Here is a 58,387-nt window from a genome sequence, read left to right on the forward strand (position 1 = left end):
TTGTGATGTTAAAATGGAATCAGGAGAAAAAAAAGTTTGAGAACCACTGCCTTAGCCCAAACACCAGAGAGTGAGCAGATGGGATGAGAACCATGAAGAAACAACTCAAGTCAAAGAGTTACATAAAAAGTGATACAAATAGAAGCCATTGTTTTCTTCACTGGACACAGCTGTAACGGAACAGAACAGAGTTTGAAGCTGAAACGGCAGCGTTTCTTCTACACCGAGTTTGAAAAAGAAAAGTAGTCAAATATTGAAGGTTTTCACATTTTTTACTGTAGAGGATAAAAAATGTCTCCACATTTTCCCCATCCTGACACAAACACTGTCATTAGCATTAGCATTAGCACACATTAGGAGCAGTGAGCTGCCATTTCAGTTGTTTGTTGATCCACAGTTCAGACTAAACTGCGACACTTGTTTGTTGGATTCCAAACAGATCTTTAGTTCAACTGCTGACAACACAAACCGTACAGAAAACAGAGGTGATCTGTGGTTTTACTGTGTTTTCAGCCTAAAAACAGAGCTAAGCTAACAGAGCTATAATGTAAACTATCAGCTGATGTAGCACACGTGGATTATAAGACAGTTTTATTTTTAGCACCTGTTAAAATAACCATCTGAGTTTTAGTTTGAAGGAAAACTTGATATCCAATACAGAAGTGTAGAAACAGTGAACTTTATACTTTATTCAGTGACAGTCTGTGAATACGTAGCATTAATTCGCTGGTGGTTTTGGTGCCACACTGCCCCCTGCTGCTGAGAGTTTATAATATTAATACCAGTGACGTGCATCAGAGGAGGCAGGGGAGGCGGAGCTTCCTTGTCAATCTTGAAAAGAAAAAAAAAGTTAACTATAAAATATAATAAATGTTGATAGTTGTCAGCTGGCATGTCCTATAAACTCATTTTCCGTTCGAATCCAATATGGTATTGTTTTTTTGTTTTTTTTTTTCATTAGAACAGCAGAATTTCCACATGCTCCGTTCAGATACAGGAGGAGGCAGCGCTGTGCTGTGCCTCCAGAACTGTCTCCTCCCCTCATGAACTCTGCTGGTACCAGTGAAAATACTGTGGCTGTCCCTCTGTATATCGCAGTTAAATGCTTTCAAACACTCTGATTCTATGCTCTATCCTTCCATAATCTGCAGAACGTATGGAATGTGTTTCTGTAATGTGTTTAGGCTCACAGATTAATCCTAAAACCACAGTGAAACAGTCACTAGTGGAGGAAAACAGTACCCCTGCCTCAGGATAGATGGTACCTGTGAGTCCACAGATTCATGCACTGATAATCTTCTTCGTTCTTTTTTATTCACTTTAATTCACCTCATCAAAAATGGAGGATTACATTTCTGAGCTGAGAGTGGATGGATTTCATGTACAAAAAGGTCAGACCATAAACTTTTTTTATTTGTAGTTTGAAATGGCTCTTTTTGAAGGTTTCCTGTTGACTTCCTGCCAGTCTACCTATGCTGACCTGATGCACAGCCCAACCCAGGCCGTTCCTTTGGCTCACTCTCTCTATTCCAGTTTCTCAGACCACCATATTTGTAGATCTGGTTCTGAAAGAGTCAGTGCCCCCCAGACATGAACCCCACTGCACGTCACTGGTTAATACTAGCCTACTTCGCACTGCTTTAAAGACTAAAAAACTAAAGACAGATGTACCTGACAGTGTTTCCTGCTGCTGAAGGGTGAAGTCGTACAGTTATAAACCCAGCAGAGCAACAGACGGGCATCTGACAGACACTGAACAGATGTCAATCATATTTAAGCCCCTCCTTCTGTAAAACACTGACTAAAACCTTCCTTCATTCTGTCAGTTCTCAGCAGCCTGTTAACAGGAGGCACAGAAGTCTTCCCTTAAATTACAATATTCTGAAAAAGAAATTTGAATTTTTGCCCAGCAGCAGAGCTTTAGTGGGATTTCAGAGGATTTAATAGCAGGAATATTCATAATTGTATTTTTTTCCTGTTCAGTAATAAGATCAGATGGAGTTTATTGATGCCAGCACAGGAAAATGTCTCAGTTCAGAGCAGCACATACAAAAATACGATGAAGGGAAGACAGAAAACAGACAATATACACTTGTGAAATATAGAATATAAAGAGAAAAATAAATCTATTTATATGTTACGGGTCCCAGGTATTGTACCACAGTAACAAAATACGAATCTGTGAAATACAGATAAGTTGAGCAGCAATCAAGACACGGAGCATTCAGCTCTTCATCCAAACTGCGTCTGATACGTGGGCAGAAGTTCCCACCTGAAACCACCTGGAGTGCAACCGCTCCTGTGACAAAGGTTCCACCTGGATGCCGCTTACATTTCATGGTTTTTTTTTCATAATGCACATGAAATATAAATGACGTGGCTGTCAACTAATTTTTCCGAGCATGATTAAACCCTGTAGGAAATTATTTTCCAGCTGCCTAAATTAAATACTATACAAAAATGGTTGCACTATTTTTGGCATGTCACATATATCAATATCAATATCAATTTTATATATATATATATATTATATATATATATATATATATATATATCTATATATATATATATATATATGCACACAAACACATTTAGAATAAATGAATGAATGAATGAATATTTGTATTTCAGTTATGTACAAAACACACACAATAAAGAACATAGAATTAGCCTAACTGGTAACTGAAAAAGCAAGAAGCTGTAGTCAGGTTATTTCTGCTTCTCCTACTCCCATCTTTTGAGTTACTTTGAGTTGACACAAATAAAACATTAAACCAAATTAGTCTACATTCAGTTTCTTAAGTCACACAGAGATCATTGTACTTTCATAGCCCTTAAAATTTGACAAATTAAAGCTTTTTTTTTTTAACTTGACAACGAGCAACACAACTTTAATTCATCCTTAACTGGTTCTGTAATCTGACACCAATAGCAGAAACACAGTGATAGTTCACATTGTTCTTGCTTCACATGTTTCAAACACAAACATCCTTCTTAAATTCTAATTCCTTTCTCTTCACTTAAAAGTTTTTGAATCCAAACAGAAAGACTTGCTCTTCGCACGAAACATAATGTCCATTGTTTTTAAATATACAATGTCAGGACATTTTAATATACCAGATCCTACAAAAAATGGATTATTTGTATTTAGATTTAATTATCATACAAATATTTACTAGGTATTGCACATGCACACTGTGTGATATGTTTTTCTGTACTGTACAAAAATAAGATGAAGGGAAGACAGAAAACAGAAAATATACACTTGTGAAATAGAATATAAAGAGGAAAAAGAAATCTGCCATTTATGTACATTAACATTTAAATATTATATACTATTTACCAGGTATTTGCACATTCACACTGTGTGATATGTTTTCTGTAACTCCAGAATGAGCTGTTTATTTATTTTTTTGTGTTTTGAAATTTATTAAGTTTTTCTTTTTTAAAAATAAAAAAGGGGAAAATAATTAAAAAATAATAATAACAACAACAACAACAAAAAATTAGTAATCAAAAATGATATACATTTCCACACCTTTAACCAGTTATCAATGCCAATACACTGAAGACGTGGATAATCTCAAACAGACAAAACGTAAAATGAGAAGAAGAAAAGTAGAAGGCCAACAATTTTTTTTCATTTTATATCATTTCGAACATACAAAGAAACAAAATAAAACAAAACGAAGCAAATTAACACAAAACAAAATAACATTTAAATGAACAGAATCTATCTTCAAGTATGTGCAAGTCTGAATTGTGCATATGGTCAAAAAGGAGGAAGTATAAACTTATACACATATAAAAACACATATACATGGTTCCAGCAGTCAGTACTTATCATGAGTCTGAATGAGCTGTTCATGTCTGCAGTCCAAATCCTATTCAGATCATTTTAGATTATATTTTTAACCCTTTCATGCATGAATTATGAGAACCTTAATAAACATTTATTTCCTGAGTGTTTTTATTCCTCTTTAGGCATGAAAAAAAAACAATGTGACTGAAAATTTTCTTGTGAACCTATTTTCATTGAGTTCCAAAAATGTCATCTTGACACCATGTTTTAATTTTTGAAGCAAAGAAACGTGGCTTTACTGATATGTCGTGTGAAAACTATGAAATAAAAACCTTTTTAATGCAGCTATCTGCTGTTTTCTCACATTTTATCAAACTCATTAATGCTATTAGTCACTTCATGGAGATAATATGCAAAAAACCCAACTTTTTTGTAAAAAAAAACAAAAAAACAACAGTTAATTGCAGTTTAGTAACAAACAAGCAATTCATTTTTTTGTTTTTAGTTTAGTTTATTTCAAATATGCAACAAGACAAAGTAATCTTAGTGTTAGAAAAAAACAGGTAGTAAGAGTTCATGGAAGAAACAAAAAAAAACCAAAACTTCTACATATACATGACTTCATTTGCACATTTGAAAAGCAGAGGGAGGAAGTATCATTTATTTAATCCCACTTCTTCAACACTCACACATGTCAGTGCAGATCAGGTTTATCTAGAACAGTACAGTTACATAATGGAATGAATTACAGTGTGTGGGATGGTGCATGAGTGTCCACTGTGTCGGCTGATCTGGAACTAAAAACAACCATGAATATACAAGAGAACAGCTGGAGAAGAACTGACCACTGGAGTGACCACTGGAGTGACCAGTGTGCATGAAAGGGTTAAGTCTGGACAGTAACAAGTATTACAAATGTCTTCCTGTTAGAAGTTAAACTGGGCCGTCGGAGCTCCAGTCAAACACTCAGTTTGATGAATACGTGTTTTATTAAATCCTCCTAACAAACAGATTCTTCTGATGTGGAAGACTGAAGGGATGCAACACGCTGCTTCTGCATTAGTTTTAAGTACTAATGCAACTTCAGATACAATTAAAGCAACTGTGAGCGCAGACGACCATCGTTTGTGGGCACGGAAGAATGAATGAAGGGAGTGAGCAGACGCTGACAGTAGAGTTTACTGTGGAAGTGGGAAAAAGACTGAACGCTGTCATGTTTCAGCTGTTTTGTCACTGAGGAGTTTCACCACATTAATGAAGCCCTTCCACCGTCTGAGGACGCAGAGCAGAGGCTCCGATCTGGACGGGTTTCTAATAAAAGAGCTGGTGTCTGGGGTGAAGTCCTGCAGTGTTGGAGAGCATCTGGTGTCAGCGGTGACGCAGGTGGTGGAGCGGGACGCCCACCACCTGGCCCCCTTTAACCATCCTGTTATGGATGAAATGAATCACATTATATAGGGAGACGAGTGGGAGATGTCATCAGGTGTGTCACCCTGTGGAGGCTCTTTATTAAAACACCTGTTGGCTTTCACACCTGTCCAACGCTCAGGACGAGCTGAGCTGACCTGTTTTCAGCAGCACCAGGTGGATTCACCATCAGGCGGTCTGGCTTGGTGGAGTTCAGGGCCCGTAGTCCTACAGGTTCTTAGTGCAGACGTGCTCCTAGTGCCAAATGCTAAGAAACTCTTAGAATTATGATGTTTTCTAAGAATTTCCCCTAAAAATGAGGAGTAGATCCTAGTAAAGATAAAAGCCATTCCTAAAGAATCCTAACCCTGAAGAGAGAGTCTGTTCAGAGCAGGAAGAGGACTTTAAGGGAAGAGGACTTTAAGGGGAAGAGGACTTTAAGGGAAGAGGACTTTAAGGGAAGAGGAGTTTAAGGGAAGAGGAGTTTAAGGGGAAGGGGAGTTTAAGGGGAAGAGGAGTTAAGGGGAAGGGTTTAAGGGGAAGGGGTTTAAGGGGAAGGGGAGTTTAAGGGGAAGGGGAGTTTAAGGGGAAGGGGAGTTTAAGGGAAGAGGAGTTTAAGGGGAAGGGGAGTTTAAGGGGAAGGGGAGTTTAAGGGGAAGGGGAGTTTAAGGAGGAGGACTTTAAGGGGAAGGGGAGTTTAAGGGAAGGGAGTTTAAGGGGAAGAGGACTTGTAAGGGGAGTTTAAGGTTTAAGGGGAAGGGAGTTTAAGGGGAAGAGGACTTTAAGGGGAAGGAGTTTAAAAGGGGAGTTTAAGGGGAAGAGACTTTAAGGGGAAGGGGACTTTAAGGGGAAGGGAGTTTAAGGAGGGGAGTTTAAGGGGAGGATTCCCTCAGCAGAGGACAAAATGGAAGAGGCAGGAGAGATTCTGCAACACTGGAGGACACTGAAGTAATTAAATGCTACAGATTGCACTGTAAAAAAAAAAAAAATTGTGAAAATTTTTTTATTTCCAGCAGCAGGGTGCTGAAAAAACTGTTAAATAACGGAAGATAACCATCTCATAAAAATACGGTAATTTTCCATAATTAAAATATAATTTTTGCCCTAACTTTACATGAGATTTTGCATATTTTTTGACTTTTTAATGTTTAATAAAGAATATTTTCCTGTATTAAAACAGTCCTCACTAACAGGAGTTTTGTCCGTTCCTTGCTCAGTTCTCTGACAGTGTTCTGGAATCACTCCTGAGCTCAGACTCCTTGCTGGTTTTTTAGGTTCAGTTCGGAGCTGTGAGAGATCCTCAGAATCTGTCGGAACATGGGCCCAGGTAGGAAAGGCAAGTTGATCTGTACGGCACATTACACCAACAGGACAGTTCACAGTGCTTTGGAGAAAACAGACAAGCATCACAGCAGAGGCAATGAAATACATTTAAGAAGAGAGAAAGTTAAAATAAAAGACATTAATTATATTAAAAATATTAAAACAGTAAACCCTTTCATGCATGAATTATGAAAACCTTAATTAAGATTTTTTTTTTTTCCTGAGTGTTTTTATTCATCTCTTAACATGAAAAAAACAATGTGGTTTAATTTTTTTTTCTTTTTTAAATGAACCTGTTTTTCATGGAGTTACAAAAATGTCCACTCAGCTGGACAGCATGTGTTACATTTTTGAAGCAAAGAAACATATATTTAAAACCCATCATCATAAGTGATAAACTGAGTGAAAACTATGATATATATATATATATATATTATAATAGTTGCAGCTAATCTCATGTTTTCACACATTGTATCATATTCTAATACTAGTTATGGAGATAATACTCCAAAAAAAAAAAAAAAAAATTGGGTTTGAGAAAATTATCAGTTGCTTTCCACTCAAACATGTTAGTGCAGACCAGGTTTCTGTAGCAGAGCACAGTTCCAGTCCTGGTCTGAATGTCATCCACTGTGTTGGCTGAGCTCCTCCTCAGACTCTGGAAAGTGAACATTTTTTGCTCTTTTACATTAAACAGTCATCTGGATTGGAAACTGCATAATGCAACAGTTTTTTCAGATACATTTTTAAAATTATTTTTTTTTAATGGAATGTCCTTTGCAATGAACAGCATTTTTTTAGTGAACATGTCCAACTGTTGTCCCCTACAGAGGACTAAACTGCGTTTGCTGGAACTGAAACTAAAGCCATGAACATACACCAGAACATCTGGAGAACAGCTGTCCACTGTAGGGCCCACTATGCATGAAAGGGTTAAAGTACACATTAAAATCATCAGCGATAACATGTGATTTTAAAGTTCATTAAAACACATTAAGAGTTTAAGGAAAAGCTGCAGTAAACAATAACGTTTTCAGGCCTGTTTTAAATGAGCTGACAGTCTGAGCGGACCTCAGGGATTCAGGAAGTTCGTTCCACAGCTGAGGAGCAGAAGAATTTGTATTCTCTCACAGGTACATTTTGGGAATCCAACTAGTTATCCAAGGCAGAGTGTTTCACAAAAATGACCGCTGTTGCAAAATCACTCATGACTTCTATGCGTTTAAATGGGCAAGTTCTGCATGTAACACAAGTGGACACGATGGGTTACACACGAAACCTGGAATGAGACTGAGATTGATGGAAAAATCCACATGTCTAGATTAGAAAACCACTAGGATCAACAAATTTAACACAGTGTCTTTATTTATAGGGGTATATAAGAGCATTTACAGCCATGTTTCCAGATGAAATGCACTGACACATGGGTAGTTTTTCATGTCCCAGTTTGGGTCCTATTTTTGGCCCCAATATTTCATTACATATTCCTTAATTTTGCAATGGCTCAGAGCAAGAGTCTACATTTTTTGCATTCATCTGAGATCATCAATAGGTCCATCCTGGGGGGAAATAAGTCTAAATTTCTCTTTTATTATTGGGCCTATTGTGTTTAATCCTGTTTTAACACACTGCTCATTTCAATCTTGCACTGTAGTATTTAGGCATCATTTATCATTATTTATTTTTAGATTTTACTGTTATTATCTAAATGTATTGTTATTATTTTTAATATAGGATTCATTTTATAGGATTTTTACCATGTACAGTGCTGGTCCTGAGTGCTGATTTCGTACATGTAATGACAATACAATGAACCTTAAACCTTAAAAAGCTGGTACTAAAATGTACCCAGTTTCACAGAAGCACCCACATACATTTTAATATGTCATCATACTCACTTGTATAATGTATGATCTTAATGGTCCAAATATGGTCATACTGTCTACCAGAACTTATCCAGATTTCCTTTTCTTATTTGTCAGACAGATGAAAAAAAATACTGAGGAAGGCTACAGGTTAGAGCTGAAACATGTCAAGTTAAAGAATCAACTCTTTTTCCATCTGTCTGACAAGTAAGAAAAGGAAATGTGGACATGTATGGTCTTTGCTGAACATAAAGAGAACTTTCAATAATCACATGCTGAAATGGAAGGTTTTGCCATGTTTCAAATGTGCTGTTTTCACTCTTTTTACCACAGACTGTCTGGAATAATGAACTCAACTGATTTCTTATGTAACACGATGATGTAACGTTGACCTTTGACCTAAACCAGATCAGTTCACCCAGGACTCTGAGTGAACATTTGTGCCAAAAATTGAACAAATCCTGACAAGTCCATGTGTTGATGAAATCAGATGTACAAATAGAAAACAAAAACCTGACTGTTCAGCCCAGCTCCAGGCTCAGAGGAATAAACCCAGCTCCACATTTGTTTGCATTACTTACACACTGTAAAAAAAAAAAAAAAAAAAAAAAAAAAAGCTATAATTTAACAGAATTTTCACTGTTTATTTTACAGATTTTTCCTTTATTATTAAGATACAGGAAAATATCAATGAATGACAAAAACAGACTGATTTTACGTGTCTGTCACATCAGTACCGGACTCTTGTATGTTTTGTCTGTCTTGTTTGTCACTTCCTGTTTTATTTGTAGTTTTTCCCTCATGTGTCTTGTCTGGTGTCTTTACTTCCTTTTTTGTGTTCTCCTTTCACCTGATTACCTGACTCCTCCCTGACTGTCTCCACCTGTGTCCAATTGTCTTCCCGCCCTCTTGTGTATTTAAACCCTGTGTTTCCTCTTGTCAGTTGCCAGTTCGTATTCCTTCCTAGTGTTGTGTTTACTTACCAGTGTTTCTCTGAACCTGTTCGTCTGCCTGTCTGTTCGTTCCTGACCCGGTTTGTTTCCTCGTTTCCTGAGCCTGCCTGATCCCTTCCTGTACCTCTGCCTGATTCTGCCTCACTGGTTTTGACCTTTTGCCTGGACTCACGGTTAGTGCTGTGCCTTTCCTCCATGTACTGTTGCCTGTTTTTTGGACCCTCTGTGTATGACCTGGTCTGTCCCCTGACTCTTCTCTGCTTTATCCTAGTCGGGTTCCCCTCGTGTGCTCCCGACCCGGGCAGAGAGATTCCCTTGCTGGTTTCAGACGCCGTGACGAATTCACACAGTCTAACCTGCGAAGACTCCTTAAGGAAACCTTTTGTGAACTGTTAATTCTGTCTGTGTTTAATAAACACCCTTTAACTTTATTCCTGTTTGTTGGTTGTGCATTTGGGTCCAAGTCTTGTGTCTCTGGTTCTAACAGTGTCAAATGGAAAAGAACACGAAAAACTGTAACTGTGAAGAACCACAAAATTTCCTTTTTTTTAAAGAAATTTTTTTTTACAGAAAAATCAGTTCAAATACATTTGCAAATGTATCGTAATTTCACAAATATTTTTCTATTTATGAGATTAACTGTTAATTTAAAGTTTAATACTGTAAAATAAATAAATAAATAATAATAAAACCAGATAAAATTACTGACGTTAACGGTAACAGAAGTATTAGTTCTGTCAGTTGAACCAGACTTTTGTTCATTGACAAATATCTTGTGTAATTACAGGAGGTTTCACAACAAAACTGTTGAATAAATGTATTTTTGTGAATGTATAACATGTATAAGCACTGATAACTGTCCAAATACAGTTTTTATCAGTGGATTGGACAACTGAGTCTCTGAAAATTATTTATATATATTATAGGGAATTGGATTGTTTTAATACATGTAAATATTCTTTATTAAACATTAAAAGTCAAAAAAAAATCTGCAAAATCTCATGTAAAGTTAGGGCAAAAAACTATATTTAATTATGGAAAATTACCATATTTTTATGAGATGGTTATTTTCCGTTATTTTGCAGTATTTTTTCAGCACCCCTGCTGCTGGAATAATACTGTTTTTTTTTTTGTTTTTTTTTTACAGTGTGGTCTGAATGTGGAACCTGAACTAAACAGATTGTTAATTTCTTCAGTTTAATTTTTGTATTTGACAAATTCATCCCAGGGGCCAGACTGGACCCTTTGGTGGGCTGGATTTGGTCCCCGGGCCGCATGTTTGACACCTGTGAGTTAATCCAGGAGTCTGAGTGAACATTTGTGCCAAAAACTGCACAAATCCAGACAAGTCCATGTGTTGATGAGAATCAGATGTCCAAACACAAAACAAAACCTGCTTCTTGTGTTCCAGCTCCAGGCTCAGAGGAATAAACCCAGCTCCACATTTGTTTGCATTTCTTACAGTGTAATCAGGCGTGTTTGTGAGGAGACGCACACAGCTTTGGGTCGCAGCAAAAAGGCAAAAGCAAATCAAAGCCTGGGTTGGAGGAGTTCTGCCACACAGGTGAGAGCGGGAAGATGTTTTGCATTTCCAATCTGTGCTTCAGGTAAACAAGCTGCCGCGGCATTAATGGAAAAAATGCAGAGGAGATGCATGAAGCAGCCTCCTGCCACCTGGATGGGACTCATCCACACATCCATATGTCGCAGCCCTGGCGGTGGAGAGCGGCTCCGGGGACACCCCACTAGTAGGATGAATGGGCTGTTGTTTGGAGGAGATGAGGGTCCAGATGGAGCACCAGAATTACACAAACACAAGCTAGTCTGGTCCTGATGAGAAAGGCCCACGGCCTGGAGCCTGAACAATATGAACATTTTCTACATGACTTATCACACTGTAAAAAATGATCAGTTGGCTCAACGTAAAAAATTGATGTAATAATTTCCATTAATCTTTTTAAGTTTGTCAACTTGGCAATGCCAGCAGACTTCTGCAGTTCAGTAAACTCTGTTACTTTAGTACAAACAACAGGATTTACTTTTTTTTCTACAAGCTTAATTAAGTCCAACCAACTGAATTTTAATTGTGTAAAAACTACTCCATTTAGTTAAACTGATTTATTGTTTTACTTTTATTCTACTCATAAATGTCCATACAAGTGTTACCGTAATTTTTTGAGTTGGTCTAACTTATTTCTGGACATCAGAACAAATTCCACAGAGAAATTCCAACTATGTAATCTAACCACACTGCCTATTACTCTATGCATCTTAATTTCTAGATCTGTCTACATGTTAATGTTTCAGTTATATAATGCTGTTGTCCCCATTCTATTAAAACAGTAAATTATATTTGTCAAGCAAAGAGAACTTAAATTGAACAGAATAACTGTCATCAATAATAAACAGTTCAGTTGTGGTTTGTCCTGTGGCTCTGACTCCTGCTGCAGTTCAATAAAAATACACAAACACAAAAAGGACCAGAAACATCAGCATGCACACATGAACTCCAAATGAACACCAACCCACAACCCTGAACCCCGGCACAGAAAAGAACACATTTACAATAATAGACCCAATACCCACAATGCACTGCAGCAAACACACCACAGTATAAACTACAATTTAAATTGGAAAGGAGCTAAATGTGTTTTATTCAGTCATTGAATAATTCAAACTACTGTTGCACAAACAAAGCTCAATTCTGTCAAACCTTAAAGTTTAGTTCAGTTCTGTGTAAAATCAGGTTTCTCCTTTTTTCTTCTTCTGTGTTTCCCTCTGTTTCTTGTGGTGGGTGTGGTCTGTCAGTCAAACCTGTCCAGGTCCGTCAGCTTTGAACTCAGCTTTAACAGGAAGATTATAAGAGTTTTAAACTGTACTAACTTAACATACTTCTGTGTTCAGTTAAAGGCACAAATGTGTGTTCAAAATCCAGATGTTATTAAGTTCAGACTGTTTTCCTTGTTTTTAATTTAGACCAAATGAATAAAATAACTGATGAGCTGATTTAAATGTGTACATGGAACAACTGAACTTTTTAAGCAGAAAAAGTTCTGGACTTTAAGTATAACTGACTAACCCCATGAATCATTTTTAGAGTGCAGCAAATGAAACATCCAGAATGAGGGATAAACAGAGTAGAATGTATACCTGTAACGTAGGTTGTACTGCTGGGACCTCACTGCATCCTGAAAACACTGTTTACTGCAGCTGTCACTTAAACCACAGGTGTCAAACATGCGGCCCGGGGGTCAAATCCGGACCACCAAAGGATCCAGTCCGCCCTGGGATGAGTTTGTGAAATGCAAAAATTATACTGGAGAAATTAACAATCAAGGATGTTCAAATCATTTTAGGTCAATTTAATCTAAAGTGGGTCAGAACCAGTGAAATACTATCAGAATAAACTATAAATAATGAAAATTTTTGTGTTCGTTTTAGTGTAAAAAAGTGAAATTACACTAAAAATGTATAATAACCTGAACAAATATGAAAAACCTGAAATGTGTCAATAGAAGAATGTGGAATTTTAAAAAATATTCTGCCTGTTATTAAATGTTTTATGTATTTGTAGATCCACTGTGATCTGTAAGTTGTGATGCACATGTGGAAATGATAAACTAAGGCGTAATATTCACTGTAAAAAAAAAAAAAAAAATCTGTAATTTAACAGAATTTTGTATCATGAAAAATAGAATGTATCGCAATTTCACAAATATTTCTTTTCTGTTCATGAGATTAAACTGTTAATTTAAAGTTTAATACTGTAAAATAAAATAAATAAATAAATAAATAAACCAGATAAAATTACTGACAGTTAACGGTAACAGAAGTATTAGTTCTGTCAGTTGAACCAGACTTGTTTGTTCATTGACAAATATCTTGTGTAATTACAGGAGGTTTCACAACAAAACTGTTGAATAAATGTATAGATCTGGTCTCAAACTGGACTTTCACACAATTTAATAAGTTTTTTTCCCTGATGATCAGTTTTTGTAAACTTCAATTAGATGAGACCAAAATCACACAAATGTCGATGCAAACTAAAGCCAAGTTGTGTTATGTGTGCTGAGGAATAGAATAGAATAGAACAGAATAGAATAGAATAGAACAGAATAGAATAGAATAGAATAGAATAATTGTATTGTATTGCATTGTACAATACAACAAAATGTATAATATAATAAAGAATAAAATTTATAGAGCACTTTTCTGTGAACACATACTCAAAGCGTGTACAGTACATTATTCATTCATTCACACTCTGGTTGTGGTAAACTACGCTGTAAAAAAAAAAAAAGAAAGACATAACAAACTAATATTCTGGCAGCTGGGCGCCAAAAAATACTGTTAAATAACAGAAAATACCATCTCATAAAAATACGGTAATTTTCCATAATTCAATATAGTTTTTTTGCCCTAACTTTACATAGATTTGCTTCTTTTTTTTTTTTTTTTTTTTACTTTTTGATGTTTAATAAAGAATATTTACATGTATTAAAACACTCCAATTCCCTACAATATAGATATAAATAATTTTCAGTGAGACTCAGTTGTCCATCCACTGATAAAAACTGTATTTGGACAGTTTATCAGTGCTTATACATGTTATATATTCACAAAAATACATTTATTCAACAGTTTTGTTGTGAAACCTCCTGTAATTACACAAGATATTTGTCAATGAACAACAAGTCTGGTTCAACTGACAGAACTAATACTTCTGTTACTGTTAACTGTCAGTAATTTTATCTGTTTTGTTTATTTCTTTATTTTACAGTATTAAACTTTAAATTAACAGTTTTAATCTCATAAATAGAAAAGACATATTTGTTAATTACGATACATTTGCAAATGTATTTTAACTGTATTTTTCTGTGAAAAAAGAAAAAAATTCTTTTAAAAAAAATGGAAATTTTTCTGGTTCTTCACAGTTCCAGTTTTTTTTCCTGTTCTTTTCCATTTTATCATGTAAAATCACAGTCTGTTTTGTGTCATTTAATTGATATTTTTCCTGTATCTGAAAAAAAACAGGAAAAATCTTTCAAATAAACAGTGAAAATTCAGTTAAATTTACAGATTTTTTTTACAGTGTACATCTGTACCACAGCTACAGGTCTGTTATTCCCGCGCTACAGCCCCTCCCACCACTTGTACACATTCATACACCAGGGTGAGCAGCACTGGAGGCGGGGACGGTGAGGTGGACACAGCAGCACTGGACCTGGGACAGAGCGGGATTTGAACCGCCAACCCTTCGGTTATTGGATGATCTGCTCCACCTCCTGAGCCACGGCCGACCCCTAATGTCAGAGCTCTGCAGTCGGCATTCACCTCACACACACACACACACAACACACACACACACGTACGCACACACACACACACACCACACACACGTACACACACACACACACACACACACACCACACTACGCACACCACACACACACACACACATGTCCACACACACACACACACACACACAAGCACACGCACACACGCGCGCACACACACACACACACACCACACGCAACACTTACGTACACACACACACACACACACACACACCCACACATGCACACACGCGCGCAACAACACAACACACACACACACGCACACACGTACGTAGCACACACACACACACACACACACACACACACACACACACACACACACACACACACACCACACACATCCACACACCCACACACACACACACACACAACACATCCCACACACACACACACACACACACACACACACACACATCCACACACAACACACACACACACATCCACACACACCACACACATGTCCACACACACACACCACACACACACATCCACACACACATCCACACACACACACATGTCCACACACACACACACACACACACACATCCACACACACACACACACCACACACCACACACACCATCCACACACCATCCCACACACACACACATGTCCACGACACACACACATGTCCACACACACCACATCACACACACATCCACACACACACACATATTTGTGACCGCTGTCCATGAGCTGGGAATTTAGATTTTGGGGGTGACGTAATAGTTAATGACATATTTTGCTGGAAAAGTCACATTTTCACAATATTATAATAAATGGTGATAAATTAGTAAAGTTAAACGAATTGAAAACTTATTTTAAAAGTCCCGACAAAAATAGTTCTATCTGTAAGGACTAAGCTTCTACATCTGCTACGTCCGATGCTGTAAAAAAAAAAATCTGTAACTGAACAGAATTTCAACTGTTTATTTTACAGAGGTTTTCCTGTATTTTTCAGATACAGGAAAATATCAGTGAAATGACAAAAACAGACTGATTTTACATGTAAAATGGAAAAGAACACGACCTAACTGTGAATAACCAGAAAATTCCATTTTTAAAAGAATTTTTTTCTTTTTCACAGAAAAATACAGTTAAAATACATTTGCAAATGTATCATAATTTCACAAATATTTCTTTTCTATTTGAGATTAAATTGTTAATTTAAAGTTTCATACTATAAAAAATAATAATAAAATGAGATAAAATTCCTGACAGTTAACCGGTAACAGAAGTATTAGTTCTGTCAGTTGAACCAGACTTGTTTGTTCATTGACAAATATCGTGTGTAATTACGGAGGTTTCACAACAAAATGTTGAATAAATGTATTTTTGTGAATGTATAACATGTATAAGCACTGATAAACGGTCCAAATACAGTTTTTATCAGTGGATTGGACAACTGAGTCTCACTGAAAATTATTTATATATATATATTTATAGGGAATTGGATTGTTTTAATACATGGAAATATTCTTTATTAACATTAAAAAGTCAAAAAAAAAAAAAAAGCAAAATCTCATGTATAGTTAGGGCAAAAAACTATATTTTAATTGTGGACAATTACTGTATTTTTATGAGATGGTTATTTTACAGTATTTTTTGGCACCCCAGCTGCAGGGATATTACTGTTTTTTCACTGTTTTGTTTGTTTGTTTGTTTTTTTACAGTGCAGTTTTACCCACAGTGTCCAACACTAACTATGGTTTTTCCACATATGTGTCGTACCAGTTTGTCCACACTACAACACACAAATGACTTCACTATGTTTTTAAAATGTGGATTATCTGGACAGAAAATAAAGAGGAAAATATCCACTGGAATCCTGGAACAGCTGCAAGTAACGTTCAGCATTATTCCATGTGATCTGCTGCTGCTTTAAAAACCTGACACGATTTTTTAAAAAGCTTGATATTTTTGTACTGTGTGAAACATGAACATATGAAAGATGTGAAATGTTTATATTCTGTTTGCGTATTGACACACTGAGGCAAATTCTGCGACAAATGTGTGACAATCAGGGAAAATATGTGATATATATTTATATTTTGTCACTTTTATCACTTTCGTAATAAGGTAAACATTCATTTTCTTATTTTCATCTTATTGCTTTTGCAAGAATAATAGAAAAAAATAAGAAAACATTGACGCATGAGACCTGCTGTTTGTTCTTTCTATTATATCTGAATATTTGAATCCTTTTTGGTTGAATGCAGTGTTTGTTTAGTTGTGTGTTTTATGAATCCGTGCAGAGGTTGTGGACCTGCACCATCTCCTCCATCACACTTACTGACAGTATAATGAGTGTTTCTGCCATTATTTTTCACAACAAATGCACAGACTGTGTTCATGTGGCGCTAACGTGGGCTGACATGAGCAGAATATCTGAGCAGCCCAGGTGCTGTTCTACCCAGCGGTAGATTTTGTGTAATTTGCTGCAGTGTTATTTACCTTCTCCTGAGTCTCGGCGTGGAGGAATAAGAGCTGCATATCAGGACTGTCACAAATCAGAGGCAGTGAATCCCTGACAGGCCATTACTGTCCGACCTTGTGAGTCCAAAGTTAAACACAAAGTGAATGAGATTACAAGTCTGTGCTGACAGTCGACACCACACTACATAAAAAAAAAACAGTGTGCACTATTAAAATACATCTAAATGTCCTGTACATGGTGTGGTGGAAAGGTTTCTGCTTTCAGATGTTCTCCGTGTAATTAAAAGGAAAAACACCTCCATGAATAATTCAGAAATGATGATGTGTTTACAGACCTGAAACTAACTGTTACTGCGTGGTTTACAATAGTCCCTTTCCACTGACCCTCAAAGTGCATGAATATAACTACAGTAGTGCATATAAATTTACCAAATGGAAAAATGACAATTTCACCAAAACTCTCATTTTGTGCTGGCAAGAGGTGGTTTTTCAGGCGTAGCGTAATTGGTATATCACATAAAACTGCAATGGAAAGACGTTTTTCTGCAACTAGAGTCACATGAATAAAAAAAATAAACGGATGTTGACGAGTGTTAAAACAATCGAAGAAGAAGAGTTTGAAAAGAAACATGGTGTGGTATGTGTGGACACAGCACACTGTAAAAAAAAAAAAAAAAAGTAAAAAAAAATGGTATTATTCCAGCAGCAGGGGTGCCGAAAAAATACTGTTAAATAACGGAAAATAACCATCTCATAAAAATACAGTAATTTTCCATCATTAAAATACATTTTTTTGCCCTAACTTTACATGAGATTTTGCTTTTTTTTTTTTTTTTTTTTTTTTTTTTTACTTTTTTAATGTTTAATAAAGAATTTACATGTATTAAAATAATCCAATTCCCTATATATAAATACACACACACACACACACACACACACACACACACACATATATATATATATATAATATATTTATATATATATTATATATATAAATTTTCAGTGAGACTCAGTTGTCCAATCCACTGATAAAAACTGTATTTGGACAGTTTATCAGTGCTTATACATGTTATACATTCACAAAAAATACATTTATTCAACATTTTTGTTGTGAAACCTCCTGTAATTACACAAGATATTTGTCAATGAACAAACAAGTCTGGTTCAACTGACAGAACTAATACTTCTGTTACCGTTAACTGTCAGTAATTTTATCTCATTTTATTTATTTATTTATTTTTTACAGTATTAAACTTTAAATTAACAGTTTAATCTCATAAATAGAAAATAAATATTTGTGAAATTATGATACATTTGCAAATGTATTTTAACAATTTTTCTGCAAAAAAGAAAAAAATTATTTTAAAAATTTTATGGTTCTTCACAGTTACTGTTTTTTTGTGTTCTTTTCCATTTGACATGTAAAATCACAGTCTGTTTTTGTCATTTCATTGATATTTTCCTGTATCTTGAAAATTACAGGAAAAATCTGTTAAATAAACAGTGAAAATTCTGTTAAATTACAATTTTTTTTACAGTGCAGGAAACTGAATCAATTTTTAAGTTAGTACGGGATAGAGGGTTAATATATAAAAATAATAATGAATATATCTGTAAACCAAAACGATATTTACGTTCGTTGCCATGTTTATGGACTGACTTCTCATGTCATCTCATGATAATAAATTAATAAATCCTCGCATTTGTGATTTAATGGAAAAAACGACACTATGTACTTCTGGTTTTTCGACATTTAGTAAATATCGGTAAAGTTTTGTGCAGATGTCCAATGGAAAAGCAACTATTGACTAAAGGCAGTGAGGGCGTATAAGAAGAAATTATTCACCAATGAAAACGCTCCTATGTCAGGGGTGTCAAACCTGGGCCAGAACCGGCTCCTTTAAAGCAGGGGGTGTCAAACCTGGGCCAGAACCGGCTCCTTTAAAGCAGGTGTGTCAAACCTGGGCCAGAACCGGCTCCTTTAAAGCAGGGGTGTCAAACCTGGGCCAGAACCGGCTCCTTTAAAGCAGGGGTGTCAAACCTGGGCCAGAAACCGGCTCCTTTAAAGCAGGGGTGTCAAACCTGGGCCAGAACCGGCTCCTTTAAAGCAGGGGTGTCAAACCTGGGCCAGAACCGGCTCCTTTAAAGCAGGGGTGTCAAACTTACTTTAGTTCAGGGGTCACATCCTCCCAGTATGATCAGAAGTAAAATTAACTTTATAAATAATTTTACACTGGGGTGCCACTACACTGTAAAAAAATCTGTAATTTGACAGAATTTTCACTGTTTATTTGACAGATTTTTCCTGTATTTTTAGGATACAGGAAAATATCAATGAAAAGACAAAAGCAGACTGTGATTTTACATGTCAAATGGAAAAGAACAAGAAAAAACTGTAACTGAATAACCAAGAAATTTTTATTTTTTAAAAGAAATTTTTTCTTTTTCACAGAAAAATACATTTAAAATACATTTACAAATGTATCCTGATTTCACAAATATTTCTTTTCTATTTATGAGATTAAACTGTTCATTTAAAGTTTAATACTGTAAAAAAATATTAAAACCAGATAAAATTACTGACAGTTAACGGTAACAGAAGTATTGTTCTGTCAGTTGAACCAGACTTGTTTGTTCATTGACAAATATCTTGTGTAATTACAGGAGGTTTCACAACCAATATTTTCTGTCGATGATTGAATGGTTCAGGCTTTACAGGGTTCAGTTGTGTGAAGTTTAGTTCATTAACTTCCCTCTGATATTCTAATATTCGAGTGTTTTTCCTCCTCTGAATGGACAGATCTTAAAAACATGACACCGTTTAACAGAACACGCAGGAGAAAATGTCAGAGTGAAGGAGGCACAGACGAGGCTCTTCTCATCAGCTGACACCTGAAATGTTACCCAAAACAAAAAAAAAACAAAAAAAAGGCCAAAAGCGTAACCTGTGGGATATTCCCTGACGGCTGGGCTGACATTTACAGGTCCGGCTGACAGCAGGGGCGCCGGCTGTCGTTCATCCAGACCACAGAACCCAGACTGCTGACAAGTGAAGTGAACAGACAGACCTGGACTGGGTCCGGCTGATCAGGACTGGGGCTGGGTGGCAGCTCCATGTTCTGGAGGAGGAGGACGCTTGATTACAGACACTTTAATAAACAAGTAGGCGACATCTGAAGCGGAACATTTCCCCTGTCAATTAGATTGTGTCACACACAAACATCATCTGGGTCTAATAAAGCCTTAACCGTGGTCCTGATGGAGGGCACTGTGCTGTGACTGCTCCATAATAACCTCATCCCCTTCACCTGCAGCTGTGATGGACCCAGGGTGAACACCGACACTCTGCAAAACACTATTCTAAAAAATACACCTGGAGGCTTCTCAAACTCAAACCATGAAGGTGTTGAATCCGTCAGAGCAGGTTCTGCGTTATTTTAGCTTTAGGGCGAACTCAATGGAAGGTTAACATCTGGTCAAAAAAATTTAAATTACACCAAACTTATATTTTTTGGAAGGTAATTACTTATATTTTCAGAAAAATGTATTTGAAAGGAGAAAAAAAATGATAGGAGTTTTCTGAGTGAATGTTGGAAAGAGACATTTTTCTGCCGTTATTCTGGGTTCATTTAATAAAAAAGCTTTGACCAGTGAAACATCTGACTAGTTTTTTTTAAACTGAGTTTTAATTCAGCTGGAATGCCAAACGTTGTTCTGCTGGTATGATGGTTTTTACAGTTCAGGCATTCATTTCTATGGTTTTTTGATGGTTTATTACATAATGCACCAAATTATCACTGTTTTTTTCAGTGCTACACCTTCATTTTGTGATAACTGTAATATGTAATAAGTTATTACAAAATGTGTTTAAGAATTTTATCACAAAAGGCAGGGTTATTACATAATCTCTGCTATATTCAGAAAGTAACAATAGTCACTTTTCCATTGGACATCTGCGTAAAACTTTACCGATATTTACTAAATGTACAAAAAACAGAAGTACGTGGTGTCGGTTTTTCCATTAAATCACAAATGTGATGATTTGTTTATTTATTATCATGAGACGAGCACGAGAAGTCGTTCCATAAACATGTCGATGAACGTAAATATGGTGTTGATTTACAGATATATTCATTATTATTATATATTACCCCTTTATCCTGTACTATAAAAAAATGATTGGGTTTCCTTGTGTGTCCACACATACACACACATGTTTCTTCTTCTTCTTCGCTTGTTGTAACGTCCATCAACATCCATTTTTTGTCACGTCTGCTCCCAGATGTTAGTCTGGTCTTATCTGTCTTGTTCGTCTTGTCTGTCATTTCCTGTTTTATTTTGTTAAGTCCTCCTCATGTGTCATGTCTGGTGTCTTTACTTCCTGTTACTAATCTTCTCCACCTGTGTGATTACCTGTCTCCGCCCTGATTCGTTCCACCTGTGTCTCATTGTCTTCCCTCCCTCTTGTGTATTTAAGCCCTGGGTTTTCCCCTGTCCTGTGCCAGTTTTATTCTCCTTCGTGTGATACTTACCAGTGTTTTTTGGCTCCTGTCTGTCTGCCTGTTTTTGACCCGGACTGCCTTCTCTGACTCCTGCCTTTTGCCTGACCCTTGTCTGTGCCTCTGCCTCCAACGGTTCAGCGTGTGTTCGACCTTTTCGCCTGTTTAACCGGTACGTGAGCCTGCCTGTTCCCTGTGTCCTGTTGCCTTTCTGTGTATGACCTGGTTCTGTTACTGACTTCCCTCTGCTCCCCCCTAGTCGGATTCCCGACGTGTTTTACCGGTCCGAACCGTGGGGTTCCGTCTCCGGTCCACTTCATGAACCTCGTGAAGAACCCAGAACTCTGTGTCCTCAAGATTCAGTTTATTATCACTATCAGAGATTTGCCAGTTAACTTCATGTTTATTAAACACTGAACTCTTACGTCTGTCTCTGGGTCTTGCATGTGGGTTCAGTTTTCGTACTCAAACAATTACATTTTTTAAAATTCACCTGACTCTAGTTGCGGAAAAAAGCTCTTTCCATTGCAGTTTTGTGTGGTATACCATTTGCGCTACGACCGAAAAAACCACCTTTGGCCAGCACAAAAACTTTCAATTGAAAAATGAGACTTTTGGCAAAGTTGTTGTTTTTCCATTAGGTAAATTTTTATGCGCCAGTTATATTTGTGCAATTTGAGGGTCGATGGAAAAGCGACTAGTGTCATAAGGTTTGATTAGCTTTAGGTCCGTGTAAAGAAAAGGTCACATGATACTCACACACTTCACTTAAAGACCCAAACATCCACCAGTGAACAAAAGCATCTACTGATCAAAACTGTTTAAAACCTGCTGGTCCATGAACTCTGGCAATACATGTAAATATTGTATTGAGTGTCCAAAAAAGCACTATATGTGTGTGATGTATTATTAAATAATTGGTGTGAAATGCAGGTGTCTTTTCATGGTCACTGGATATGATGCATTTGGACAAATTTTTTGAAAAATGTAAAATTTGTCTTCATTTCTAATTGTCCATATTTGGATGGTTTATACCATGTAAATGGTTACAGATAATAATCTAGTTCCTACTGATCACTGATAGAAGTCATTTATGGAGTTTGAGTGAACTAGTTGAGTTCTCCTCCAGTGAACGTACGCCCACTTCTATTGGCAGATTGAAAACATAGACAGAAGCTGACAACCTCACACATTCAACAGGTTATTGGTTCTTGATAGAACATGGTGGGAAATACAGCTCCAGGGACATTGGAGCTATTTTTCATCCCATCATGATGTGTGCGAGAAACGTTTCCTCTGATCCAGAAGCTGATCACTGCCCTCTGACTGAAGTAGTTTGTGTTTATTAAAGTCATTTCTAACATGAGGTTGTGTCTTTAATATCTAAGTAAAGGGATTGATCCACAGAGGTGGAGAAACACTCATCTCTCCTGACATCAGGCTAACATGTTAACACCACAGTTGGAGATTATCTGCTGTGAGCTGCAGAAACACCGTCTGCTGTTTGAGACGAGCATCCAAGAGTCAGCAAACAAATGAACAAGAGCACACTCTGTGTTCCAGCTGTTTCTGCTTTGTGTCCAAACACTATCCTTCTGTGTGTGTTTGTTAAGCAGCAGCAAAGACACACACACACACACACACACACACACACCCGGAGCTGGCTGAAGAGCTGAGGCATCTGGGAGTTGGATTAAAAGCCATGACAGGGAGATGGAGGAAGGATTACGCTGCCTCCTCAGTTTGTTTACACGAGTTAAAAAAAAACGACTGAATGTGTCGACAACGTCTGCTCCATTATTGAAGAAATAACTGAGCAAACACCAGCGTTCGCACTGAGTCAAAGCAGATATTAGACGAAAGAAACAGTTTACTGACATCTGTAGAGGAAAGACGACTGAAGAGCAGCTTTGAGTTCTGCAAAATGGAAAAAACTACCACTGGACGACAGATTAGAGTCAAATATGTAGAAAAACTACCAATATACAATAAATTACAGTGAAATATGTCGAAAAAGCACTATAATAATAAAAATTCCCAAAAAAAACAACAATAATAATAATAATAATAATAATAATACTAAATATGTACACAGTGTAACATGTGAAACTAGTCTGTAAACCTGCTCAGTAATATTAAAACTCTTGTGATCAGATTGACTTTTATCTCTTTGCTTCATTGGTTTTAATAAAGCCTGTTTTTATTACACTGTTTAACTAAGTAGCAGAAATTTTGTTTCTCTACGACAAAAATGTATTTTAATATTTGCATTTTTTTCATCATGGCAACAGAATTCCTGCAGGAGGCTTCTGCTCGCTCTTCAGAACACTAGGGTGAATAATAATGAGAAGGTGAACGAGCCTCGTTGCCCATGTTTAATTATGTTCCAACGTGGTGGAAAACAACGCCGACGCTGTGTCTGAGGGCAGGGAGGGGCTGCAGGGTTTATCTGTCCCATCAGAGGGGGGGGCCTTCCATTTACATAAGCACATTTATTAGAAAAACAACCTGGACGGGGAGCTTTAGGGGTTTCCTGATGACAGTGAATGCAACAAGCAGATGTATTTAACCCTCAAAGACCCAAACAGCCACTGGCAACCAAAGCATCTACTGACAGAAAACCATTAATAACCTCTGAAGCACTAAAACTATCAATACATGGAAATAACTGATGTAAAATACAGCTTATCGTCTTTTCATGGTCATCAGATATGACCCATTCGGACGTTCAGAGGCTCCGTAGTTACCATGGAAACACCGTCATCTTCTCCAACATTGATTCACCGGTAAAACCCATGGAGTTGGATCAACGACAGTGGATGGACACACTTATTTTACATTCAGTTATTGATATATTTGCAAAAAAGTAACTTTTTTTTTCTCAACTTTAATCTGAGCTTTTATGAACATCTACATCAGGGCTGTTATGGTCATTTTAGTTCAGTTCCACATTCAGCCCAGTTTGATCACAAGTGGGCCAGACCAATGAAACATTAACAGTGAAAAAAGTAAAATTCTATTCTGATCAGGTTTACATCTGCAAAGTTTCCTTAAAAATCTGAATAACATGAACAACTTGAATTGTCTTAAGAAAAACAAGTGTAGTTTTACCAATATTCTGCCTCAGTTTATCAGTTTATCATTTACACATGTGCGTTACAATCACACAAAACATTTAGTAACAGACAGAATATTGACAAAATTGCATTTACTTTTCTTAAGACATTTCTGTTTGTTCATATTTGTTCAGGTTATTTACATTTTTTGTAAAAGTATAGTTTGGTAATGGAAACATTTTCATGTAATTTTACTTTTTTACACCAAAAAAACAAAGAGAAAATTTGGGGTTGTCATTATTTATAGTTATTCTGATCATATTTGACTGGTTCTGACTCATTTGAACTCTAATCAGACTGTATGTGTCTGTATGTGGAACCTGAATTAAAATGGTTTTGACTCCACTAATTGTTCATATCTTCAGTGTAATTTTTGCATTTCACAAATTCATCCCGCGGGCCGGATTTGGCCCCCAGGCCACATGTTTGACACCTGTGGTCTACATGATCAGTAAATGAAATACAGGATAATACCTGATTTTCACTGAAAAAATGCAAAATACAGGCCATAATATCATAATAAATGGTGATAAATCACTTTATAAAGACTATATACAGAAAAAAAATGTATTTGGGAACTTGGTCTGTATGGGTTAAAGAACACAAAATAAAAGGATGAAAATGTCAAATATAAATAATAGAAAAAAGTAATAAAAAACACACATTAATATAGAGAGAATAATGTATCTATAAACTGATGATAAACAGCTAATAACAAAATATATATTACAACAGCAGTAACAATCAGTCAGTCAAATTTGATTCATATAGCGCTAAATCATAACAAAAGTTGTCTCAGTCATGACACTTTACATGTACAACTGGTTGACAACAATAAAAATGTAAATTTAAAAGCAGAAATATGTGAATGTGTGTCAGAGTGAAACAAATTAAATAGAAATGTATAAGAAAATAAATTAAAAACTCATAATAGATTCAGGTTTTCATTGATTGTGGCTTAAAAAGGTTCAAGATTTTACAATGTTTACTGTCATTATGTGCACATCATAAAATATGGACAGGTAGTTCTCAGCTAAGAAGGTGCAGACTTAAATACTCAGATAAAATATAAAACACACGATAAGAATATGGACACCGTATGCATAAAAAGAAATGTAAAAACAGTTCTGAAGAGCAGCAGAGAAGTATAAAAAGTAATGCTAAACGAAAAAAAACTGGAGTTTTTCTTTCTGTTGGAACTAAAAGTGGAAGACTCATAAAGCTGCACATTGATTATTTGATATTTCATCGCATGCATTTTATTCATGAGCGTTGGAATTCTTTGAAAATTGGGTTCAGACGCTGGTGTTCGTCCCGTGGAGCCGTAGATCTGCACAGGATCAGCACTGGAATGACTGTGGTGTTGAGTTTTTACGAACTTTCAGAAGTGGCAGCAGTGAACAAATACAGACCAGCTTCCATATGAGACGCACCAGCCCCTCGTATTAAAGGAGGACCAGGGGGTCAATACTGGGGTCACATGTCCATACAGTCTGATCTGCCAACAAATATATCCATAGTTTTATTAAAACATGTAGAAGGAGTCCTCCAGCTCTGTACTTCTATTAAAGACCACTTTAATGGACATGGAAGTTGGAGACAGTTTTTAGGACAAAGTTACATCTGAAAAGCCTGAGAACAGACTCCAGACTCACTACAGCGCAGGTGTCAAACATGCGGGGGCCCGGGGGCCAAGTCTGCCCCCCGCCAAAGGTTCCATTCCGGCCCTGCAGGATGAAAGTGCATAAATGAACCTGAACAGTCCAGGTTGAACAAGTCCTTTTGGTTCAGGTTCCACATCCAGACCAGTGTGATCTACAGTCAAAAGAACAACACAATAACCCAGAAAGAATGACAAACACACATCTACTGTGAAAAATTATGTGGAAAAAATGTAAGTGAAAAAAATCGCATTACACTGTGAAAATATTGACATTTACAAAAGTATTCTTTCAAAATAAAACACAAATAAATCCATAAATAAAAACACAGATGAACAACCTGAACTGTGCAGTTTGAACAATATTCTGCCTGTTCCTAAATGTTTGGTGCATTTATGGATCCACTGGGATCTGCAGTTGTGTTCAGAATAACAGATGGAATATTGGAGAAACTGTTCACATTTTAGTTCAAACTCCAACATTTGAACAATATTCTGTCTGTTCCCAAATGTTTATGGAACACTGTGTGGAAATGGACATGTAGAAATAAGAAGTCCAGGCAGAAGAGGGTTCAAATTCCACTGATTTTTCAAATGAAATTTCTGTTTTTTCAGGTTATTCGCATCTTTTCCGTAAAATGTAAATAGTTTTATAATTTAATTGGGTTTTTTGTACCAAAACAAACAGAAAAACTTGGATTTGCTATTATCTATAGGTTCTTAAGTCATTATTTTACTGGTTCTGGCCCACTGCAGATCTAACTGGGCTGATTATGGAACTGAACTCAAATGAGTTTGACAGCCCTGCTCTACATCATTCTTTATATCTTCAAATAATACAGAAAAATGTAGCGTTGGGCATGTCTGTCTGTCTGTCTGTCTGTCTGTCTGTCAGCATCTTATTTATGGAACAGTAACCCATTAGATTCATTTCTTCTGAACCTGATTAAACTGATCAGTTTCAGTTTGAAGAACATGTACGTGAACTGTCTGAAACGTCCTGGTTTCCTACATGATTGCATCATAAAGTGCTGCTGTTGTTGTGATGTAAACTGGAAAAAAAAACAACACAATTTTACCAAGTGTATTTTTCACATTTCAAGTCAAAATGTCTCATCACACTTAAAGAGGAACTTTTCAGTGAGATATAAGAATTTATTTTCAGACAATAGATCTTGAAAATCTTATTTCAAGAAATCTTACAAAGATAATTTTCACTTGTTCCATTGGAAGATCTTTTTTGATTAATTCAAGCAAAAAAAAAAAAAAAATCTTGACTTAAGCAAAAAAGAATGTAGCTTGAATTAAGGAAAAAATGTTGAATTAAGCAAAAAAAAAAAAAAAAAAAAAAAACCTTGAATTAAGTAAAAAAAAAATTTAAAAAATGTTGAATTAAGCAAAAAAAAAAAAAAAAAAAAAAAAAAATTGAATTAAGTAAAAAAAAAATAAATGTTGAATTAAGCAAAAAAAAATGTTGAATGAAGTAAAAAGCTCTTGCATTAATCAGTTTTAAGGCATACAGTGGTGGAAAACGTTTGTGTCCCATGAATTTGTGCTATATTACATGAAGAACGGCTCTTAAGTCATTGAACTCCTTCTGCACATGCTCACTTCCACTGAAGTTAGAACTGGACGTTTCAGCAGGTCATGAAAAACAACCAGGACGTAATATGTTCAAACTGTCACCAAATCTGTTTTGTAAGTTTTTTTCTTGTTAACACTAAACATAAAAAATGATCATTTCCATTCATACGCCTGTCTGATGCAACTGCAACTTTAGAAAAACAAAACAGATTTTCTACAAATATTTTGTAAAATTGTATTTATTTATTTATTAGGTTAGATTATTAGGTTTAATGTGGTTTTGTCTCTTTGTTCAGGTGTATTTAAAAAAAAATTAAATAATGAAGAAATGTTTTCAAATCCCTCTTAACTTCAGAATGTTTAGTGAAAAATATAATGAATTTAAGTGAGTTTCAGTTCTTTGTTGTTTTTCCATGGTGTCTGCACATTATCACACCATGCTGGAACTTCACGTACACAACGTTTTAATGCAAATGTCGTCTTTGGTCGTGTTGAAGGTGCACAGACGTCTTCAGACTGACACAGTTACCGTGATCGTGTGTAATCTTTATTTATTTTCACCATCTGATACTTGAACAGTTTTACAACAAACAGTGACTTTCTTCACTTTTAAAATGTTCTTTTAAGATGAAAAACGTGTGTAAATGATGGATTAATTCAAAAAATGACTGGTCTTCCACTGCTTTAGTTCAACAGAAGCCTCATTTGTCCAGTTGTTCATGACTTTAGTCCATCCCACCTAAATTAATGTCATTTACAGTGAAAAACCCATCATCTCCACCTCCTAACCTCCTCAGAATCAAACCAAACAGTGTAAAGACGCGTCCGTCTGTAGTGAATGTGGACGAGTTGGACTGCAGATGTCACAGCCACGTCGACTGTCACTTTATAAAACATAAATGATTAAATCTGACGCAAGCGTGTGAAGTAAAGAACAGAAAGGCACTGGACTGTTCCTTTAAGGGTCATGTTCACCCTTTTTTTAAATTCAATTTTGATATAAAGATTTCCAAAAGCTGAACCTTGGAAGTGTTTAGAGATAAAGTCATCCTGTAAATGAGAAAAGTATTGGGTTTAGCAGCTGTTTGTCATCAAATTAAAGTAACACTTCAGTGACTGAACTTAAGACTGACTAAAGCAGCTCAGGACGACGCTTTGAAACTGGATTTTCTTCTTCACTTTGAATAGAAACATGCCCTGAAATGGTGTTAGGACTGAAGGGGCACATGTCTGCCATCTACTGGTGGGAGGTGGGAACAAGCTTTGGTAACTTTCATTCAGTCCCAGCAAAAGGCATTTTTGTCCTCTGGAGGGGACACGAGTTTAAGAGCTTTACTGAGAAAAAAAAAAAAAACGCTGTCAACTGCAAAGGACATTCTATAAAAATTTGAAAAATGCATCTGAAAAAAACTGTTGCATTGTGTCGTTTCCAATAAAGGCAATTATTTAATATAAGACGTATCATATTGTTATGTATTGAGCATATTGGGGTTATTGGCCACTACTGCCACCCATTGTCGTGTGTAGGCATTACGCTATTCACTGTCCTGGGTACGTTGTGTAGAAAACAAATAAAGCAGGCACATGTTGCTCCCTGTTCCCGAGCTGAACTGTTCCGTTCATTCATGTTGTATGAAGTATAAATTGAGGAAATACACAGAAGATACAACAAAGTGGCGACGAGGATTAACGGCATCCACGTTTGTTTTCCGGAATTAACTGACCGAGCTGGAATTTTGGCAGTGACGTTGGAAGGCTAACAGGCTGAAAAGCTAGCTTCACCATCCGGAAAAGTCAAAAAGGTGCATGTCTGCATAAACGAAGGACTTGTGAGTACTGTTAAGCTAACGGGAGCTGCTACTAAAGACATTAATTTACGGACGAGCTAAAATGTCTGGGATTATCGGCAGCATTGGTCCGTTTGATGAAAATGCAGAGCAGTGGAGCTCTTACACGGAACGATTTGAGTGTTTTGTGGAAGCTAATGACATCGAAGATGAAAAAGTTGTGCCGACATTTTTGACCGTCATGGGACCGAAAACATTCAACTTGGTACGTTGCCTTGTTCAGCCAGAAAAACCCGGGAACGAAACCTACGACAGCTTAGTTGCTATATTAGCTGCCCACTTCTCACCTAAACCCTTGGTTATTGCCGAACGTTTTCGCTTTCATAAGAGAATCAGAAGAAGGGGAGTCGGTGACGGTGTTTGTGGCTGCGCTAAAAAAGCTTGCGGAGCACTGTGAATTTAAGGATGTGTTAAACGACACCATCAGAGACAGGCTTGTATGCGGGCTGAGGAATGAAGCAACACAGAAGCGTCTGCTAACTGAAAGTGCGCTTACTCTGGATAAAGCTATCGAGATTAGTGTGTCAATGGAGCTAGCCAGCAAGGAGGCTCATCAGCTTAGCACGAATGGAAAAGTGTACAAGGTCTCCACCGAAGGACAGAAAGGTCAGCACAGATGTTATCGCTGTGACAAAACAGGACATTTTGCTGCAGAGTGTTGGAGCAAGGATGTGAATTGCAAAAAGTGTGGCAAAAAGGGACACATTGAACGTGCATGCAGAAGCAAAGGACCACAACAAACTAAGAACACAAAACAATGCTACACCACACCAAAGCAAAAGTTCAAGAAAAGACATTCTGTACACAATGTTCAGCAAAGTCAGGCTCCTGTGGACAGCGCCTCATCGGATGAGGCTGCAGTGTATGTGCTGTCAGTGACCGGAGGAGTAGAGGGATACTGGGTCTCTCCACTGCTGGATGGAAAGCCAGTGCGCATGGAAATTGACACAGGCTCAGCAGTCTCCCTGGTATCGGATGCAGTTTACAAGAAAACTCTACAGTACCTTCCTTTACAACCATCCAGCCTCATCCTGAGAACGTACACCGGTGAGCCAGTGCCAACAAAAGGAGTCATCAGTGTCACAGTCCAGGTAAATGGTCAATCGGCTAAGTTGCCCCTGTATGTGGTAAAAGGGAACTTTCCATCTCTGCTCGGACGCGCCTGGCTAGAGGAAGTCATACTGGACTGGCCTGCAATCCGCAGGCTGTGCAGAGGAGATATTGGCCTGACAACAGTGCTTGACAAACATCCTGATGTGTTCAAGGAGGAACTGGGAAGCATGAAGGAAATCACTGTCAAACTGAACATCAAACCAGACAGTAGACCGAAGTTTCTGAAAGCCAGACCTGTTCCTTATGCAATAAGACCAAAGGTGGAAGCAGAGCTGGACTCCCTGGTTAAGAGTGGTGTGCTGGAACCAGTCAGCCAGAGCGACTGGGCGACTCCAGTTGTACCAGTTATAAAAAAAGACGATTCAGTGAGGGTCTGTGGGGATTTTAAAGTGACCTTAAATCCCGTACTGGAGGCTGAACAATATCCGCTTCCTCACATTGACGATCTGTTCACAGGTTTAGCTGGTGGACAAAAATTCAGCAAGATTGACCTGAACCAAGCCTACCTGCAGATGAATGTGGATGAGAAGTCGAGAGAGTTACTAACAGTAAACACTCACAAAGGCCTTTTCAGGTACTGCAGGCTACCATTTGGCATAACTTCTGCTCCTGCCCTTTTTCAGTGTGCGATGCACCAGACACTGAGTGGACTGTTGGGTGTTCAGTGTTATCTGGATGACATCCTGGTCACCGGAAAGACTGACGAGGAACATCTGAAGAACCTGGATGCCACGCTGCAGCGCCTGGCAGAATATGGACTCAGGGTGCGCAGATCCAAATGTGAGTTTTTCCAATCTTCAGTGGAATACTTGGGGCATGTGATTGACTCTAAGGGCTTGCACAAGGCTCCATCCAAGGTTAAAGCGATTGTGGATGCACCAGCCCCCCAAAATGTAGGTCAACTAAGATCATATCTGGGACTGCTCAACTATTATGGACGTTTCATCCAAAATCTGTCATCTTTGTTGAAACCACTCCATCAGTTGCTGTGCCATGACAGAGCCTGGAAATGGACTGAGCAGTGTGAGCAGGCGTTTCTTCAGACAAAAACGGCATTGCTGGAGTCTAATGCTTTGACACATTTCGATCCAACTCTACCCATACAACTCGCCTGTGACGCTTCCCCTTATGGAGTTGGGGCAGTTATTTCACACATAATGCCTGATGGTGGAGAGCGCCCCATTGCATTTGCTTCACGCACACTCAGCGCAGCAGAGAGCAAATACGCACAAATTGAACAAGAAGCACTGGGAATTGTGTTTGGTGTCCGGAAGTTTCATCAGTATCTTTTTGGGAGGAAATTCATTCTTCTGACCGACCACCGCCCCCTCACTACAATCTTCGGGCCATACACTGGAATTCCACCATTGGCAGCCAGTCGGATGCAGAGGTGGGCCTTGATGTTGTCAGCTCACTCCTACGACATCAAATATTGAAGGTCGGAGCAGCACGCAAACGCAGATGGCCTCTCTAGGCTACCCCTACCAGAAAGTCATGTTGGATCACAGCAGGCTGACATCTTCTACTTCAGGCAGGTGGAGGACGCACCTGTCACCTCAGCTCAAGTGAAACGCCATACCAGAAATGATCCAGTGCTATCAAAGCTGTTGGACGTAGTTATTAAAGGAGAGCGTGGAGATCTCCCTGAACTGAAACCTTACATGGCCAGACGAAATGAACTGTCTGTGCAGGGGGGATGCCTCTTATGGGGACGCAGAGTGATTATTCCACCAGTTTTGCAAAAAAGACTGCTACAGCAGCTACACACTGGCCACAGTGGCATGGTTCGCATGAAAGAGTTAGCCAGAAGCTACATTTGGTGGCCGGGACTTGACGCACAGATCGAAGAGACAGTTAGAACATGTTCATCGTGCATGCTAATCAGCCGCATGCCACAACCAGCCCCTCTCCATCCATGGGATTGGCCAGCGGAACCCTGGCAACGTGTCCATGTGGATTTTGCTGGTCCTTTTGAAGAAAGGATGTTTCTGATAGCAGTGGATGCACATAGTAAATGGCCAGAGGTGTCCATAATGAGATCTACAACGACAGAGAAAACCATCGAGAAACTTGGTGAAATGTTCAGTCGATTTGGCTTTCCTGAACAACTCGTGAGTGATAATGGACCTCAGTTTATCTCACAAGAATTTGAGAGATTCCTTGAGATCAATGGAGTACAACACATCCGCTCTGCCCCATACCACCCATCCACCAATGGAGCAGCGGAGAGATTTGTCCAGAGCATGAAACACTCTTTGAAAGCTTCACAGGGACAAGGCTCCCTCCACCAGCGACTGAACAGGTTCCTGCTGTCCTATAGAAACATCCCTCACTCAACCACAAGGGTTGCTCCAGCAGAGCTTCTCATGAAGAGACAGCTTCGCACCAACCTTGATCTTGTGAAACCGCCGAAGACCAAAGACGTTGTCTCTCGGAGACAGCAGGCTCAAGTTGAGAGACGCAGTCGAAGTAGTAAAGACAGGATTTTCCACCCAGGTCATCCAGTACTGGCTCGTAACTATAACAACGGTCCAAAATGGATTCCTGCTACAGTCATAGCACAAACAGGCCCAGTGTCATACACGGTTAAGACCACCACAGACATTGTGTGGAGGAGACATGCTGATCAGCTGCTTCCTGGAGCTACACCGCCTGTGGAAACATCACCAGGTCGTGCTGAACCAGCAGAGCAGACCAGTTCAGCCCAACCCACACTCACTCCGGACCGACCGTGTGCCAGAGAGCCTGAATCTACTGCACCTATTTCTTCAACTCTCCAAGAGTCTGAACTGTCACCACCATCCTCCATGACGTCTGTTCCGGGGACAGCCACAGTGGCTCTGCCGGATGGCAGAGCTGTCCGTCGATACCCTCTAAGAGAACGGCGGCCTCCTCAACGCCTTAATCTGTAGTTAGTGACTTACCCTGAAGAACAGGGCAGAATAATCCCTGGGGTAATGTCAGGGTCTGAGCAGTCTACCTCATTCCCTTAGTTAGAAAAAAAAAAAAAAAAAAAAAAAACGGGACATTTGGGACATTCATGTTGTGAAATGTTGCATTTTGGTTATGCTGACTGAATAGTTAATATGAGAGATGGCATGGCTATATGCTTAACATATGTGTTTGTGATTATATGATTTTGTGGAATTGGTTGCAGTTATATGGTAACATGCAATACATTTTAGTTGTCACTGAGATACTTAGTCATTTATACTAATGCCATTATACTCTATTTCTCAGCAACATTTCTAAGTTGTGGATGCAACTTGTTTACTAAGTGGGGAGGAGTATGTTATGTATTGAGCATATTGGGGTTATTGGCCACTACTGCCACCCATTGTCGTGCGTAGGCATTACGCTATTCACTGTCCTGGGTACGTTGTGTAGAAAACAAATAAAGCAGGCACATGTTGCTCCCTGTTCCCGAGCTGAACTGTTCCGTTCATTCATGTTGTATTAAGTATAAATTGAGGAAATACACAGAAGATACAACACATATGTTCAATGGAAGTTGAATGTGTGGCTTTAAGTCTTGCTGTAAAATGTCAGATGACCATCATAATTCACACATCATGAACCAAAATGGAAAAGAAAAAATGAAATATTACTAGTTGTTTTTCTTGAAGAACATTTGTTTTTGCAGATCTAAGTTGTTATATTCTGATGTATAATTCTAACTGTCTCTGACTGTCTAAACTGACTTTTTAACTGACTCATAACTGACTTCTTTCTTTTAAATCAAGCTTTGTATTAACTTTTTCAAACCTCAACCCTTCTTTTTGGTAAGTTCTTCATTTCTCCTGGTTTGGTCCGTCCATCTGAAACAGAACTGGTGAGTTAATTTGAATTATGCGACCCCCACCCCACCCCCACCCCCCCCGGTAGCAGCCTAAATGCAGTAGTCCAGAGCCTCCTGTGGTCCAAAAATCTGTAGAACACACAGCTTTTTGTCCAGATAACCGGAGATTTAGAGTAGCAAGGTGGTTTAAAGATAACAAAACTGGGGCAGTAGTTCATTAACCAAAATTAATTGTGGTTTTTGAGATTTACTGCTTGCTTCGTGTTTACAGTAAAAAAAAAAAAAAAAAAAAAAAAGTCAACACTTGTACTTTCCTGGTCCTCTGGAGGATGTTGCAACTTTGGCGCTTAAAGGGTTAATAGAGCAGCAAAACTAAACAGACATCAGATCAGATCAGATGTTTGTTTTATTTATCTGGATGTCACTTTAGTTGAATCATTCAGACCCTCAAACCAGACCAATTTAAGGAGAAAAAAAGCGATTTAATAAGATCACAGCCTCTGATAAATCGACTGTTTTTGGTGCAACGTTGCCCTGAACTTTCCTCTCATCTTTTACCTGTCGACTCAGTCCATAAGCAGCAGAGAAAATCACCTCAGCACCAGACTCCTCCTAATAAATGTCTGTATATTTTATGGGCGAAGGGGGCTGTTCTTAAATTCAGGAAATGTAAACGGATCTGTGAAGGTGAAAAATGAGCCAATACCCGTCTGGAGCAGCCAAGATGGAAAACCTGCTGCGTTTTACAACCACTGATGGAAATGCACGTCACATCACACCAGACGTGTTTCTGAGAGGTTTCAAGTTTTTGTTTTTGCATTTCATCTCATCACTGCTGCCATCTCCTTTCTATATATGTATCCAGTCAGTTAACCCAGAAAGACCCACAGCTGCTTTAGTGACAGATCCCAAATCAGTTTTTCCTCACCTTTCACCTTCTTTAAGTGATTTATCAACATTTATTATATTATCCTCTGTATTTTGTGCTTTTTCAGTGAATATAATGTATTTTCCTATATTTAATTTACTAATCATGTAGCTCAGGGGTGTCAAACGTACGACCCATGGGCCTAAAGGTTCCAATCTGGCCCTCAGGATGAATCTGTACAAAAAATGACACTGAAGATATTGACAGTGAAGTGTGTCAAACTCATTTTAGTTCCAAACTCCAACAATATTGAGTTACGAAATGTTTTCTGCCTTTGTAGATTCACTGTGCTCTACATATAATGAATATAGAAAGGATAAGTTGGGGAATAATAATGTTAAATTACAGTTATTTTCCTTTAGAAATTTCAGGTTTTTCTTTTACCTATTTGTGAAAAGATAGTTTGTTAAAAAAAAAATTATTTATATAAACCTAATTTCATTTACTTGTTTGCATTTGAAGAGAAAAATTTGCAGTTCACATTTGCATGTGGGGGCGGGGTTTGTTGTACCTGGAACCCCTTGTTCTGTTATTATTGTACTGCTCTGACCCACTTGAGGTCATATTGGGCTGAATGTGGCCCCTGAATTAGATGAGTTTGACCCCCCTGATGTAGATCTCCTTAAAAACTCAGACTGTAGTTGAGGGTTGTTATATTAGACACAGAAAAAAGGGACTTTTTCAGCAAATACTTCATTAACTGAGCATCTCCATCCACCTGGTTTTACTGGTGAATCAATGTTGTAGAAGATGACGGTGTTTCCATGGTAACTATGGAGCCTCTGAACATTCAAAGGCGTCATATCTGATGACCATCAAAAGATGACAAACCAGGGTTATTATCGTTAACGAAAACTAACGAAATGACGAAAACTAGAAGTGAAGAAACATTTTCGTTAACTGAAATAAAAACTATAATTAAAAGAAAAAAACAAAACTAACTGAAACTGTATTGTGTGTTTACAAAACTAACTAAAACGGATAAAAATTATGGATAAAATTCCCTTTGTTTCCATCTTTGTAAATGTCGGATTGATATGAAAGCGATTTATTTTGCTCAAGCAATTTTCTGTGCTGTCTCCATACGACACTTTTTGCTCCGTCACTTGTGTTCACTTGTGGTTTCCAGTCGTCTTCTGGTCCCCACTCTACCTGGAAACATGGAGACTAAAGCAGCAGAGTCCTGTCTGGGATTGATTTGAATAGGAGCACAGAGAAGAAGAGAAAAGAGACCACTGAACTACAACTGAACTACAACTGAACTACAACTGAACTACAACTGAACTACAACTGAAGTACAACTGAACTACAACTGAACTACAACTGAACTACAACTAAACTACAACTGAACTACAACTGAACTACAAATAAACTACAAATAAACTACAACTAAACTACAACTAAACTACAACTGAACTACAACTGAAGTACAACTGAACTACAACTAAACTACAACTGAACTACAACTGAACTACAACTGAACTACAAATAAACTACAAATAAACTACAACTGAACTACAACTAAACTACAACTAAACTACAACTAAACTACAACTGAACTACAACTAAACTACAACTGAACTACAACTGAACTACAACTGAACTACAACTAAACTACAACTAAGCATTTAGAAAAAAATGAAAACTGATAAAAACTATCAAACCTGCTCTAAAAACAAATAAAAACAAACTGAATTAAAGGGGAAAAAAAGTCCAAACTAAATCAAACTAAACTAGAATGAAAAATCCAAAACTCTTAGAACCTTGGGACAAACTGCATTTTCTAGCAGTTATTCACATGTGTTGATAGGTTTAGTGGATCACAGGTTATTAAACAGTTTGGATCAGTAGGTGGTTTTGGTCGATGGTGGGTGTTTGGGTGTTTATGGCTTAAACTAAAACTACTGAACATATTGAATCCTACTCTTCTGGCTGCAGTTTTTCCTTCACTACAGGAGTTTCTAAAAGTTTTTCATCTGTCGCCTCAGACTTTCATCCATTGTTTATCAGGGACTGAAGCTCGGTTATTGTAACATCTTCTCTGACTTCATAAAAACAGACTCGTCCATATTCGGCTGTGTTCTGGAGCTGCCCTTCGCATTTCTATGTAGAACATATTTCATATAGAGGCTGTTCAAGGAGCCTCAAAGGGCGAAAGCATCAAACCTTTGAAAGAATGGAAAGTTTTTAGAGGAAAGTTGAAAGTCAAATGGAGCTGCATGGTCGTTCAGGCACAGATTCAGAGTCTAGTCTGAGTATTCCATCTGAGATCACACCAAGCACCAAACATTTTAATATTATTCTCCTGTATGTAATGAGTGGATAACCCATAAAGACCCAGAGCTAGTTTTGGGACAGTTCCCAAATGATTTTTTTTCTCTTTATTTAACCCTTTCATGCATGAATTATGAAAATAAGTATCTAGATTTTTTTTTAGATTGATTTTATTACTCAAAATTAGGCTAAAACTGGAATGCATTTTGATTTTTTTTTTTTTTTTTTTTTCTAATGGTTTTATTAAGACGATATCTACACTCCTAAGAACCAGGAATACAAGTTTTGGCTTTTTATTTATTTATTTATTTATTTATTTATTTATTATTAAATAATTGCCAGCATGATGCAACAGTTTTTCAGATGCATTTTTTTTTTTTTTAATGACATGTCCTTTGCGGTGGACAGTTTTCATTTATTTATTTATTTACATACATACATATATAAAGCAGTGAAACTCTTGTCCACATACATGAACAGTAAACCCATATCTGGATCTTAGGAGGTTAACTGTATGAGATCACAGAGCAGTCCAAACTCTAAAACTAAGATGATCCTTTTTTCATTGTATTACTTAGGCTCTACAGAGGCTGTGGTTTGGAGAATATTGCCTTGTAACCCTTTGGAAAGTGAACTTCAACTGTGTGTCCATAAATGTGGATGTTATGCATGAAAGGGTTAACATTTCTTAAGTAACTTATCACCATTTATTATAAAATTATCCTCTGAATTTAGCATTTTTTTTAGTGGAAATCAGGTTTTTTCACATATTGAATTCACTGATCATGTAGATGTTCATAAAACCTCCAATTAAAGTTGGGGCTTATTACATCGAAAACAGAGAAAACTGAAGAAAAAGTGACTTTTTCAGCAAAATCTCTCATTAACTGAACATAAACCCAGTGTCTCCATCCACTGTCATTAATCCAACTCCATGGGTTTGACTGGGGAATCAATGTTGTAGAAGATGACAGTGTTTCCATGGTAACTACAGAGGCTCTGAACGTCCAAATATGGTCATATCTGATGAGCATGAAAAGACAAAGAACTGTATTTTACACCAATTATTTACATGTATTGATAGGATTAATGGATTAATTAGTAATTTCAGTTTTTTTATGTTTGTTCAGGTTTTTCACATTTTTTAAAAGATAGTTTGCAGATGTAAAAGCTGGGGCACTGTGTGTGTGTGTGTGTGTGTGTGTGTGTGTGTGGGGGGGGGGGGGGGGCAGCATTATAGGGTTAAGAAAAGTTTAATAGGGAGAAAAATCTTTTTGGGAACTGACACGAAGGTAACACCAGGTCTGTATGGGTTAAAAATAACGGATCTGGACAATACTGCAGCATGATAGATTAAAAAAAGTATGTAAGTGTTCATGAACGGCCAACGTTAAATATTAACTTGATAATGTGTTACTGCTGATGGAAAACAGAAGTTATAAGACAAATAATTGAACCAGAGAGCCAACCACATTCAAAGTCCAGCTGGAATAAAGACTGTGAAGGTGAGAGGACCTCCGTTGTCATGGTTACAGCAATAGATGCTAATGATCATGTCCACTCCTCTTCCCTCGGTTCGTTTCCTGTCTTTAAAGCTCAGTTTGACTGATTATAATGATCTAAGATGAAGCTTTAACACCCCGATGATGAGAAAATGACTCCAATGTCCGGACTTGAAAATGAAATCTGGACTGGAACTCTAATCTGTCAGATCTGTCCGATACAAACTTCAGTGGATCCTCTGAGCTGTGACCCACTTTGTATTACATCACCAGCATCAGTAATCCCATTTACAGTAACACACTGAGAGTAATCTGTGGACGCTCTGGTTTCTGACAGATCACACACAGAGGCAGCAGGAGGTGAAACAGCAGTAAAAGAACAAGAGAAGAAGAAAAAACAGCACCACGGCAACGGAAAACACATAGGAGACACAAACACATGAACAAAGGATCAATAACTGTTTGTTTATTTATTTAGAACGCGCAAAGAAACAAAATAAAAACAAAACAAAAAACATGTAAATGAACAGAACCTGTCTTCAGCACATACAAGTCTGAATTTAGCTAAAGGAGTAGAAGAAGAAGAAGAAGAAGAAGAAGGAGAAGGAGAAGAAGAAGAAGAAGAAGAAGAAGGAGAAGGAGAAGAAGAAGAAGAAGAAGAAGAAGCAGAAGGAGAAGAAGAAGGAGAAGAAGAAGAAGGAAGAAGAAGAAGAAGAAGAAGAAGGAGAAGGAAGAAGGAGAAGAAGAAGAAGAGAGAAGAAGGAGAAGGAGAGAAGAGAAGAAGAAGAAGAAGAAGAAGAAGGAGAAGGAAGAGAGAAGAAGAAGAAGGAGAAGAAGAAGAGAGAAGGAGAAGGAGAGAAGAAGAAGAAGAAGGAGATGAAGGAGAGAAGGAGAAGAAGAAGGAGAAGGAAGGAGAAGAAGAAGAAGAAGGAAAGAAGAAGAAGGAGAAGAGAAGAAGGAGAAGAGAAGAAGGAGAAGAAGAAGGAGAAGGAGAAGGAAAGGAGAAAGAAGAAGGGAGAAGAGAAGGAAGAAGAGAAGAAGGAGAAGGAGAAGAAGAAGGAGAAGAAGGAGAAGGAGAAGGAGAAGAAGGAGAAGGAGAAGAAGGAGAAGGAAAGAAAGAAGAAGGAGAAGAAGAAGAAGAAGAAAAGGAGAAGGAGAAGAAAAAGAAGAAGAAGAAGAAGAAGAAGAGAAGAAGGAGAAGATGGAGAAGAAGGAGAAGGAGAAGAAGAAGAAGGAGAAGGAGAAGAAGAAGGAGAAGGAGAAAAAAGAGGAGAAGAAGAAGAAGAAGAAGAAGGAGAAGAAGAAGGAGAAGAAGGAGAAGGAGAAGAAGAAGAAGGAGGAGGAGAAGAAGAAGAAGAAGAAGGAGACGGAGAAGAAGGAGAAGGAGAAGGAGAGAAGAAGGAGAAGGAGGAGAAGAAGAAGAAGAAGAAGAAGAAGGAGAAGGAGAAGAAGAAGAAGAAGAAGAAGGAGAAGGAGAAGAAGAAGAAGGAGAAGGAGAAGGAGAAGAAGAAGAAGGAGAAGAAGGAGAAGGAGAAGGAGAAGAAGAAGAAGGAGAAGGAGAAGAAGGAGAAGGAGAAGAAGAAGAAGAAGGAGAAGAAGAAGGAGAAGAAGAAGAAGAAGAAGAAGAAGAAGAAGTTAGTTGTACAGGTAGGTGGTACTTCCTGCTAGGCATGGCTGCTTGTCGCACCTCCTCTGGTGCCCATGGGTCAGCTGCAGGGTCATCAGCCAGGAACCACCATTCACCAACGTTTCGCCCCTTTAATCCTGGAACGTCTCCTGGTGGCGGGGCAGCGACAGGGACGTCTCCCTGTCGCCCCCTGCAGCTGATAGGTGTTACCTCCGGCAGCTGTTGTTGGGGTTAGGTGTTCTTTCCCCGGCTCCTGTCTTTCCTCCTCAGCCAGAACCAGAAGCTGCCTTTCTCTGCCTCCTCTGAAAGCTCATTGGTAGCCTTCCTCAGTTTTGCTCCCACTACTCCGGCATCCCTCAGCAGGCGTGTCGTTGACAGACCCACAAAGCCTCGACAGCCAACCTCCACGGGGTAGATGGTGGTCTTCCAGCCGGCCTCCCTGCACTCAGCAGCCCGCTCGGAATACTTGGCCCTCTTTCGCTCGGAGGCAGCCTCGATCTCCTCCTCCTCCGATGGGACTGTCAGTTCGATGAGGTGCACCACTCTTGCTTGCGTAGACCGCACAACAATGTCGGGGCGGAGGGAGGTAGTTGTAATCTCAGTGGGAAACCGGAGCTGCGTGTTGAGGTCCACCCTCATGTCCCGCTCCTGGCCGGGGGAGAAAGGCCTTAGTGCCTCTCTTGGCCTGAGGTACCCCCCCCCCTTCCTTGACAAAGTTGATATGGTTGCCTGCTGCTGGAAGTTGCTTACTGCTCTGCCGACACTCTTCCAGCACCTCAGCCAGCTTTTTCAGGACCTGGTCGTGGCGCCACCTATAGCGTCCCTGAGAGAGAGCGACCTTGCAGCCAGATAAGATGTGTAGCAGGCTTGCATTGGGAGCACTGCAGAGTAGACAACATTCTTCATTCCCGAACCATTGATGGAGGTTGCGGGGACAGGAAAGCGTGTCATAGGTTGAGCGAATGAGGAAGCTGAGCCTTGCCTGTGGGATCTTCCACAGGTCTGACCAACTGATGTTACGGTTGACAACTCCCTCCCAGGTTGTCCGGCTTCCTTGTTGGCTCTGCGACACAGCCTTGATCTGACAGCGCTCATCCTCCATCCTTGTCACTTCTGCCTCCACCATTTCCTTCCTCTCTTTGCGGGTAGCCTTGGACCAGAACCGTGGCGCTTCTCCCCATCCTAGCCCTGCTCTTCCTGCCTGAACTCTGCCCACGATCTCTTGGTGTTGCAGTCTGCGAACAGCTTGGTCGACCTCAGCTTGCGCGTGCCACTTTCGGCCGGTGGGGACCTTGGCGTTGGCGTCCCTTACTGACTGGTCAGTGGACTCTCTCAGCTCGAGGACCAACCTGGCCTTCTCTTTCATGTAACCCACGCTGACGGACTGCAGCGGCAGTTGCAGTGCGTTCTTCCCGAAGAGACCTGACTCAGAGAGGCACCGTGGCAGCCCCAACCATTTTCTGATGAAAGAATTGGCTTTTCCATCCATCTTTCTCACGGTGGATGAGGGGATCTGACTCATTTTCAAGGGCCACATCACTCTCCTGTAGAGTGTAAACTGGTAGCACCACGTCTTGTACTTCCCTGGGAGCTGGCTTTTGTCAGTTCTTGCCAGGCCGTCTGTTAGCTGTTTCATGACGGTCCTCCCCACCAGATCTGCAGAGTATTGCCTCCCCAGGCTTTTGATAGGTTGGTCCGACAGAAGAGGAATTTTCTCTCCTCCAACGACGAAGGTGGTCTTGTCATTTCAAACTCCCTTTCTGAGTGACAAGCTATGGGACTTGGAGGGCTTGATCTTGAGGGCTTGAGAAGAAGAAGAAGAAGAAGAAGAAGAAGAAGGAGAAGAAAAAGAAGAAGAAGGAGAAGAAGAAGGAGAAGGAGAAGAAGAAGAAGAAGAAGTAGTCCAAACGTATTGAATCCATCCCTCAGTGCTTTTCCACCTTTATCTCCAACTGAATTCCAGACTCAAACTCCAGTGTGTTCCTCCTTTCATCCTGGAACCCCAGCTGATCCAAACTGCAGGAGCTGAATTCCTCCCCAGTCTGTTCATGCCAGTGCAGTCCCACACACAGACTCAACACTTCCACAGATTCATCAGTTCAACATCATCCTAAACAAACAGGCCTCAGTGTCTTCATTAAATACAGTATCAGTTCTTTATCTTCTTTTAAACTGAACTGTGTTTGATATTCGTTGGATCTGCAGTTTTCCTCCACAGATGGTCACACAAACTGTTGAACCTGGTAGTTTTTAACTGTAAAGGAGGATGGAAACAACAGAGATGAGAACATTAAATAACAGCAGACAATTCTAAAAACTATTAAAGTAGAATTAAAAAGGTTAGAAGAACATCTGACTGAAAAACCACATCAGTGTCATGTCTGCTTTTATTTTTAGTGCAGGATTATTTCGGAGTTTCATGTGCAGTATTACTGTTCATACCAAATATGAGCTTTTCCACTTCTGTCCACTAAACTGTATTTGACTTTTACTGATAATCTGTTACTGACCAACTGGTGTTTTATTTATTATTATTTTATCGTTGTGAATCCTACACACTGTAAAAAAAAAAAAAAAAAAAAAAAAAAAAATCTGTAATTTAACGGAATTTTCACTGTTTATTTTACAGATTTTTCCTGTTTTTTTAAGATACAGAAAAATATCAATAAAATGACAAAAACAGACTGTGATTTTACATGTCAAATGGAAAAGAACAGGAAAAAACTGTAACTGAATAACCAGAAAATTTCCATTTTTTAAAAGAATTTTTTTCTTTTTTCACAGAAAAATACAGTTAAAATACATTTGCAAATGTATCATAATTTCACAAATATTTCTTTTCTATTTATGAGATTAAACTGTTAATTTAAAGTTTAATACTGTAAAAAAATAAAATAAAAATAAAAATAAATAAATAAACCAGATAAAATTACTGACAGTTAACAGTAACAGAAGTATTTGTTCTGTCAGTTGAACCAGACTTGTTTGTTAATTGACAAATATCTTGTGTAATTCCAGGAGGTTTCACAACAAAAATGTTGAATAAATGTATTTTTGTGAATGTGAAATATTTGTACATTATGTTTTTCAAATGTACACTGTAAAAAAAAACAAAACAGTATTATTCCGGCAGCAGGGGTGCTTAAAAAAAATACTGTAAAATAACGGAAAATAACCATCTCATAAAAATACGGTAATTTTCCATAATTCAAATATAGTTTTTTGCCCTAACTTTACATGAGATTTTGCATATTTTTTTGACTTTTTAATGTTTAATAAAGAATATTTACATGTATTAACACAATCCAATTCCCTATAAATATATATATATATATAATTTTCAGTGAGACTCAGTTGTCCAATCCACTGATAAAAACTGTATTTGGACAGTTTATCAGTGCTTATACATGTTCTACATTCACAAAAATACATTTATTCAACAGTTTTGTTGTGAAACCTCCTGTAATTACACAAGATATTTGTCAATGAACAAACAAGTCTGGTTCAACTGACAGAACTAATACTTCTGTTACCGTTAACTGTCAGTAATTTTATCTGGTTTTATTTATTTTTTACAGTATTAAACTTTAAATTAACAGTTTAATCTCATAAATAGAAAAGAAATATTTGTGAAATTATGATACATTTGCAAATGTATTTTAACTGTATTTTTCTATGAAAAAAAATTTCTTTTAAAACTTTGAAATTTTCTGGTTCTTCACAGTTCCAGTTTTTTCCTGTTTTTTTCCATTTGACATGTAAAATCACAGCCTGTTTTTGTCATTTCATTGATATTTTCCTGGATCTTAAAAATATGGGAAAAATCTGTCAAATAAACAGTGAAAATTCTGTTAAATTACAGATTTTTTTACAGTGTGAGATTGTGCTTTAATCGTCCTACACCTGACACATATTTGTATTTCATCTCATTCCTCTGTGACTCTGGTTTTCTACGTTACATAAATCTGCTGAAGTCGACACCTGAGCAGGAGCTGAAGACACAAACTCTGAGCCTGGACTCACTTTCGTGCCATAATTCACGTCCACGCAGTGAAGTTATTGGTTCTCCTCACTCCACCAGTTCAGGAGTGGATTGGGCGGCTGCGGCTCCTGGTCCTGTTCCAGTGTCGAAGGGGCCTCAGATCAATAATGAATTTCATGCTTTGTGCTGTCGGCGACACGCTCCACAGACAAAGACCACTGCGCCCCAGCTTCTACTCCTTCAACTACTTTCATCTCATTCTATCACTGCTGTCCTGGTGCTGGACTCACAGATGGATCTGAGCCTGAGGACACTCTTTTTTTATTCTCTGCTCATCCTTTAACCCTTCATCTGTTTGCATTGTGTGTCACATGTCTATCAAACAGCGTATTGATTTCACAGACCATCGTTCACTCCTGTTGATCTGGAGGTCAGAGGGACATGATGGGCTTCACCTTTAATCAGCTGACGGCTAGTGACGCACCTGTCAGAGGCTTTTTGACCAACGAAAGGCAGTTTAGAGCTGGATTTAAACAGAATGGGGATTGTATGAAGTGTATCACACAAACACACACACACACACACACACACACACACACACACACACACACACACTAGATGGATGTTCCAACTCTCACCAGCAGGGGTCAGTCTAGTACCAGAACACACTCACTTCTACCAAAACCATCAATGGATCAACCGTCTGGCTGTTTCTCAACATGTGTTCTTGTCTGTTCTTCCACATCATCAGTCGCAGCCCAAGTTCTGTTCCAAGTGCAAGTTCTCATAAACCAAGAACGCATGGAAAACCCGGATGTTGTTCTAGTCAGCTAGCTTAAACCAAGGATGCACTGGTTGGTGACTCGTGTAGACTGGGCTGGGAATAATTCCCAAGATGCAGTTCATGCCAGCTTGGGCGGGACCCTGTTGGCTGTGCCCGGCTGAACCGACGACATGTATTAAAGTTTTGAAAACTATACAAAATGGTTAAATAACATGTAAATACTAGTGCAAATGTATTGAAATCATTGAGGTGAAAACATTGGGGAGCCGATGGCGGAAACACAGCAGAGACAGAGGAAGTTCAAAAGTACGCAGCCGTTCCAATTCCAAATAGACTTGTGTTCTTGGGAAGTACGTTCTCTGAGACCATTCTTACCAAGACCACACTCGCCCAGTTCGCAAGAGTGTATTCTGAGTTCCTGGCATTTAGAAACGGCCTATGTATCCACAGTAGTGATGTGCAGATCAATACTGAAATATCGATATCTCTGATCCCAGATCTGTACACTCTAGAATCGATGCGCAAATCAAAATATCAATACTTGTGATACTTCGGTCATTTGAGGTCATGCATATCAGGAACACAGCGCAAAGTAGCTAAACTATTGGGTTCTTGTCCAAATGATATGCAATCGGAGGGAACTACTTCTTCTTCCGCTGGGTAAGTGTGTACTGCATCACACTTGTCAGTCAGTCAGATCTGACTCAGTCTGTACTGAGTAGAAAACAGAACAGACTAAAGCAGAAAACAGTAAATATGCTCCTGTTCCTTAACAAAAACTAGTGAATGAGGGACGTGTCAGTGTTGGATGGTTTTATTGAAATGTTACATGTTCAGTATTTTCATGTTTCATGTTAACACGTTCACGTAATGTGAATTAATATGCAAGTTTTCATTTTTATAAGAGTTCTTAATAATTAAACAATGATTCTTCTCATGTATTGTATTCTTTATGAAGTAATGATTTGAAATATATTATTTTTTAAGCCAGAAATTACGTGCATTTGTACAAAGTATGGGATCGGTATGACTGATACCAGCCTGACTTTTACTCAGTATCAGATCGGGAAGGAAATCTGTGGTATGGAACACCACTACTCCACAGACTGTATCAGCCACTGAATAAAGTACAAAGCTCACTGTTTAAACACATCTGTATTATGGTATCATTAAGTTTTCCTCTTCAAACTAAAACTCATAGATGCTTATTTTAACAGTCGCTCAAAATAACACTGTCTTATAATCTTCATGTGCTGCATCAACTGACAGTTTACATGATAGCTCTGTTAGCTTAGCTCTGTTAGCTTAGCTCTGTTAGCTTAGCTCTGTTAGCACACAGAAAACAGCCACAGTCACAACAAGGTCAGAACTGTCCCAGTTTAGTCTGAACTGTGGATCAACAAACAGCAACTTAGCAAAGAAAATAACATCCCATAATAACTTCATACCTTCATAATCCTCGATTTCAAACTCACCCGTGTAGAAGAAACGCTGCCGTTTCAGCATCAGACTCCATTCTGTTCATTTACGGCTGAGTCCAGCGGAAACGACGGCTTCTATTTTTATCACTTCTTTTCTTTCACTCTGAACGTTGTTTCTTAATGGTTCTCATCCCATCTGGCCACTTCTTGATGCCCTGTGGTGTCAGTTTTCCTCAGACTCACTACTCCCTCTAGTGGTCAAATGGCAGATGAGTTTGACAGACATGTCACCGTTCAATCATCTCGATGGGCCGGTTAAAATGATTGGATGGTGTGTTTTCAGTCCTGTCCGATCCACAGGTGACTAAAATTTAAATTTTTGTGTCAGAGCATTTAATTAATTGGTTGCAATCAGGATGTGAAGGAGATTTTAAGCAATAGAGTAAAAAATTGCTCCAGGAAAACATCTCCTACCTGTACCTTTAAATGTTTTCAACTGGTGAGCTCTGGTTTATCAGACTTACATCTGGTGCCTTTATGTTGAAAAAAAGTGGAAAAAAAACCAACTTGTCTCAACATTTCTGTACAATAAGAGTCGACATTATGTTCAGATCCAAAAGAACTGACGAGTCGATGCAGTAGATTTTATTTAGAGCTCAGACAGAATGCAGCAGCAGATCCACACAGTTCAGGAGGAAGACCCAGATTTACATGAACCTGTCAGGCACTGCCATGGAAAGTAAGAGGATTCATGATGTAATCAAAGTGCAAATGATCCTTTTGTGAGACTCTGCATGGACTGGTGAACATATGTGCACATTTTGCAGGTGTGACATCACAGTCCGGTTTCTTTTTGGGTTTATGGTCGTACCGGAGGGAATTATTGTGTCCTTTTATGAAGTAAGAGGTGGAGGTTAGAGCAGGTAGATGGAAAAGGGTCCATTCTCCTCCATTACAGCTTCCATGTGCATTTGTATTCACTTTTCCACAGTCTGTCCGCTCCTTTAACTCCAAATACAGCCCAGATCCTGTCAAAAACTAATGTGTGTATTACTCAGCAAATACTTCAGTAAAAAATAAGAGAACACTACTTTTGAGGCTTACATATGTTTGTCCTTGTACTTTCACAACACTTAGGTTTAGTTTTTTTCCTTTTTGTCAATAATGCTCAGCTTTTTGTAACCCTTTGTAGCAGGGCTATCAAACTCATTTTAGTTCAGTTCCACATCTTCCCAGTATGATCTGCAGTGGGCCGGACCAGTAAAATAATAACATAATAATATATAAATAATGCCAACTCCAAACATTTCAATGTGTTTTATTGTGAAAAAAGTAAAATTACATTATGGAAACAATTACATCTATAAAGTGTCCTTTTAAAAATGTGAATAACATGAACAACCAGGAAAAAAACTGAAATTTATTAAGAAAAATACGTGCATTTTTAACTCTGTTTTGCCTCTGCTTATCATTTGTAAATGTGCATCACAACTTACAGATCACAATGGATCTGCAAATACACCAAATATTTTAGTAACTGTCAGAATATTAGTAAAATTACACTGACTTCTCTTAGAACATTTTTAGTTTTTCATATTTTGTGAGAGCATAGTTTGTAAATTTACACATTTTCATGGAATTACACTTTTTTTTTTACACTAAAACAGAGGGAAAATTTGGAATTGTCATGATTTGCAGGTTTTTATGATAGTATTTTACTGACCTGACCCACCTGAGACTAAAGTAGGGCTTTATATGTCAAGGACTGACTGTTCATATCTTGAATGTCATTTTTGCATTTCACAAATTCATCCCAGGGGCCGGATTGGACCCTTTAGTGGGCCGGATCTGGGCCCCGGGCCGCATGTTTGACACCTGTGATTTATAGGATGTAATTAACCCTTTCATGCATAGTGGTCACTCCAGTGGACAGCTGGTCAAAGCCGTTCTCTTATACGTATACTCATGGGTTTTGTTGTTTCAGTTCCATATCAGCCAACACAGTGGACACTCATGCACCATCCCATAATAATACACTGACATTCAGACCATTACTGTTACTTTACTGTTCTAGATAAACCTGATCTGCACTGACATGTCTGAGTGGAAATCAATAGCTTAATATTCTTATTATACTGTAAATAACAGTTTTTGTTTTTTTAACAAAAAGTTTGTTTTGGGTTTTTTTTTTATATTATCTCCATGAAGTGTGTAGTGACTAGTACTGGAATATGTTAAAATGTGAGAAAAAAAAACAACAACATCCAATTCACAGCATTAACAATGTTTTTATTTTATAGTTTTCACGCAATTTATCAGTAAATTCATGTTTCTTTGCTTCAAAAATTAAATGCATGGTGTCCAGCAGAGTGGACATTTTTGGAACTCTATGAAAAATAGGTTCATAAGAAAAATTTCAATTGCGTTGTTTGTTTTTTTTTGTTTTTTTTTTCATGCTTAAAGATGAATAAAAACACTCAGGAAAAATTTAAAAAAAAATCTTGATTAAGGTTCTCATAATTCATGCATGAAAGGGTTAATTTATACGCTATAGTATACAGGAATGCTTTTGCCTTTTTAGTGTTGAAAAACTGAACTGATCCAGACAAAAGGCGTAGACTGGAAAAAATCCAAATCTTACCAAGTGTATTTTTTCTCATTTCTTGTCAAAATATCTCATCACACTTAACCCTTTAACACCAAACATATCATATTTGATGCATGAATTTTGAAGCCCTCTATGTGATCAGTGTGATTTTTTTTTCTTGAAAAACCTGATGTATACAATTAGATACATACAATACACAGATAATCCACCAGGGGGAGGAGTTCATTCACCAGAGGCCTTTAGTGACACTACCAGACTGACATTAATGAGGAAGAACTGGGACCATTTAGAAAAGGAATTTAAAATTTGTCAAACAGGTTTGTGTCATATTATGTTTTTGTTTGTTCAAAAATAAAAAATATTTGAGCATTGAGACCTGATGTATCAAATATGATACAATATTGAAACTCAAACATGGAAATTGATCTTTGAAAAAAAATGCTTTGGTTGTTCAGAAGGACCGATAAAGGCTCCAGTTTCAAAGAACTGGAATTTTCTGTCAGTGATTTAATGGTTCAGGCTTTAGAGGGTTAAAATCAGACAGAATCACCTAAAGAGGAACTTTCCAGTGAGATATAAGAACTTATCTTTAGACACTAGATCTGGAAAATCTTATTTCAAGAAATCTTACCAAGATAATTTTCATTTGTTCCATTGGAAGATTTTTATTTTTTGCTTGAATTAAGAAAAAAAAAAAATCTTCAATTAAGCAAAAAAAAATGCCAATGGAACAAATGAAAATTATCTTGGTAAGATTTCGTGAAATAAGATTTTCAAGCTCTAGTGTCTAAAAATAAGTTCTTATATTTCACTGAAAAGCTACCCTTTAGGTGCACTGTAAAAAAAAAATCCGTAATTTAACAGAATTTTCACTGTTTATTTGACAGATTTTTCCTGTATTTTTCAGATACAGGAAAATATCAATGAAATGACACAAACAGACTGTGATTTTACATGTCAAATGGAAAAGAACACGAAAAAACTGTAACTGTGAATAACCAGAAAATTTCCATTTTTTAAAAGAAATTTTTTCTTTTTTCACAGAAAAATACAGTTAAAATACATTTGCAAATGTATCATAATTTCACAAATATTTCTTTTCTATTTATGAGATTAAACAGTTAATTTAAAGTTTAATAATTAAAAAAACAAACAAACTAAAACCAGATAAAATTTCTGACAGTTAACGGTAACAGAAGTATTAGTTCTGTCAGTTGAACCAGACTTGTTTGTTCATTGACAAATATCTTGTGTAATTACAGGAGGTTTCACAACAAAAATGTTGAATAAATGTATTTTTGTGAATGTAGAACATGTATAAGCACTGATAAACTGTCCAAATACAGTTTTTATCAGTGGATTGGACAACTGAGTCTCACTGACAATTCTTTATATATATATTTATAGGGAATTGGATTGTTTTAATACATGTAAATATTCTTTATTAAATATTAAAAAAGTTTTTTTTTTTTTTTTAAATGTTAAATCTCATGTAAAGTTAGGGCAAAAAACTATATTTGAATTATGGAAAATTACCGTATTTTTATGAGATGGTTATTTTCTGTTATTTAACAGTATTTATTTGGTGCCCCTGCTGCCGGAATAATACTGTTTTTTTTTACTGTTTTTTTTTTTTTTTTTTTACAGTGTGATTCTGTCTTATTTTAAGTGTGATGAGATAGTTGGACTAGAAATGAGAAAAATACACTTGGTCAGATGTAGATTTTTGCAGTGTAGACATGTTTAGAATCTGCTGAAAAACCTGCAACAACCGGACATGTATGCACACATTATATGGACACATATTCAATAGTCACACATATGAGTTTGTCTGCTCACACGGTGTCATTTTGACTGAATATTTGACCAAATGGTGGAACTTTCTGAACTATAAATGACCTGTAGAACACACGCTTCACTTTACAGTCTGTAGAAAAGGTAAATGCGGTAACATTTAAGGCTCCTGGGGTTATAATGACACTGGAATTCCTCCTTTTTGTTAAAACTATCTGTATTTCAGAGCAGAATTGTCACACTACATTTTATCAGCCAGAGAAAAGGTAATTAGGAATTAATTACCATGAAGTTTCTAAGAGATAACACATCTACCATTAGTTTTTGGAAAACAACTGCTGGGCTTGTACCTGTTTAGGTTATATTATCACAAAAATACTGGTCAAATTAGTTTGTTTTTCTAGGATTCTATCTGCTGGAAACCTTCTTGGTTCTTTACAGTTAATGGCCTTTTAATTACAGGGAGACTTTACCGTTTTTCAGTATATGTTACAGATTTCAGTGCATGTTTTTTGTTTGTGTTGTACTTTACTGTCCATACTAATATGAATACTTTAATAAAAGTGATACTTTTTTAGAGAACTCTGTCCACAAAAACACACAAAAATGCAAAAATAATTAAAAATGAGCATACTGAGCCAATAAGTGGAGTTAAAGTCTGAACTGATGCATCAAATATTGAAGAAAATTCTATAAAATGAGTTTATTTTTTTGGCGCAAAAACAAGTTACCTCTCTTTCTTCAGCTTTATTTCTGGCTTTTTATGTCCCGACTTAGTTTGGAGAAAAAATGGGATTCATATGTATGGAAGCCCATTTCTGCCACAAGTTAAAATAATCACTTATTACTTATTAGTAATTTTTTTAGAAGATATCTGGTTATTTTGAGATACTAAGTCAATATTTGGAGAATATATATCCGTAATGTGACAATGTTTCTCCTTATTTTGAAGTATTAACTCAATATTCTGGATAAGTTTCTCATGTTTTCTCCCAACAGTATAAATATTTTTTTTCTTTTATCATATATTTTCTGTTTTGCTACTCAGTGTCACATCACAATATAAGATAATGTTTAATAAAATGTTGAGATATGCAGATCTCAGTGGTGTCAGATTATTTATAATTTAATGCTAATGAAACCTGGACTGAGGGTCACAATAGAGTCAGGAATCAGTATCAGAGTCCATTTGCATGTCTATAGGGTTTCATATGAACCAGTTTGCACCAAAATCTCTGAAATGTTAATTTATCAAACTATTCACATAAGTGTGGATGAAGGATGAAGATGATGATGATGATAATAATGATGATGATGAGGAGGAGGAGTTACAGTGCCAGCACTGACAGGAAAGAGTAAAAAAGCCGATATCAGAAAAGACAGAGCACACAGGATCAGCTGTTTAAGATGTGGTGGGCGTGGCCTTCTTCTTCACCAGTCTCCGCCCTCCCTGTCTGGAGATGGGACCATTGGCTGGGGGCGGGGCCTGGGGCGGAGCCGAGGCCCGTTCGGCCTTGACCTCGTCGATGAACGTTTCCACGGCATTAAACTTCTCGGTCAAATCGCCCAGATGAGCTTTGAGGGCGTTGAACTCCTTGTAGAGATCGTCTAAAGCCTCGGAGAGCGGCTGGATCCTGAACGCAACCACAGGACAGATGATCAGCACGGAAAAGAGGTTTGTTTTGTTTTTCAACTTTACTGAAAATATGTGAGTATACAAGACATACGTATTTTGAACAAACAAACATCAAGATGTCAAAAGGAAAAAGCATTTGAACAAATACATTTAAGAAAATAATGTGTAAATTTAAAGACACAAAGCAGAATAGACAAATAATAGTATAAAAAAATAAATTAATAAATAAAAATAAAATATCTAACAAAAATAAATGAATAAATGCATCAGAAAGTTCAGTCAATTTTTAAAAATTCTTCATAAATTGCCAGGGAGCTAGTGCTTTTTTGTTAAAGATAAATTCTAAAGATTTATTAATGTATTTTTCAAATTCCTTCAGGAAGAATTTAAAATTTGGGTGTGTTTTGGTATATTTATTTTTGTGTGTATGAAATTTACCAAATAAAATTATCAAATTAACAACAAACTCTAAATTACAAATGTTATGTTCAAAATATCGTAATTATATTTTGAGTTGTTATAGTTATTTTTTCATTACTTTTAAATATGATATATTTTTAAATTTTAGACCAGAAATTAGACGAGTGTTCACACAGAAAGAATAAGTGTCGAATAGTTTCAGGACAAGAATGACAAAAGCTACACATTTCATCTACGTCAGAAAATCGAGACAAAGGAAGGAAAAGAGATAAAGAGCAAGAAAACTGAAAGAAATAATACGAACACTGCACACAAGACAAAAATAACTGTCATTTACATAAAACAAAACTAAAACTCTAAACAGATCTTTTTTAGATTACACTTTTTATATTTCATTAGTGAAACGTCAAACTGTTTTAGTCAAAATTCAGATTTTCTAACAAGTACTGAACTTCTTTATTGTGTCATTATTTCCTTACACTGTAAAAAATCTGTAATTTAACAGAATTTTCACTGTTTATTTTACAGATTTTTCCTGTGTTTTTAAGATACAGGAAAATATCAATGAAATGACACAAACAGACTGTGATTTTACATGTCAAATGTAAAATAACATGAAAAAACTGTAACTGTGAATAACTAAAAAATTTCTGTTTTTTAAAAGAATTTTTTTTTTTCTTTTTTCACAGAAAAATACGGTTAAAATACATTTGCAAATGTATCATGATTTCCCAAATATTTATTTTCTATTTATGAGATTAAACTGTTAATTTAAAGTTTAATACTGTAAAAACAAAAAAAAACAAAAAAAAAACAGATAAAATTACTGACAGTTAACAGTAACAGAAGTATTAGTTCTGTCAGTTGAACCAGACTTGTTTGTTCATTGACAAATATCTTGTGTAATTACAGGAGGTTTCACAACAAAACTGTTGAATAAATGTATTTTTGTGAATGTATAACATGTATAAGCACTGATAAACTGTCCAAATACAGTTTTTATCAGTGGATTGGACAACTGAGTCTCATTGAAAACTATATATATATATATATATTTATAGGGAATTGGATTGTTTTAATACATGTAAATATTCTTTATTAAACATTAAAAAGTAAAAAAAAACAAAAAAAAAAAACAAAACAAAACAAAAATGCAAAATCTCATGTAAAGTTAGGGCAAAAAACTGTATTTGAATTATGGAAAATTACCGTATTTTTATGAGATGGTTATTTTCTGTTATTTAACAGTATTTTTTTGACACCCCTGCTGCTGAAATATTACCGTTTTTTTTTTTTTTTTTTTTAAAGAGTTTTGTTTATTTTTATTTTTTACAGTGTGCTCAAAAAAAAAAACAAAACAAAAACCCCACCCATATCTATGAATTTCAACAAAAACACACCAGAAAATTCAGGTTTTATCCAAATTTGCATCTATCTTCACTGTGTCAGGCACTCATTATGTCTGGATGTTTAACATATTTGTTTGTTTTGACTTTAAATGGCTGTGAAATCTCATTGAAAGCCATATTGTAATCAATGTTTTATTCCTAAAATGATATAAAGTTGCACATACATTCATTAGTACTTTAAAAACAGAAACACACTAGCAAAAGACCAAATGAAAAAAGAAGAAAAAGCATTCAAACTAAACAACACCATGGCCAAATGAACAGAAAACACGTGGCTGCACGGTGGCGTTTATTTAACTCGTGGCGTCTCCGTGGTAACAGACAGGAAACAGCAGATTTCCCCCAGCCAAACTCTGACACACTCTGAGAGGCACGTTTCTATTTTGACTCTTAAATTGTAGTTTCAGCTGCTTCCTTATGACGACAGCGGCCGCAGAACGTACCCGACAGAAACCTGGGTTTATTTTTCAGTCTGAGACAAAAACACAGCTCCTCCTGCACCCACTCCTTCCAGCGTCTGGGGAATATTTTGTTCATTAGAAACACACATGAAGTAGCAGTTGATTTGACATTTCTTCCAGTTAAATTTGCTCTGCACTTGTAAAAAGAAGCTGAAAACGTTCTGATCTTAGAGCAATTAAGTTTTAAAGTTTGAGTTTCAAAGTCACTTTTTTCATCAGTTGTGGAAAGGATGTTTTGGTTTGTTCCTCAATATTCTGGTTTATAAGAATATACTTATGAGGGAACAGATGAAAAATTACCTCTGCTCTGCATCTCTACACTGTAAAAAAAATCTGTAATTTAACAGAATTTTCACTGTTTTTTTGACAGATTTTTCCTGTATTTTTTAGATACAGGAAAATATCAATGACAAACAAAAACAGAGTGTGATTTTACATGAAAAATGGAAAAGAACAGGAAAAAACTAACTGTGAATAACCACAAAATTTCCACTTTTTAAAAGAAAATTTTTCTTTCTTCACATCACCGTGTGATGTTAAAATGGGGTCAGGAGTCAAAAAAGGTAGGAAACCGCTGTTCAGCCTCGTCTGTCGTATCCCATCATACCTTGCGTAGTCGGGCAGGACAGTCTGGTGGTCGTTCTGCAGAATTCCTCTCATCTGGGTCATGATGTCAAACTTCCAGTCGTCCAGAACCTGCGTCAGATTGGCCACTCCTCTCATGTTCACCCTGTCGGCTGGAGCAGACCACGGACAGAAGGACATTTTATATTATTAATCACAATTTTAAAGGACACTAGTTATGTTGAAATGGAAATGGAAGGAAAGAAAGTAACTGTCTACAAACTTCAGGTAATCATTTAAGGTCTAGAACTGTTTCCAAATGATTTTTTTTGCTGTGCTTGACCTTCACCGTAAAAAAAAAAAAAACAAAGAAAAAAAAAAAAACACCATTATTCCAGCAGCAGGGGTGCTGAGAAAATACTGTTAAATAACGGAAAATAACCATCTCATAAAATGCGGTAATTTTCCATAATTCAAATACAGTTTTTTGCCTTAACTTTACATGAGATTTTGCATATTTTTGACTTTTTAATGTTTAATAAAGAATATTTACATGTATTAAAACAATCCAATTCCCTATAAATATATATCTAAATAATTTTCAGTGAGACTCAGTTGTCCAATCCACTGATAAAAACTGTATTTGGACAGTTTATCAGTGCTTATACATGTTATACATTCACAAAAATACATTTATTCAACATTTTTGTTGTGAAACCTCCTGTAATTACACAAGATATTTGTCAATGAACAAACAAGTCTGGTTCAACTGACAGAACTAATACTTCTGATACTGTTAATTGTCAGTAATTTTATCTCATTTTATTTATTTTTTTACAGTATTAAACTTTAAATTAACAGTTTAATCTCATAAATAGAAAATAAATATTTGTGAATTTACGATACATTTGTAAATGTATTTTAACTGTATTTTTTGTGAAAAAAGAAAAAATTTCTTTTAAAAAATGGAATTTTTTTGGTTCTTCACAGTTGCAGTTTTTTCATGTTCTTTTCCATTTGACATGTAAAATCACAGTCTGTTTTTGTCATTTCATTGATATTTTCCTGTATCTGAAAAATACAGGAAAAATCTGTCGAATAAACAGTGAAAATTCAGTTAAATTACGGATTTTTTTTTTACAGTGCATTTTTATATTATAATTTCAGATAATTTTAGAACATAAGTTTTAAATCAACTGTTTTTTCACAAATCGTAGCTAACCATTCATGTAAAAATAAATGAAGTCATGCTTTTAGTTGAAAATACATCTATTACGACCATTTATTATCAGTTTTCTCATGTTTCTCACCTTTAAATTCTCTGTCCATTGGAATCCACACATAATAAAACTGTGCTGTAATGAAACGTCTCTGATTTCTACAGATTTATCCATTCATTGTTGAGTTGTGTGTTTAAAAGCTACTAGATATCTCACCTTCATTCACTACAAATGCAACAGAACTCAGTTTGGACCCAGATGTTCCTAAAACACTGACACAAGCTGAAGACTGAAGCTTCACAGGTTTATCAGCGACGTTTGCAGCGTGAACTTTCACCTCTAGCCCTGAACTTGACCTTTGACCCAGAGTAAACAGAGAGGGAAATCTGGGTGCTCACAGCCATCCCTGTAGTTCCACTCGTCCGTGGTTGTCGTGGTCGTTGCTTTTGACGACGATCCTCCGCGACGTCTCTGGGCCAGAACCGTAACCGTAGCAATGGCCAACAGCAGCAACAGCACCAAGTTGGATTTGGAGGCCATGATCAGACCAGCACCTGGAGGAGGAGCAGGGGGGAGAGGAGGAGGAGGAGGAGAAGGAGGAGAAGGAAGGAGGAGAAGGGGGGGTGGAGGAGGAGGAGGAGGAGGAACAGGAGGAAAAGGAGGAGGAGGAGGAAGCGGGGAGGAGGAGAAGGAGGAGAAGGAAGGAGGAGAAGGGGGGGTGGAGGAGGAGGAGAAGGAGGAACAGGAGGAAAAGGAGGAGGAGGAGGAGGAGGAGGAGGAGGAGGAGAAGGAGGAACAGGAGGAAAAGGAGGAGGAGGAGGAGGAGGAATCACACGCTGCATGTTCAGTGAATTCTAGATTGTCCTGGACAAGTCTTTTTTCTTGGGTTTTGTCAGTTTTGGATCTTCTAACCCACAACTGTAAACGGAGCGTAATGAGCCTGTACATGACCTGAAAACTAAATACAGGAAAATGTCTGATTTTCACTGACAAAACT

At 37.3% G+C, this 58,387-nt stretch overlaps 1 pseudogene; it reads left to right on the forward strand.

Annotated features, from left to right (window-relative positions):
* Positions 1–5,056: 5,056 nt before the first annotated feature.
* LOC115424079 (uncharacterized protein K02A2.6-like) lies at positions 5,057–33,873 on the forward strand (annotated as a pseudogene).
* The last annotated feature ends 24,514 nt before the right edge of the window (positions 33,874–58,387 follow it).

This window comes from Sphaeramia orbicularis, chromosome 8, assembly GCF_902148855.1.
Source record: "Sphaeramia orbicularis chromosome 8, fSphaOr1.1, whole genome shotgun sequence".
NCBI classification, from domain to species: domain Eukaryota; kingdom Metazoa; phylum Chordata; class Actinopteri; order Kurtiformes; family Apogonidae; genus Sphaeramia; species Sphaeramia orbicularis.